The sequence below is a fragment of the Gossypium hirsutum genome, chromosome A06, assembly GCF_007990345.1.
Source record: "Gossypium hirsutum isolate 1008001.06 chromosome A06, Gossypium_hirsutum_v2.1, whole genome shotgun sequence".
NCBI classification, from domain to species: Eukaryota; Viridiplantae; Streptophyta; class Magnoliopsida; order Malvales; family Malvaceae; genus Gossypium; species Gossypium hirsutum.
Window position 1 is genome coordinate 71,482,449 of NC_053429.1, and position 72,089 is coordinate 71,554,537.

General features: G+C 33.0%; 1 protein-coding gene and 1 long non-coding RNA gene across 4 annotated transcripts; both read right to left on the minus strand.

Annotated features, from left to right (window-relative positions):
* Window positions 1-11,242: 11,242 nt before the first annotated feature.
* Window positions 11,243-51,004, minus strand: LOC107962158 (uncharacterized). 3 transcript variants are annotated; one of them, XM_016898419.2, is made up of 15 exons: window positions 50,612-51,004; window positions 50,497-50,537; window positions 49,730-49,767; window positions 48,784-48,874; window positions 48,188-48,293; window positions 48,049-48,116; window positions 37,949-38,018; window positions 37,358-37,420; window positions 30,595-30,666; window positions 30,397-30,498; window positions 28,792-28,866; window positions 26,110-26,229; window positions 20,842-20,958; window positions 20,616-20,672; window positions 11,243-11,762 (listed from the first exon to the last, which is right to left on the minus strand). In XM_016898419.2, the coding sequence occupies exons 1-15, from the start codon at window positions 50,720-50,722 to the stop codon at window positions 11,703-11,705; spliced, it is 1,191 nt and encodes a 396-aa protein (XP_016753908.1). In that variant the 5' UTR covers window positions 50,723-51,004; the 3' UTR covers window positions 11,243-11,702. The 3 variants fall into 3 exon arrangements, with proteins under 3 accessions (XP_016753908.1, XP_016753909.1, XP_040970647.1); XM_016898420.2 differs by having other exon boundaries at window positions 11,243-11,784; XM_041114713.1 differs by lacking the exon at window positions 11,243-11,762 and adding an exon at window positions 15,252-15,563.
* An 11,356-nt stretch (window positions 51,005-62,360) lies between these two features.
* On the minus strand, window positions 62,361-63,447 carry LOC121230245 (uncharacterized). The gene is made up of 2 exons (XR_005928197.1): window positions 63,165-63,447; window positions 62,361-62,644 (listed from the first exon to the last, which is right to left on the minus strand). It is a non-coding gene; the product is annotated as an uncharacterized lncRNA (long non-coding RNA).
* Window positions 63,448-72,089: the final 8,642 nt, after the last annotated feature.

Genomic DNA, 72,089 nt, shown 5'->3' on the forward strand with positions numbered 1-72,089 from the left:
AGATAATTAGAAGTCATGCCTTATATTTATAGATTCCTTTTTGAGTCTAGTTTCATTAGAAACAAACGGCATCAGTGTTGAAGCCCTGTACAGGTAGATATCCAAGTCGTAATGCATGAAGGTCAGTGTAGTCGCACCCTGTAACAAGGGAGACTTTAACTAATAAACTATACTTATTGGCTCGACCAAAAATTTTAGAAAAAAAATTGTAGATGGATATATGAGTCTAGTTTTAGGAAAAATTTACGAAAATGGTTTTCGAGTTTTGAAACTCAAGATATGATTTTTAAGGCGACAGTGATGCAGTAACCAGCTTGTCTGGAAATTTTTAAATGGACTGAAAAAAAATAAGTGAATTTAATCTGTGAACCCCTCGTGTCCGACTCCGGCAACGGTCTCGGGTACGGGGTGTTACATTTAAAGCATAAGTGACTAGATCAGCCTTGGCATACTTCTTTGGAGGTTTAATTTCTCTTCTAGTTCTGTTTTTGGCGATAGAGTATTGTGGTGAAGAAGCAACTCTATTCTCAACTTTTGTTCTGGCTTGAGGAGTTGACTCTGTATTAATCTGATGCTCCACCTGCTTTTAATTTTCTCTATTGGAAGATTCTTTAAGAGATAAGTTAGGTAGCATAGTAGTTTCATCAAAAAAAACATCTTTGCTAATCACAACTTTTCTATTTTCAGGACACCATAACTTATACCCTTTTACACCAGCTTTATAACCAAGAAAAACACATTTAATGGATCTCAGTTCCAATTTTCCATTATCAACATGAGCATACGTAGGACACCCAAAAATCTTTAAATCAGAATAATTAGCAGGATTACCATACGATACCTCTTGTGGAGTCTTTTTCTCAATGGCAACGGATGGAGATCGGTTGATTAAAAAACATGCAGTAGAGGCTACTTCTGCCCAAAATGACTTCGATAAGTTGGCATTTGACAACATACATCGAACTTTCTCCATGATCGTTCTGTTCATTCGTTCTGCAACGCCATTTTGCTGTGGAGTATGACGAACTGTCAAGTGTCTCATGATCCCTTCTGACTTGCACAATCTATTAAACTCATCAGAACAAAACTCTAAGCCATTGTCTGTACGGAGGTATTTTATCTGTTTTCCCGTCTGTTTTTCAATCATAATTTTCCAAGACTTAAATACGAAAAACACATCGCTTTTCTGCTTCAGGAAGAACACCCAAACTTTTCTAGAAAAATCATCAATAAAGGTTAGCATATAATTAGCTTCACCTCTCGAAGGCACTCTGGATGGCCCCCACAGATCAGAATGAATATACTCCAATATTCCCTTCGTGTTATGGATTCCTCTAGTGAATCGAACTCTCTTTTGCTTCCCAAAAACACAGTGCTCACAGAAATTTAGTTTGCAAATTCCTTGCCCATCAAGAAGTCCTCTTTTACTCAATTCTACCATGCCATTCTCACTCATATGCCCTAGGCGCATATGCCAAAGTTTAGTAATATCATCATCTGACAATGAAGAGGAAGCAACAGCTGCATCACCAGTAACAGTAGAACCCTGCAAAACATATAACTTGGAAGTTTTTCTTTGCCCTTTCATCATAACAAGGGAACCTTTGGAAATCTTTAAAATCTCACTTTCAACTGTATATCTGTACCCTTTTGAATCAAGAGTACTCAACAAAATTAAATTTCTCTTCAATTCTGGAACATGTCGTACCTCACTAAGTGTTCTGACAACTCCATCAAACATCTTAACTTTAACTGTTCCAACATCTGCGATTTTACACGAAGCATTATTTCCCATCAAAACAACACCTTCAGATACTGTTTCGTAAGTTGTAAACCAATCCCGATTGGGACTCATGTAGAAGGTGCAATCTGAATCAAGTATCCATTCCTCGCTTACTTTAGAATCATTGATCGAAGCAACTAGAAGTTCACCATCGCTGTAATCTTCTACAACATCAGCTTCACCGGAATTTTCTGGTTATTTTCCCTTTTGATTCGCAGCCTCCCTTTTAATCTTATTCTGTAGCTTATAGCACTCAGATTTAATGTGCCCTTTCTTCTTGCAGAAGTTACAAGTTTTACCTCTGTTTGAAGACTTCGATCTACCTTTAGATTTACCACGAGGATTCTGTTCCTGTATCCTACCACGATCATCATTAGCATTCCGATCTTGTCTCCCACGAACAATGAGACCCTCTCCCTGAGAGTCGGGTTTAACCACAAGATACTTCATCTTATGTACGAGGTTAAAGAATCATAAACCTCATCAACTGTGAGAGACTCGCAGCTATATAAAATCGTGTCTCTAAAGGTTGAATAAGACGGGGGCAACGAACACAGTAGAATCAACCCTAGATCTTCCTTATCATACTGAACCTCCATGGCCTCCAAGTTTGAGAGAATTTCTTTCAACACTGTTAAGTGTTCGTGTACAGACGCACCTTCCTCTAAACGATGAGCATAAAGACGCTGCTTCATATGCAACTTGCTTGTTAGAGTTTTCGACATACATATTTATTCTAGCCTCTTCCATAATGCAGCGGCAGTCTTCTCTTTCATCACATCCTGCAAAATTTCGTTGGACAACTGCAGATGTAATTGTGTTAATGCCTTTCGATCCTTACGCTTCTTTTCTTCATCTGTTAATGTCGAAGGTATCTTATCTATCCCTAACAGGCATCCTCCAGATCCATTTGTGCAAGAACTGCTTGCATCTTAATTTGACACAACGCAAATCTGGTGTTGCAATCCAACAGCGGAATTTCATACTTTAAAGACGTCATTACCGTGATCGAGATGAATAACCCGGAAGCTCTGATACCAATTTGAGAAAAATAAAATAAAATAAAATAAAATAAAATAAAAAATACACAAATTTTACGTAAAAACTCTTTCGGGAAAAAATCACGGGCAGAGAAGAAGAAAATTCACTATGTCGAAAAATTGAATCGATACAAGAGGAATAGACTATGTCTATTTATAGGCTTGTAAAGCCATATTCTAGTAGGATTGAAACACCTTATCCTAATCAATATAAAATAGATGAAGTTTAATAAGGTTTAAAAAACCTTATTCTAAAATAAAATAAAAGAAGTCTAGTTCTATATAGATTTTACTTTTATTTTATTTTTCATCGTATTTTATTTAAATAAAAATTTGGGTCACTTAATTCTAACATATTTCATTCCATCCAAATTGACCAAATAAAGTAATATAATATACCTAATTATGTGTTAAATAATCTTTCATTCCGTTAATTGTTTTACTAAAATGTAATCCAATAAAAGAATTATAGGATTAATGAAAATGAAACATTGCCACAAAAAATTTGACCACTTACTAGATGGATGATGATTTTCATGGAAGTATAATAAATCTTTAAAATAAAACGATGAAATTAGATAAACAAATAAAACTTTAAGAGTAAAAATTGGAAGTTCAATTTGGTTTTAGTAGTATGACTCCGACATTATTAACTATGTAATTAATATAATACACTTGCTCCCAGCTTAATCACATAAATTATTAGAGCCAAAATTATGTCCAATTGATTTCCAATTATCTCAATACATAACTCTTCAATGCATTACATCCGATACGAACAAGTAGTTGAATTAGAAGTGGAATATTTGACACTCTTTATTAGAGTAGAGGATGATTTCGTGAATTAATGATTGAATATGAACTATGCTTATTTAATTATTTCAAAAAATTATTTATATTAGTAAATATTTATTTTAAATTAAATAATTAATCCAAAGTCATTTATTAGTTCCTTCCTTATGTATTTTATGATCCATGTTTGAGATTTATAATTGTCCCTCCGAATAATATCATTTTCAAGGTTCGTATCTATATTCTCTAATTGGGAATACAATTTACTTTATCACTACACTCAACACTTATAATTTAATTCTAAGTGATTTTAAATTAAGTGATGATTTTACTTAAACCATTTTCGAACTTGAGAAGCACAAATTGAATAATAAAATTATATATTGAGTTTTATTTCACTAAACTTATGATGATTTTATTTGATTTAAAATTGGAGTTGCGTAAATTATTTAATTTAACATATTAAAATTAAATTTTGATTCAATAACACTAGTTAGAATACAGTAAGTTGGCTCCAATGATTCTATCCTAGGTAGGGTTGTAAATGAATCTTGCTTAAACGAACAAACCTCTGTTCATGTTCGTTTGCTTATTTTTAAGCTTGTTCATGTTCAGTTTGTGTTCGTTAAGAATTTCAAATTTTTGTTCATTTTCGTTTATTTAAAATTATGTTTGTTTGTTTATTTTTAAGCTTGTTCATGTTCAGTTTGTGTTCATTAAAAATTTCAAATTTTTGTTTATGTTCGTTTATTTAAATTTATGTTATTTATGTTCATTTGTTTAATGTTCACGAATATGTTCATTGAACTTAATCGAACATGTTCACGAACATTAAACGAACATGAACATGAATATATAATTGAACAGATTCACGAACAATGTTAATAAATAATAAACAAACAATAAATACATACATGCATACATACATACATACATTATTTTATATTATAAATATTAATATATACTAATAAAAAATAAAAAAATAAAAAAATACTAATGGAACAATAAACGAGTTTTATTAATATTATAAATAATAGTATAAAATAGTCAAATATAAATTTAATAATTATATTATAAATGAAAAAAATACAAACCAAGATAGTTTTATTAATATATACTAATGGAACAATAAAAGAATTTTTGTTATGAATATCTTATTAAGTGGATGCCCATCAAGATCAAGATAAGTTTTGATGTACTTCAAATTCTAATAGTCATTAGAAGTAGATCTCTACTTCATTTATACTTCCTATGTCTATAAATAGAAACTTTGGAGAAGCTTTGTAAATAATCCGATTGATCAATAAAATACGCTCTGTATTGCTTTCCATATTTTCTTTGTTCTTTACTCTTTACCTATTTATTTTATAACACGTTATAAGCATGATTCTCTTTTAATTGTTTTTCTCAATAAGTCACAAAAAATTTTCCATTTCACCAAGCCTTAACCCTTTCAAGCAACAACCAATGCAATAGTTTGTCACTCAAATTTACTACTCAAGCTGTTCTCAATTGCCTTCTATAGCTACTATTATTTCAATATTCAATTAAAGTCTACGCATTATGGGTAATCATTATGAAAAGAAATTTATATAATCCTTACGTGGTATGTTTTTTTATCCTTTGTTGAATGATTTTTGGTAAAATTATTTTATGAAAAATATTATTACTTTAAGGTTTCTTTTAAACTAAGATTCTTTTATTAAATTATAGTATGTATGATATTTGAATGATTAAAATTTTTTATGATTAAATTATTTTTATTAAAATGCTTGAAATTATTGTATTATATCTTTTAAATTAAATTTATAAATATTTGATTAGAGCATCATAAGATTTTATAACATATAAATTTGATACAATGTTTATCGGATAACTTTTAAGCATCGTACACGAAAATTTTAATTTTATTTATTAAATGATTTTTTATACTATTAGATGTTATTACGAAAATAAAGTTGTTTTACTACTTGTAATAATGCTCGTGATAATCGCCAGGGTGATAACAATGATATTAAAGAATCTCAGGTATATTTTACTATGATTTATTTATTATATAATTTTTATTATAATTGGAGACTAATCATGACAACATGAATAGATAGATTTTGATTTGAAATCTACGCATGTTTTGTGATAGTGATTATTAAATAATGAATCAATAGAGGCATTTAGAAGTCTATCCTACCAGATTTGTTGCAATCCCTGAAGTAAATGCAAATATAAAGAAAATAAAAGATATAATAATGGACCACTAAAAGTGGGAACATAGTAATAAATAAGAGAACAATGAAAGTTCTCAATATAACTCTTTAATGGGTAAAATTAACATATGTTATCAATGTGATATGAAATATTATTGACCACATATGTGGCGTATGCCCAAATATTTTTTTTTAATATTCTTTAAGGAAGGATATGATAATGTAGTAATGAATTCTATCATTACAGATAGAAAATATTTATCTTATTTGGTACTAAAACAAACAAATATTATTTCAATATTTGATAGTACAAAATTAGTTGAAAGCTCTAGAAGAGCTAATATATCAATATCCAAAAAGCACAATTTATTATGGTTAATGCATTAGTTTTATAATATATTCATTATAATGAATATTATATTGGATTGTAAATGAGAAAAAATTATATTTCATATGAATCAAAAGAGGATTGCGTTATTGATTTATATTTATTACTCTTGTTATAAATTGAATTGATCGTGACTATATTTGTGATCTTCTTTTGTTATCATCCCCATTAAGGGGTTAAAAGCAAAATATTTGACTCTGAAAAATCTACTTATGAACAATAGAATATGGTAATTCTATCTAAAGCTCGTTATGGTTGGATGCACCTGAAGTTGCAAATTTTTTAAAACTGTGAGTATAACTTTACAGTATTCAGAATAAGTTCTCAATTAAAATTACATAAAAAAATATTACTAATGAGAGCCTTTCAAGAGAGAACTTATTCAACTTCTCATGATTCAAATGTTCTTTTATGATAGCAATATCATGAAAAAAATTTACTTATGATTGAACAAAAAATTTTAACCGCGAAACCTAACCATTCCCTGAAGAGAATGTAACGATATATACTAATTTCGAAAGGCATAATCTTTAACGTGGATGGAGTAAATTAGACTATAATAATAGTCATGGGGAATTGTCGTAATAAATTTTCTCACCACCAGAAGTGGAAAAATGAAAAAAAGCAAGAAAAGAACAAGAATTTCCAAGAACTTTTTAAGAGAGATAATTTATTTATGAAGAGTCATTGGTTATGTATATATTACACACTTGAAAAATAAGATCTAGTCTTAAAGTTTGTTATTAATAGCTTTTGATTAGATTCAACGTCTACTACTGAAATTTAATTTGCTTACTTCTTATCGTCAAGATTCAACGTAGAACAGAAAAAAAAATGTACATCTTTAAATATTAAATCAAGTTTATATATGATCTAAATATTTTAAGATGGCCTTCTTTTTAAGTTTTGATTACATGTGTTACATCTAGCATACAAATTTATGTTAACAAACCAATGAATTTTATGGTTATTTGGATTTTATATAGTTCAAAGAATTGTTAAAGCTAATATTCTTACGTTTTATATTATCCCATTTGTTAATTATTTAGAGAAATGACATGAACAATTGTAAATGAAAAATTCTATGAGCTTCAATGGTTGGATTTTGAATTAAATTTCATGCATATTTGTAATAATGATTAAGAAAAAAATAACTAGTTTTTTCATTATGTCATAATTTTATGTTTGAGATGTGACGTTTATTGATATATTTAATATAGGCTTGTTTCTATACATGACCTAGGCAGTTATTCTTGATAGTTAACTAATTATGCAAAACTCTTGTTAAAAGAGTAAAAAGTATTTTGAATCGAATTTGGGACTTCTCGCATCTGAAGCGAGACCCAATGCCCTGCATTTGAAGATTTTGGTATATTTTCTGAAGCGAATATTGCATATAATTATTTAGAAATTATATGTATTGACTTAGTAGCATTATAGGCTTCGCATTGATTTAGACATTTTCAACAGTAAATATTACAATAGTACTTATATGTGGATACAAAGTAAAATGACTAATAGTAAAATTATCAATTTAGTACAATTGAAATACATGTTAAAATAAACCAGAAGTTTACTAATACAAATGCATTTACTACTTGGTGTGACCAGTTAAACCGTCATGGATCATATAGACTTTCATTAAAAAACCAGAAGATTCTTTAATTTAAAAAATTCTCATTTGTTACTTGTTCTCAATGGAAATTGATTGTTAGAAACCCACTAGCTAAAGTTGAGATTTAATGTCTTACATTTTTGAAATAAATATGGACTCAGTCATCCAACATGTGGATGATTTTGACATTATATGATTTTGATAGATACATCTACAAAATAATCACGTATGTGTTATCAACTTGTAACTTGTCGTTTGCAAGATTGCCTGTTTAAATAATTAATTTCAGATCATACAATTAAGACAATTCATCTTGCTAATACTGATGAGTCTATATCTCAATTTTTTATTGATTGAGTTTGAAAAACTTTTAACTTTTGTAAAGGTTTATTATTTATGCACGTAATGGTTTAGAGAAATTATTGATTGAACGCCTCTAATTAATGTCTAAATCATTACTTATGAGAACTAACTTCCTATTTCAACATGAGATTATGTTGATTTATGTGTTGTACGTATCAAGCCAATAAGTTATAAATACTCCCCATTACAATTGATTTTTGATCAAGTGTTAAATATTTCTCATCTTGAAATTTTTGTTTATGCGTATATGTTCCAATTGCTCCACCACAATGCACAAAGATGAGTGAATCCTCAAATAAAATTGGGAATATATATCAATTAAAGTCTCTTTGTATTATTAGATGTTTTGAATGTATTGGAGATTCAATTATAACATGATTTGTGATCACAATTTTGATTTGGTAGTTTTCCCGACATTAGGGGAGAGAAATAATAACTTGTAATGAATTAAGGGGATAGTAATTTGAACCAGAAGTTCAATAAGGATAACTTTATTAGATGTATTTACAAATTTAATGAGAATAACCAAGGTAATATTTTAATTTGAATCAAAGTCCCAGTAAGACAATCAATTAGAATAAATAAAAGATTAATCGGTTTCAATGATGAAAACTCTTCTAGATAGTCATATAGTGGAGGCGGATGCTCAAGAATAAACTCAAGACGTAACTAATAAGTAAAATTCCAGAAGAGATTCAGGTACTTGAAACTGAATTTTAAAATAATAAAAATAAGAGATCTCGATAAGTTATGTCAATTCAAAAAAATGTGGAACCGAATAATAAAAGTGGTCGACAATGATTTTGCATGCAATATTATTATTGAAATAATGAAATAAAGGAGGATCTTGAATAAATCTATTGAGAAATATATATATATGACATTGATCAAAACAGAAAGATACAACTCAAGTACAATTAAATTCGTAGAGTTTTTGGACCAATAATCTAAATATCTAAAGGTATAAAGACAATGAGAGTGCAAATGAAATAGTTTTGCAAAAGCAAAATAAAATATGAAAATTTTTGCTAATTCCTGGCATTAATTATGAAAAGATATAATATTCTTTTGTGGTAGATATAATAACTTTTAGATATATTATTTTGACAATTCATAAAATATTTAACTTGAGTCTAATGGTTGTTGTTACAACCTTTTATGAACCACTATATTGTAAAGTGCATATTAAAATCCTTGGGGATTTAGTATGCTAGAAGCATATTGAAATTCTCGAGAAATTGTTCATTTATATTAATTGAAATAATTTGAACATATGTAGTAAATGGTAGTTGAAGGAAGATTATAAAATAATCCAAAATACCTATTTGTGTTTCTATAGAAGACTCATGATTAAAGTTTACTATAATTATTGTTGAATCTCCTGAAGAAATCAAAATATATTTCCCCCAAATTTTCCCTCACTCATGATTTTCAGTAGAATGGCGATATAAATGCTTAGTAAATACATTTAAATAGTCATTTGAAAAACTAGTATTCATGATTGAATACATAGAATATGAGAAAGTATGTGATATTTTCATGAGAGAGAGTACATACGTACTGTACTCTTTTTCCGTTAACTGAGGTTTGTCCTATTGGATTTTTCTAGTAAGGTTTTGAATGAGACAACATATTATGCGTATTATAGATATGTGTACTCTTTTTCCTTCATTAGGATTTTTTTCCCATAGAGTTTTTATCTTAATAAAGTTTTAACGAGACATATTATCTACCAATAGGCATCCAAGAGGAGTGTTATGAATATCTTATTAAGTAAGTGTCTATCAAGATCAAGATAAGTTTTGATCCACTTTAAATTCTAATAGTCATTAGAAGTAAATCTCTACTTCATTTATACTTCTTATGTCTATAAATTAAGATTTTGGAGAAGCTTTATCAATATTTCGATTAATCAATAAAATACGCTTTCTATTGCTTCCCATATTTTCTTTGTTCTTTACTCTTTGTCTATTGAACTTAATCAAATATGTTCATGAACATTAAACGAACATGTTAATAAATAATAAACAAACAAACAATAAATAAATACATACATACACACATATATTGTTGAGATATAAAATAGTCAAATACAAATATTAATAATCATATTATAAATGAAAAAAATACAAACTAAGATATTTTATTAATATATACTAATGGAATAATAAACAAGTTTTAAGATAATTTTATTAATATATACTAAGGGAATTTTTATAAGAAAATATTATTAATAAATAAGCGAGTCATAAACGAATCGATAAACGAGTCAATAAATGAACTTTTAAACGAGCTTGTTCATGAACATAAATGAACCAAATACACCTCTGTTCGTGTTCGTTTATTAAACAAGCATAAAAATTTTGTTTATACTCGTTTATTTAGCTTAATAAACGAACGTTATACGAACGATTCACGAACAGTTCATCGAAGGTTCTGTTCATTGACACCCCTAACCCTAGGTGGCATGTGAGTTTAGTATTTTGGTGGAATTGTTCTTAAAGCTGGAAAAAAAAGCCCGAGCTTGAAAGTCTATCAATGTCGGGTCGAGTTCATAACGATTCAAGTTCAAGAAAACTAGAGCCAATAACAGATTCAAGTTCGAGAAAATTCGAGTTCGAAAAAACTTGAGCTTGAGAAACCCAAGCTCAAGAAAACCCAAGCCCAAAATAAATCCGACTCAAAGCCCAAAAAAACCGGACTTTATAACTAAACAATCATAATAGACAAAATTAATATAAATAAATGATAATTATTTATTTTTCTTGAAAATGTATTTGTAAGCATTACATATTTATATTGAAATTTTATTAATAGAAAAAATAATTAATACTTTTTTATGTTAAATTATAAAGTGAAGTAAACTTTTTAAAACATTAATTTAAAATAAAATATTTTTAGTTTTATTTATATATGTATAATAAATATATAAAATTAATAATTATTAAAATCTATAAAATTAAACTTTTATGGTAATATAATATTATATTATATAACTATTACCAAAATCAAAACCGATTACTTAACCTAACCTTATATACTAAATTAGTATATTAGTAATACATAAAAGAATACTATAATATATAACTATAACTTAAAATATTAATACAAACTATTATAATATAGATTACAATAAAAGCTATACGTCCACCGACTTTTAATATCCTCCTTCTCTTCACAGAGATGAATTAGTATGTGATTTGGTTCGGTTTTGTGAAAATTTCACTGCTTATGATTTCCGGTTTTTCCAACATACAACAGCTACTTGAAAGCGCTGGGCAACACATAACTTCTTTTAGGAGTGCTAAGTCATTCTAAATTAGCTAGAAGAAAGCTATGTGTACAAACTATTTGCTATGAATGTGGCTGTCACCTATCCTACATTGTTTGCCTATGAAATGTTGATGTGGATATAAGAGAATGAAACATGTCGGTCCTACGATTGAAAGTGGAAAAAAAGAAAAATCTTTAAACCAAAAACTCCATCATATCATAAGTAAGACTGTCACATGAACTTTCATTGTCTTGAATAGCGATCTACAAGTGCTTTAGCTGTCTCCGGGGCAAAAAATCGAGCCTGCACAACACCGACGTTTTGCCTAAAAAGATGTTTGATTCATAACCATCTTCAAAATGATATGGAAACAAAGACAACGGCTTCTCAAACAGATAAATAATGTTCAAATATGCAACTCTTTTTATTTTTTTCAACCAATAACATGGGTTTAGACTACTCCAAGTTGGGATAATTTTAAATTCAGATATAACCATTTGAACATAGTTTTCAAGGATATCAAATCCATTCAACAATTTTGGATTCCAACTTGTCACCTTTAACCAAAATAACTAGCCACTGAAAATGAAAATTTTCAAAATTAATTTTTTAATATGTTTGATAAACCTACTAATTTTTATCACTAAGAATTGTGAAAATGTTTAAGTTATTTTTATTTAAAATAAATTATCTCCCCTTTTTTTGTTAAAAAGTTAGATATCTAAGTTATTATATTTTAACTTTTATCCAAAATTATCCAAAATAAAAATTATATATCATATTAATAAGATTAAAGTTAAGAGAAATATTTTTTTAAAATTAGCTTTAATTTATCAAACAACATAATTACATTCAATACTTAATTTTCTTAATACACTAAACAACTTTCTAATATCAATTCAATACTTGTAAAATTTAGCACTCAACTTTTTTTTTTTAATTTATCAAACATCTTAGTAACTGTATTTTACATCTTTTAAAATTTATATTACATGTTAAAATTATTATTTATGCCCCTCCTTGAAAATAATTTTTTTTTTGATTTAGTTCTAAATTTGTAAAGCAAAGCAAAGAGTAGAAAGATATAAGTAGAAATAGGAAAAAAGAAATATTTTGCTTTTATAGATCCGAACTGTTTGCTAATTTTGGTTTTATTATAATATTTGATGCATCATAGCTGTATATTTCATGCATCATCATTAAATTAATAACATTACATTAAATAATTAAATTAAATAAAAAAATATAGAAGATTTATAAATAAATACTAATAATTTTATTTAAACATAACTATATGTTAATTGTAACTATTATAAATAGAATAGATTTAGAATCTTGAGTTTAGTGTCTTAAGGTCTTTGGTTTAGAATATAAGGTTTTAACATTTATTTATAATTAATTATTATAAAGTTATTAATATTTATTTATAAGTTCCTAACTTTTTTTTGTTTTATTTAATGATAAGGTGTCATGTTATCATTAATCAATGTCGCATGAGACTAATCATCAGTGTTTAATTATATTTTTAATAAATACTATGAAGTAATATATTGTTGTTTTATTAATAACAAATTTCTTTTCCACTCGATTCTTCGTGCGATTAAAGCAGGAAGAAAATTTCCCGCTGTTTATGGTTGAATCGATTGTTTCTAAAAGTAGTAGACTAGCGGCAACAAAAGAGAGCACCATGAGTCAGAAAGGAGATTCATTTCATCAATTATCGCAGCTGACCCTTCATAAGCTTGATGGAACAAGCGACCTAGAATGGGCACGAACCATGAAGTTGGCCATTGAAGGAAGGGGGAAGCTATCTGACCAAAGATATGAAGAAACTGGAAGATGACAAACGGCTAGGTGTATGATAATCTAAGAGTTCTATGATCATTGCTTGGCTAATTAACTCCATGGGAGGCTGTGAGAAACCTATTTAGATGTTCAAATTTTATCTCAAATATTTGGATTAAATACCAAGCTATTGAAGGCTAGACAAGGAGATAGCGAAGTAATGCAACGACGTTGTGTCACTATTGCAAAAATTGGATCATTATTATAATGATAAATGGGACTAGTCATCCGATAGTGTAAAGTTCATGAATAAAGAAGAAAATGATAGTCTATAAGTTCTTAGCAAGGTTAAATCAAGAATTTAATGAAGTGAGAGCCAGGATCCTTGGAAAAAAAACTGTTACTATTTATTAGAAAAGCCTTATCTGAAATTAGAAGACAAGAATCTAGGAGAAAAGTCGCATTAAAACATGATCTTGATCAAAATTCTGCACTAGCTATAGTGAGAAATGACTCTAAATATGATAGGGAAAAAATGCCATGGTGTGACCATTATTAAAAACCGTGGCATACACGTGAAACTTGATGAAATATTCATGGAAAACCACCAAATTTAAGGAAAATGCTAAAAACAGATCTGCTCCAAGTACTGACATCCAAGCCCTCCAAAAGGCAGGGGCAAAATAGGAGCAACAATCTACTCGGGAGATGCCTCCCTTTACGAAGGATTAGTTAGAACTCCTATATAGACTTTTCCAAACTCCACAATTTCGAGTTGTGAATCCTCCAAACCAACCAACTCCCTTTAGCTCTTTTGCTCAAGCAAGTAACGTTGCTTCAGTTTTCCTCAGTGAGTATAAGCCCGATTGCTATTAGATAATCAGTTCAAGTGCATCTGATCATATGAAAAGTTGTTCTCAATTCCTTTAACTTACGCACATTATGCAGGAAATAAAAAATTTTGAATTGCAGATGGTTCATTCTCGGCAATGCCGGAATAAAAACTATTAAACTCTAAGGGAAGATCATGAACGGATGATCGTGGAAGGACACATGAACGAAATCCTCGCGGTAAATCTAATGGTAGATCAAAGTCTTTAAATAGAGGTAAAACTTGCAACTTCTGCAAGAAAAAAGGGCACTTAAATCTGAGTGCTTTAAGCTACAGATCAAGATTAAAAGGGGGCTGCGAATCAAAAGGGAAAACAACCAGAAGATTCCGGTGAAACTAATGTTGTAGAAGACTACAGTGATGGTGAACTTCTAATCACTTCAGTCAACAATTCTAAAATGAGCGAGTAGATACTTGATTCAAGTTGCACCTTTCACATGAATCCCAATCGGGATTGGTTTACAACTTACGAAACAGTGTCTGAAGGTGTTGTTTTGATGTGAAATAATGCTTCGTGTAAAATCACAGGTGTTGGAACAATTAAAGTTAAGATGTTTGATGGAGTTGTCAGAACACCTAGTGACGTGCGACATGTTTCAGAATTGAAGAGAAATTTAATTTCATTTAGTACTCTTGATTCAAAAAGGTACAGATACACAGCTGAAAGTGGGGTTTTAAATATTTCCAAATGTTCCCTTATTGTGATGAAAGGGCAAAAAAAAACTGTCAAGTTATATGTTTTACAGGATTCTACTACTACTGGTGATGCAGATGCAGCTGTCGCTTCCTCTTCCTTGTCAGATGATATTACTAAACTTTGGCATATGCGCCTAGGGCATATGAGTGAGAATGACATGGCAGAATTGAGCAAAAGAAGACTTCTTAATGGGTAAGAAATTCGCAAACTGAATTTTTGTGAGTACTGTGTTTTTGGGAAGCAAAAGAGAGTTCGATTCACCAGAGGAATCCATAACACGAAGGAAATATTAGAGTATATTCATTCTGATCTGATCTGTGGGGGCCATCTAGAGTGCCTTCGAGAGGTAGAGTTAATTATATGCTAATATTTACTGATGATTTTTTCAGAAAATTTTGGGCGTTCTTCCTGAAACAGAAAAGCGATGTGTTTTTCGCATTTAAGTCTTGAAAAATTATGATTGAAAAATAGATGGAAAAATAAATAAAATACCTTCGCACAGACAATGACTTAGAGTTCTGTTCTGATGAGTTTAATAGATTATGCAAGTCAGAAGGGATCGTGAGACGCTTGACAGTTCGCCATACTCCACAGCAAAATGGCGTTACAGAATGAATAAACAGAACGATTATGGAGAAGGTTCGATTTATGTTTTCAAATGCCAACTTACCAAAGTCGTTTTGGGCAGAAGCAGCCTCTACTGCATGTTTTTTGATCAATCGATCTCCATCTGTTTCCATTAAGAAAAAGACTTCACAAGAGGTATAGTCTGGTAATCCTGCTAATTATTCTAATTTAAAGATCTTTGAATGTCCTACGTATGCTCATGTTGATAATGGAAAATTGGAACCGAGATCCATCAAATTTGTTTTTCTTGGTTATAAAGCAGGTGTAAAAAGGTATAAGTTATGGTGTCTTGAAAATAGAAAAGTTATGATTAGCAGAGATGTTTTTGATGAAACTACTATGCTATCTAACTTATCTCTTAAAGACTCTTCCAATAAAGAAAATCAAAAGCAGGGGGAGCATCAGATTAATACAAAATCGAATCCTCAATCCAGTACAAAAATTGAAAATAGAGTTGTTTCTTCACTGCAATACTCTATCATCAAAAACAGATCTAGAAGAGAAATTAAACCTCCAAAGAAGTATGCCGAGGATGATCTAGTTGCTTATGTTTTAAATGTAGTTGAAGATATAGATGCGAATCAAGAACCACCTAATTATTCTGAGGCGATTAGTTGTGAAGACTCAAAAAAATGGATGTTTACTATGCAAGAGGAGATGGAATCACTTCATAAAAACAAAACATGGAATCTTGTGAAACTTCCTAAAGGTAAGAAGACTGTTCGTTGTAAATGGGTATTTAAAAAGAAAGAAGGGACTCTAGGAGTTGAAGAACCCAAATATAAAGTAAGGCTTGTTACAAAGGCTTACAGTCAAATTCTAAGAGTGGACTTCACAAATGTATTCTCCCCAGTTGTAAAGCATAGTTCGATTCGAGCTTTACTTAATATTGTAGCCATGCATGATTTGAAGCTTGAGCAGTTAGATGTAAAAACTGCATTTTTGCATGGAGAGCTTGAAGAAGATATTTACATGCAACAACTAGAGGGTTTTACATTCTAAAAAAAAGGATTATGTTTGCTTGCTGAAAATGTCCTTTTACGGTTTGAAACAGTCACCAAGACAGTAGTATAAGAGGTTTGATTCCTTTATGACTTCTCATGATTTTAAAAGAAATATTTTTGACAGTTGTGTTTACTTTAAGAAAAATAGTAATGGTTCTTTTGTGTTTCTACTTTTTTATGTTGATAACATTTTGATAGCAACAAAAGATAAAGGAGATATAAAAAATGTTAAAGCCCAACTAAGTGAAGAATTTGAGATGAAAGATTTAAGACCGGTAAAAAAAATACATGGTATGAAGATTCTCAGAGATAGAAAAACAAGCAAATTGTACCTAAGCCAGAAGGGGTACATTGAGAAAGTTCTTTGCAGGTTCAATATGTAGAGTGCTCAGCCTGTTAATACTCCTTTAGCAGCCTATTTCAGAATTTCATCGGCTTTGTCTCCACAATCAGATGATGAGATTGAGTACATGTCATATATTCCATACTCTAGTGCAGTGGGATCTCTTATGTATGTTATGGTTTGTTCATGTCCAGATTTATCATATGCAGTTAGTGTAGTTAGCAGATATATGTCGAATCCCGGTAAAGAACATTGGAAAGCAATTCAGTGGATTTTAAAATACTTACGAGGTACTACTAATGTTTGCTTACAGTTTGGAAGAACTAGAAATAAAGTCATTGGGTATGTTGATGCTGATTTTGCTGAAGACCTTGATAAAAGAAGATCTCTCACAAGTTATGTCTTTACAATCGGAGGTTGTACAATTAGTTGGAAAGACACTTTGCAAACTACAATCACTTTGTCTACCACTGAAGCTAAGTACATGGCGATTACTAAGGCTTGTAAAGAAGCTATTTGGTTGAAGGGGGCTCTTTAGTGAACTCAATGAAGACCTTCAAATCAGCACAGTATTTTGTGACAGTCAGAGTGCCATTTTTCTTACAAAAGATCAAATGTTTCATGAGAGAACAAAACACATTGATGTGCGGTATCGTTTTGTTCGTGATATTATTGCTCGTGGTGATATTATTGTGAGCAAAATTAGTACTCGTGAAAATCCTGCATATATGATGACTAAGTCACTTCCTATAACCAAGTTTGAGCATTGCTTAGACTTGGTTGGTGTTCATTATTGAAGTTAAACCCTTAAGGGGTTTTATGGAAGAGGTGGAGAACTTATTCATTGAGAGTTCGCGATGAAGAACTTTTTCATTGAGAATTCGTGTCAAGGTGGAGATTGTTAGAATTAAATGACCCGAATCCTTATTTAAATAAAATACAGTGGTAAAAAAAATCCATATAAAATTACACTTCTTTTATTTTATTTTAGAATAAAATTTTTTAAACCTTATTAAATTCTATCTATTTGATATTGATTAGAATAAGGTGTTTTAGTCTTACTAGAATATGGCTTTACAAGCCTATATAAATAGACATAGTCTATTCCTCTTGTAATTAATTCGAATTCGACATAGTAAATTTTCTTCTCCTTTGCCCGTGATTTTTTCCCGAAAGGGTTTCCACGTAAATCTGTGTGTTCTTATTTTTTATTTTATTTTTTTCATATAAACATTTGATTCCAACTTTATTTTTTAATAAATATTTACCTTCTTTTCAATGTGAGTTTTGCAAATTAGCTAAGCATCATCGCTCTTCTTTTCCATATAGGCCTTACCAAACATAAAAATCTCTCTTGATGATTCATAGCAATGTTTGGGGACAATCTAGGACACCAACTTTGTTTGGAAAAAAATGGTTTGCTATTTTTATTGATGATCACACATAGGTTAGTTGGGTTTATCTATTAAGGGAAAGATCTGAGGTTTAGTATTTAGAATCTTTTAAAGAATGATTGAGACAATTTCAAGAATTCAAATTTTTCGAAATGATAATGGTAGAGAGTATTTTAATGAAATATTAGGAGATTTTTCAATGAAAATGGCATCATCATCCACCAAAGCACATGTCCTGCAATCCCAACAAAATGGGCTAGTTGAGAAAAATACGCATATTTTAGAGATTACGAGGGCTTTACTTTTTATTTCTAATGTACCTAAGCACCCTTATGGAGAGGCTTTTTTAACAGAAACCTACCTAATAAATCAAATTCTTGCAAAAACTTTGAATTTTAAGACACCTCTAAGTGTTCTATGAGTTCCATACCCTATGCTTAGGATAAAAAATGATTTACCTTTGAGGGTATTTGGGTGTAGTGCCTTTGTTCATGTTCATGTCCATGATAAAAATTGTTCAAAGTTAGATCCTAGGGCTTGAAAATTTGCTTTTGTAGGATATGCACCAACACAAAAGGGATAGAAGTGGTATGATCCACAAACAAAGAGAATACTCGTCTTGAGACTTATATGAAAAATAATTGTTGGAAAACTAAAAGTCTTAAGACCTAATAGGGAAGTATCGAGACTTCATGAACATGTCTCAAGACTTGATGAATAGATCTCGAGATTATGCTCCCTGAAGCAAACTTTGGCTACTAACTTCGCTAGTCTCCAAGACTTATAGTCCTTATCTCCAGCTAAGTCTCGAGACTTGGTTACTAAAATATCTTAAAAACATTTTAAGATCTTAGAACACTTTGGTATTAACTAAAAAACATTTGGACAAGTTGAAACATATATTAAACATGTTTTTAAGTACTTTGAATTATTTCAAAATGCGACTTAAGAAATAAATAACTAAAATTTATCTTACATGTTTTTATATCACTTGAGAAATAAATAACATTTGGACATCAGAACTAATATAAGAATTACAATGCATCTAAAAGGCATTCACTTGAAGCTTCATCAGGTTCACAAAGTGATTTGGGTTCAATGAAAGATACAACACCAGTTAATGAGACTGATACTTTTAGATAAACTTTGATTGACTATTGTAATTTGGAATTTGGTAGCAATGAAGTTAAATGGGACTCTATATTGCAATATGTTCTCTCTATTACAACCAAATCTACAAATATAAAGCTTGTTCCCCAAGATGTGGGGTCATGTAAGACCAGTGTGGTTAAAGATGGGGAAGGTAATGTTATAAAGATTCACGATATGGTAGTAGAGACCTTTGGGATAAGATTGTGTTCTTTGCAAGATTGTAAAGCTGAATCGCCCAATAGGATTCATGATTAGAGATCTTCATGGATTGGGTTGGGTTAAGGCAGGGACTAAGTATGATATTATCACACTTTATGTTTGCCCAAGTTTGGCTTGACCCGAAATATGAGTCTAAAAATTTGTCCAAGCCCACTCATATTTGTAAATAGCTAGTCTAAACCCATTTTCGCCCGTATTATTTTTTGAAAATATATTTTATATTTATTTTTAATTAATATTTAATAATTTTATATATTTTTATTTATTATAGTTTATATAGTCATCTTAAATATTTTTTAATGTTTACATTATATTATTATATATTACTATAGATTCCATTTTTATGTGTTATAATTATATAAAAATAGTATAATATTAAACATTACAAACTTGAAAAACGAGTCGGGTCAAGCTCGAGCCTTAAATGTTCAAGCCCGAGCCCAATCCATATTTTAAATAGGCCTAATATTTTTTCCCAAACCCTACTAAATTCCGAGCAAGCCTTTGAGTCTGGACAGATTGCTCGACCCATGAACAGGTCTATTCATGATCTAGATATTATGTTAAAGTGGTAAAAGTTTTCTCTCCGAAGTCGAATTTTCCAAGCCAAGGAGAATGACGAGAGAGCTTTGTTTATTTTATAATATTTCATTACTTTAATTTTATTTTATAATACTCATTTTATGTATTAGATATATTTAGGACGTCTAAGATGATTAGTTATCTTTCGGGTTTAAATTTAAGGCTATGAATAAAACTTTGTTTACAAGAAAACCTAGTAATAAGAAAGTTTATATAAATAAGTTGCAAGCTTATTTGTCAACATTATTATTCTTATTATATCTTTTGATTAATATAAAGTATTTAGATGTTTTTTACAACTCTACATTTTCTTGAGTTCCAACTTTTTCTTACTCATTTGTTCAACCCTACTCTATTGATTGTTCTTGCTTTCTCCTTTAAACAATACCAACCAAGCCAATCACATTCTTTAAGTCAAGAAAGTAAAAATTTAAGTAAGCTATTAGACATGATAGACTTACTTGTATAAACATCCTCTCTGCATCACCAACATTGCCATTTTCTTTCAAAATAATTCCCTATAAAAACATAATTATCGGCCAACAAAAAGTAAACAAAAAAATGAAAATAGATGAAAAATCATGGAGAAGACATCTAAAGAAAATATATAACAAAAATACAAAATATATATATAAATGTTTCACCACTAAATGAACAAGAGGGAAAGGAGAGAGGAATAAATAGAACCTTGGCTAAGTAACCTCGAAAGTCATTCGGATTGCTAGAAATTAGTTGATCATAAATAGCTACTGCATCGCTAACATGGCCCCAGTCTGAATAAGCTTTCCCAAGAAGTAAATCAACCTGAGAGAAATCTCATAAACAAAGTCAAATAATCAAATGTTATCTGTTAAGATCAAGAAGAAACATATCTATCAACAACTCTGATCCATCAAAATTGATAAAGTGAATGATCCAAACCAAAGTTATTTGACTCAACATGCTAATGTCACATACCGCATTTAAAACCCATGTTGAATACGCAAAGAGCGTCGCATAGAGGTTAATTAATGAAATAAGGCTCATTCAACCTACTTGAACTGATCCAATTCATGGAACATGTGGAGAAACCCATATACTTGAAGTTTTGGTGGCCCAATGAAACACTTGAGGAATTAAGATTGTCATGAATATGGAAACTTATCTTAACAGATGTGTAATCTTAAACATTTGATTCTATAATCTTAGAGAATTGTGTCAACTTCTTATAAATCTTAATTTTAGATTGATTTAATCCCATTGAGTCTTATTACATCTCATTGTACTCCATAGTACTCCATATTAATTGAATACTATTGAGGCCATTTACTTAAACACTTGGCGTGCTTTTGCTTTCTTGTGGCTTCTTCTGGTTTTTCGTTTTATTTTTGATGCCTTAAAGAATTTCTATCGAGAATTATCACTTTATTATAGTTAGGTAGATTTTAAACCAAGAAATCTTCAAAGGGCACACGATTGCGACACTAAAATGTTAGCCTCGTGACAGTTTGTATTCGAGCTAAGGTTCAAAAGCGTCGATCAAGATGAAAAATAGATTAGAAGATCAGATTAATCCAATAGAGACCCATGAAAGGGCCAAGAAAGCTAGCCGATTGAGGGAAATGCTGTTAGCTATAAAAAATCGAGTGGCCAATCTTAAAGAATCCATGAGAGATGTGAAAGAGACGCTTGAGGTAGACGAAGGACGCACCGCAGAGTTGGACTTGATGGAAGAGCAACTCAGGGAATTTGTGGTGTAGTCTCTCAATTCCAATGTGGAAGCGATGCGATGAGTGCTCAATTCCATTGTAGATAAGCTAACAGTAAGAGACTACACTCGAGGTCATGATGATAACTTTGAATGAGGAAAATAAAACTATGACAAGTGCTTTAAGAAAAGAATTGAGAAGCAAAGAAGGAGAGCTCGTTGTGTACCAAGCCGCCATGGGTAAAAAGGTGTTGGCTGCAACACTAAACCACAAGTTGAATGTCTCCAAACCAGAGAAGTTTAAGGGGTAAGGTACACGAGGGATGTGTACAATTCGTGTGGGATAAAATAATACTTCTTTGTCATGGGCATCAAGGATAAATACTACTGCTAGATATTTTACTAATTTTGCTCTATCATAGTATTAACGTAGGTCCACAGATGAAAGACATGGCTAGGCCAGAATTGAGACTTGGGAAGAGTTCCAAAAGAAGTTTCAAAAAGTAGTTTTACCCACAATATGCCAAGGAGGCTTGGGCTAAATTGCGTTGATTCTCACAACAAGACACAATTCGAGAATATGTGAAGGAGTTCAACGAATTAATACTCCAAATCATGGATTTGAATGAGAAAGAAACATTCTTCCATTTTATGGATGGGTTGAAGTCTTGGGTTAAACATAAATGGGAACATTGAAGGTCCAAGAACTGTTGGAAGTCATGATCGTGATAAAGCCCTTAATCAAGCTTGTTCTGAAGCAAGACAAGTTCAAGTCTCTCAAGCTCAAGGAGAAAAGCAATGGTGAGAGAGATGAACATGGTGAGTATAGCAACGACGATTGTGGCAATGCGAAACCATGAAATGTCAGATACAATGCTTCTTATGTTGAGGTCTGCATAGGGTGCGAGACTACTAACGGCGATCCGAGTTCACCACGATCAACAAAGAAAAGAATGCAGAGCCCAATAAAGATAGGCTATTGAAGCTTAGATTGATGATACTCATTTCTGCTATTGCAAGCAGAAATGGTTGATGTTTGTAAACATCAACATCACAGGCTAAAGGTGGAGTGTTGTTATTGATACAGGAGCATCTAACTTGTTTATATCGAAGAAAGTCATGGTAAAGTTGGTCTCTCAATTAGAAAATCAACTAAGAGGATCAAAACAGTTAATTCCTAAAAGGTTCCAATTGTAGGAGTATCACAAAGAGTGAAACTACAAATCGATGAATGGGAAGATAAGGAAAACTTTGAGGTAATTCACTTAAACAATTACGACTTTGTTCTTGGCTTGAACATCCTCAACCAAATTAATGCTCTTCTGGTTCATTTTGTTGATTGTATATGTATGTTGGATATTGGACAAAAACAATGCATTATGCCGGTGATTCGAGACATGGTGGAACCAATGTATTATTGGCAATCCAACTAGCTAAAAATGGTTATGAATGAAAGATGATTGCCAAAAAAAAAAAGTTGCAACAATGAAGGCCACAAAAAATGTTGTTATTGGAGCAAGAGAAAAACTGATGGAAGAAGAAAAAAGCATGGCAATTAAGGCCACAAGCAAGCTGTCTTATATATTCCCTTAGTTACACATCTATTTTATAGACTAAAGAGTGCAAAAGATAAATGGAAGGAAATAAAATCTACCTAAAAATCAATGATCTAATCTCTAAATTTCAAGAACAAGATATTTACAAAATATATTCAATAAATAGAAAAGTATTTTCCACAAAAGATAACTTCCTCGAGAGTGATTAGCATTAATATGATGCTAGCATATCCATCAATCATCATTGTAGTTGAACCAAAGGCCATTTTATTAGATAAAGTGACCAATATCACACCATTATTCATTCTTATTACCAAGAATCAAAACCTGCAGTGATCATACTTCTCACTAGTAGTAACAATTTTAGGCTTTGTTCAGCATTGCTTCTCAAAATTACTTTTGGGGTCAAAAGCACTTTTGAAACCATAAACAACACTAAATAGACATCTTTTGGAATCCGAGGTGCTTTTGAACCCAAAAGCAAAAGCAATTTTTTTTAGCTTCCACTTTTGGCAAAAACGCTTTTTAGAATAAAAGACAATTAGCCCTTATAAAGTATTTTATATAATATATATATTGGATATGTAATTACTTTCCTATTGAAATTTATTTTAAATATATAATATTATATATTTAAATTTTTATTGGTTATATTTTAATATTTAAAATATAGTTTATATATTCGAATTAAATTTTATAAATAATTAATATTAATCGCTTAAAAATATTTAAAATTTATATTTTATATATTAAAATATTAACAAATTCTAATAAATTATTTTTTGTATTCTTACTAAAATATCATAATATTAACTAATTTGAACATTATTTAAATACATATTTGTTACTTTATAACATCATGTCTAAAATGAATATTTTATTTCTCAAAAGCATTTTTTTGACAGTAATACTAAACACTTAAATCTTAAACCAAACTTTTTAAAAATACTTCCCAAAAATCACTTTTCCGTTGCACCTTTTAAAAGTATTTCTCAAAAGTAATGGTAAACTAACCCTTAGAAAATGACCAAACTAAGCTTTTGTTAAAACCAGAGGTCAACAAAAAAGAGAATTAGAAAAGAATTGAACTTTTCACTTGTATAAAAAATTAGAAATTCACAAGTCTAAGGAAAGAAGGACATTGTAAAATCCTAAAAATTAGTCATTATTAATAATCTAATCCCATAAAATCAGTTTTGGAGATCATGCTAAACTATTACTATCATAAGCTATCAACAATCCCCCTTAGTTTGATGTACAAATATCACAAATGTTCAACTTACAAACCAAATAATGACTAGTCTTGTAGCTCAATCCTTTGGTGAATAAATGCCTAATAGGTCCCCATACATCCAAATGAATAGTCATGAATGGAATGCTACTTCTATTATTTCTCAAAGGATAAGAGTTTCTAGTATGCTAAGCATACTCACAAGCTTAAAAAAACAACAATCAAATTGATTCTTTATTAATGAAAAAACTCACATTTGTAGCAATAAAGTGACCAACAACAGGGTATACTTTTCATATATAAAGTTGGAGGTCTTTTGGGTAGTGAAAAGGACAGGTTGTGGGATATGAGTTTAAAAAGAGTTAATGAATAAGACAAAGGAGGAAGTTGGTAGTGATTGCCATGGTTTTTGTCGATATGGGCTTAGGAGGGTTTGATATATAGGATAGGGAAGGTTGATCAACAGAGGTTGCAATGGTTTTGTTTTCTTCAATTAAAGGGTCTACCTTCATATCTATCATAACGTTACCAAACTGTATACTAACAATGTTTTATCCATTAATTGATGCATTTGATCGAACACTTGGGTTTTGTTTTCTACAATAATTCCATGAAAATGCTACAACATACAATCAAGCATCTATTCTATCTTTGTTCACATATGCTCAAGCTCCTTGCGTATTTTTGCTTGCCACTCTATTGACCACTGTTCTGGCATTGCAAAAGACCATTGGATATAATGCCAAATTGTTACCAATACATGAATAGGATAATGTCATTGAGTAATTGACAAGGAGAGCGAAATCGTCTTTCCTTTACCTTGGTTCCTAAAACGACCTATTGTTATTGATAGCTTAGTTCGTCAAAAGGAGACTAAACCCTTAGGACTCATTTGAGAGAGACCCAAATCCTTTAGGGTTTTGGTAAAATTCCACTTGCCTTTGTTTTATTCATCATCCCTTTAAACAGAATTATAAAAATTAAAGTATATCAAACTAAATATAGTCCTACCAGACTATTTAATTTTAAGAGTCCTAAAACAACTTCCTTTATTCTAAGAGTCCTACTTAACAACTACTGACATCCATAACAAGGACATTTTATGAAAAATGCCATGTATCTTTAGCGAGCAAGATTGTTATGTTGAAAGCAGTATTCCATTAAAAAATTGGCAGCATCTCCAACAGCCAAGCAATTGTAAAGTCCATTTCCAAACAATTCCTTTAGTTGGGTACATAAGCCCAAAAGTGGAATGAGTTGAAAAGATATTTCCTTAAATCTAGAAAACCTAGGAAAAAGAACATGATTTAGTCAAATGGCTATACTTGACCATTTCTCCTTTATTCCACATAAGAGTTAACCACTATCTAAAAAATTAAATAGTATATTTATTTCTCTTCATTTTGGTTGTAAATACTTCAAGAAAAAACACTCATTTTGCTTTGCTTGATATGCAATTGATAATGAAGAGGCCAACTGACCTGAATAGGATCCAGATTCTGTGCTTCTGTTTCCATTTTACTGCTTTCAGCCATGGGATCAGGCCTAGTTGATCTTTCCATATTCAGGCATTCACGAGAGGACAGAAGGAACTGAACTGCCTGCATTTAGAAGTTTCGTAGGAAACTGTATTTCAATATTGCAGCATAATAATTTGATATGCAAATTACTTTCCAGAGTACTAGTTTCTTGACTTTTAAATTCCATCCAGACCAAAAAGAAAGGAAAACAAAAATTGCAGTGTACACAAACTTAGTCCTCTATACTGAGAAACCATCCATTATAGAATTTAAAAAGTAATCAAGTTTCTCTACAGCACAAAATGGCTTATTCGATGCATTGCAAAAGAGACAGTTAAAAGAAAATTAACATAAACATCATGAAGCCAAACACTTTGTTGTGAAGCACATGAGACACATCACATGAGGAAGAGCAGAGCAGTTTGTAGCACTCGAAACATTAATCTACCTAGGGAACCTAAGTAGTAACAAAATTCCTGGTAACACTATACTTCTAAATATTATAGCAAAAACTTATTTTAATTCCTCTACTAAAAACCACTGCAAACCAGTCATTATAAGTTAAAGAAAATGACGCAAAAGAAGAAATTTTATAATGCCCTTAATGATTTTGTTGTTAAATGGGTGATGTGTACATGTTATGACTTTTTTATGTCATAAACTATTTGTCTTATATGTCATGTTTGCATATATTTAAAACTTAATATATATACACATATATTTATTAAAAAAACTTAATATCTATATATATAATATGTATAAATTCTATAAATTCTATAAATTTGCAAAAAGTAAAAAAATACAATTCTTAAAAATTCAAAACAAAAACTCAAAATATAGATAACAATTGCCCCCAAAAGATTTTTAAAAAATCATATAAAATTTTAAAAAATTCAAAATTTCAAAGCATTGAATATATGGATATATATTAATACAGGTTTTTTTATTCTTTTTTTTTTACAGATGAAGATGAGTTTCTTTTAGTCTCTTACCTTCAAAAATACGGCCATGCAAATTCGCGTGCTTTACCAAAGTAGGCTAGTAAAATATTTTTAGAAAATATCTGATCTTTGGGTTTCATTTTCATTGAATTTTTAAGCCAGATGGATCAAAACAAATAGGGAATAAAATTATATTTTTAATATTTTGATTTCATTTCCAACCCATTTCTTTTGTTTTGGGGAGGGGGATGATTTTTTTGATGTTTTATTTATTTTTCATATTTTTGGAAAATTTTATCAATTTTTTGAATTCCTTGTACTTTTTAGATTTATATATTCCTCCCAATTATAATATTAAACTTTATATATATATTTAGATTTTTTAGAAAATTTTTAGAGCGCTTTACTACTTTTCTCCCTTTTTATTATTTTTTATAGATTTTGGGGGTTTGAAGTTTTTTATAATTATTTGTTTTAAATTTGAATTTTTTATATATTTCAATTTTTAAAAAGTTGTTAACATAGATATGATCCGTGCTATCAAAAAGTCAACATCAACATTCCATGTTATAAGAATAATACGATAAATTTATAATTCATTAAAATTTTCTCATTTGCACCATTTCTTAACACAAATTGGTTTGTAGCATTTTTTATTTAAGGGATTAAAATGAAATTTCACTAATATACGACCCTTAGTATACTTTAACTAAAATTCCTCCACAGCACTATATTGCTCATTAGATGCATTGCACTGTCAAAGATGGCTCCAACATTAAATGCCAAACTAAAAAAAACATGTTTCAAAGAGCATAAGATGTATCATAAGAAGAAAGCAGACTAGGGAGAGAAAATAGGAAATGAATGATGGAGAAAAAAAAAGGACAGCAGAAGAGAAAAGAGAGACAATAGGAAAACAAAGAGAAATTATGCACATATATTCCGAAGTATTAATAATAACAATGGATAAAATAACATTTAGTCATTAAACAAGGTAAATTTTCCTAATCTCTGAATTTCTTTTTTGTTCACATTAGTCTTAGGACTTAGCAACATTTTTCAATGTTGGTCCCTATAATGATGTGGCACTCTGACATTGTGTCACGTCATTGCCTAAAATTTTTTATTAAAAATATAATATTTTAGTTGATGTGTAGCACAATATCAAAGTGTCACATTATCACAAGAACTAAAATGTAAATAGTTGTCAAGTTCTATGACTAATATAAATAAAAAAAATTCAAGAACCAAGTTAAGAAGTTGTTTAGGAGCTATATGTTACTTTATCCTTGATAAGCATAAATACTGGTAACCCAAAATAATCCATAAACAAGAATACCTAAATGTTTAAAACTAGGGGAAAAAATGATAAACCCACAGAAGGAAAAGCTATGATGAGAGAAAGACATTGATAGCTAGTACAAAAGAAACTATGTGGTCACTTATTCAACAAGATCAGACTATATGCCGTATAATTTAATGGGATCTGTTATGATAGATTCTTGCAGGTAATAAACAAAAATAGGAAAGTAACCTTATAATTCAACTTTTGAATCATTTTACAGTACTGAAACCAAATAAAAAAAATTAGGCCGTGATCAGCTATCATTTTATAACCTCGAATATTATTTTACTTGGGATGCTAAAATGAGGATGATAACCAGAAGATCAACAAATTTCAGAATCTTAGACAGATACTAACCTCAGCTGGCCTTTTAGCAGCAAGCAATGCATTTGTGTAGCCACGTAAAACCTCAAAATCGACATCTTTGGATACCTATAATGCAAGAACAGAGTATTTATGGAGAGTACAAACAAATTTTATTTAACTATGTAAATGAAATTTAGTAAAGGATGACGAACAACAGAATTATTTGACTGAAAAACTGTATATTCCTTTCTGCCCTGAGATACATATGTATACATGTTATAACCTAACAAAAAAAGGAAGAGAATAAAATAAAAAATAAACTACACCTAATGTCACTAAACTATTAGTAAGTTGACGTTTTGGTCACTCGACTTTAAAAAGTTACGAATTGATAATTGAGTTATTTGAAAGTTTTCATCTAAGCCTTTGAACTATTCAAAGTTTTTATTTAAGTCATTGGACTGCTAAATTTTTTTTTTTAATCTAGCTATCAAGCTCCAAGCAACAATTCGACAATCGGTATGAATTATCATTATCCATCAATGAGTAAAAGAACATATACTACATCCAAATCAATTTGACAATCAGTGTCAGAGTTCAAAGAAGAAAACTGTTTGGATTTTAGTTTGCATATACGTTATATCCAGCTAAATTCTTTGTATAAATAATATTTTTATAGCTATACATACATTAACTAACAAATTAAGAGACAATCATCTAGTGTAAAAGAAAATATTGTTGTAAATGTCATTCAAAGCTTTATACAAGTCAACTAAAATTTGCATTATACAACTTATGTTTAAGAAAAAAATACTCTTAACCATCTCTAGAATAAATCATTACTAGAATTGGATCCAAAAACATGCTAAGGTAGGATTAGGAACTACAAAGGCCTGAAGATCATCAATCTTTATCCTTAAAATGCTTTCAAATATAAATTTGAAAAAATAGAGACAAAGATAGAGGAGCTTCGTTTGAACATTCATGCACTATAATTTGCGTAAATGATAACAACACAATTATACATGTAGCATCCAATTCAATGTTTCATGAATGAACAAATTACATTGAATTTGAATGTAATAAAGTTAACGAGAAACTCTTGAAGACTAAGAATTGCACAAGATAACTAGAATTAATAATTAGTTGGCAAATGTATAAACCAATTCAAGAGTGATTATATTTGAAACACGCTAACCATAGATGCTTTATATGTGCAACAAACATGGGAGGGGGGGAGTGTTATTCAATATATTGTGTACACAAGATATTATGACAAATTTTAGATTTACTTTTAGGTAAATACAGGAAGCCACCTTGGTGGTAAGTAGTTCTGCTTTAGCAAAGTTTCCTTCTCTCCTAACAAAAGTTTTCCATTTTGTACATGAAATCACACCTCACCGCCCAACATTATATTTGAAATAATCTAATAGAAGATTATTTATGTCCAAACAAGGGTGGGAAAAGTGTTATGCAATACATTGTGCACAATGGTACGAAAAATTTAACATTTACTTTTAGGTGAATACAAGATACCTCAACCAGCCTTAGACCAATATTACAAAAGAAAGTTGCATACAACTACTGGTGCCTAAAGGTTATCATGCATTGCATTGGGTCACAATCAAATGGAAAACCTTAACAACAGAAAGTTACCGCAGCAGAAAGTTTATATGCAGCAGCACTGCCATCATAATCCTTAAGTTCATATTTAACTTCTCCAAGCAAACGAAAAACCTCCGGGTCGCTTGTTTTCACCTATAGAACATAAATATTACTTAGAATAGAGCGTTAGTTGATTTATTATAACAAAACTAAAAACTCATAAGTTCCATTCATCCAATATTAATAAACCTTCGCCAACTCTTGAAGCAGAGAAGTTGCCCGTGCATAGTCCCCTAATTCTGTTAATGTAACTGCTGCTCCCTGTAGGCCATCTTAAATTTTTAATTGTCACAGGTTCACAGATGCTGAAGTAGAGATGCATTTACTTGTCTACTTAATAATAAGTATATATATGCACCTATATATGTTTAGATCTGAACATCAATAAAGTACTATAAAATCAGAGTATTTATGTAATGAGATGAAAGAATACATAAGTACTTATACAAGCAATATAGGTTTATTTGAGGAAATTAATAAATTGTACATAATCCAAAAATCCCTAATAATAATCAATTCAATCCCTAATAATTAGTAACTCCTAAGATCATGTCGTTTGGTTGAGCATAAGTTGTCAGCAATTAATTTGCATAAGTTATCAACACTCTCCCTCAATTTGTTGCATAAATATGACATGCCAACTTGCAAACCAAATTCTATAAATTCTATTGCTAATGTAATGACCTGATTTTTTGGATGGTTCAATTTAGTAGGTTTAGGGCCAGATTAGTGTTTCGAGTTGATCTGGGAGTTCAATTTGAGTGATTTTTTAGAATTAATCGGGTTGAATAGAATAATAAAAATTAGTGGTCGAGTTTTCAAGAGGTTTAATTAGGTAATTGAGCAATTAGGATTAAATTGTAAAGTTCTCAAAAGTACTAAGCAAAATCATAATTTTCTAAATGTTGATTTTTTTTTTAAAGATGGGGGTTTTAATTTGTAAACTACCCAAGGGACCCATTAGCAGGACGTTTAATGGTTTTTTGGAGGGATGGACGGTTACAAGAAAACATTAAAAAAGCCTTTTCATCTATTTTCATTTCAATTAGTTTTCTTTTCTAAATTCTCTAATTTTTTTTTTCATTTTCTTTGAGGTTTTCATTGCAGAAACTTTCATGAAAGGTAACATCATTTCCAACAAAAATTAGAAGAGCTTTTAAGTTCACAATCATGTTTCTTAAGTTCAGATAGAAATAAGTGTTTTTTAAGTTCTTTGATGTTTCCATGTTATTTTGAGGTTAAGAATGAGACTAGGAAGATGAATGAATGCTGAGAATGGTTAGAGTTTGTTTTCAAGTGCCATTGATGAGTGCTTAAGAGAAAGTGTGGTTTGTATGAGTGATCAACGAGTTTCTTAATGGTTTCGGAATAGATTTGTGTCCCTAAATGAATCTATAGGTTTTGGATAGTTTCTCGAAAGTGGGCATCAAAAGCAAGAAAATGTCTACATGAACGAATTGAGTGATTGAATCTTAATTTAGGTGTTTTGATTTTATTATGTTGTTGTACTGACCTTAATTATATTGTGGATTTTGATTCTGAAGCGAGAGAAGTTGGTGAAAGCTTGAAATCAAAGGGCAAGGAAAAGGTGATCGAGCGGTAATGGAAGTTGTCAATTTGTGCTTGCATTTTTATTTTGTTTTATGCTAAATTCTACTGCTGTAAGTGCAATTATGAATGTTAATTGGTGGCATGAGTTTATGCATTAGTGATTATGAGTGAAATTGGTTACTTATTGTTGAATTTTTTTTGATAATGTTATCGACTTTGTGTTGCTATGCTGCTGCCATATTGAATTATGTTAACTTGAAGTACAAAATATGTTAATAAGTCCGTTAAATGATTTTGAGATAGCTTTGTGCACCCGAGAGATTTGATTTTGTGACACTTTGTGCAACTTTATTTTGGAAATTCGTTGGAAGTCATATTATACACACAACGGAGATTCAATATTTGGTGTACCTAAAAAGCACTACTTCGTCAAAGAATGGTTGGATATCTATGTATCCAATTATGTGTCTAATTTTGGTTAATGGGCTTTAACATTATGTTATAAAATGAAATTGATGCAAGTAAGGTTATACTTTGTGATTCGGATTTTGTATATGAAATTTCAGATATTTCGATAGATTTGGCATTATTGTGAAAGATGGTATTTGTGTGCAGTGTTGTATGTTGTTAAATGTTACTTGTATTTCAACTTAGTTTATGTTGTTGGTTATTAATTGAACAAATGATTACACAATTATTGTTGTTTAACATACCACATATTCGGAAATGTTATTCATCACTAAGCTTTGTGGCCCAGTATGTGGTTTGTTACCATGTGTAAATAATACAAGAAGTTTCAAAAGGTTGCTAGGGAGTCAAGCTACGTTTCTAGAGTTGCTTGTTTGCTTAAAATCTATTGTTGTAATAAGGTCTTTCTTTAGTAGTTGTTATGGGCATGTAATAGGACCTTATGGTGTTATTTGGTTTAACTTTGATGTATTGTTAGTTTTTGTATTGGTATTTTGACATATTTGGCATGTTGGACATGTGTTTTGATTGGTAGTTGAATTTTGAATCTAATTTGCATGTTGAGTGGTAGTTGTTAAATGGTAAATTTTACTTAGGGATCACATTTTGATCCATTTGGTAGTTTTAGACTTGATTTAGTATGTAAAATGTGTTAGATATGCCTTGGTACATGTTTGGTATTGGTTAGTGGCTTAGAATGACTTTTCTACAAAATTTCTTGGAATGAGGTATTGAAACCTAGATAAGAGGTATAGATACCATTGCTATGATGTATTGGTATATACATGTCTATGCATCGAAACACGTGACCTTGTAACTATCTATTTGAAATTCTAGCATTGGTATTGATACCAAAGGCTAGGTATCAACACTTAATCTCTATTTTCAATATTTTGAGTCTCGAATGTTGTTTTTAGCTCGTTTTTGTTGTGCATTTGATCTACAATTATATTAGATTCATAATACCTTTTTTAAATGAAATTAAATGCAACGTGTGTTTGTATGTTTGATTGTTTGGTTTTGTTTTGTTCGAGGTTACTTCGGTAGTTAATGTGAAATCGATCATCCAATCGTCTTTCGAGTTGGGAGTATGATGTTACATTTTTTAGTATCAAAGCTCTAGTTTAATTGATTCTGGACTATTCCAAGCAAAAATTTAACGAGTATGAATGGTTTAGGATTAAAACATGCTTAGACAAGATTATGTTGTATTGATAGTATGCTATAATGTTTGGTGAAAAATGACGTTTTTATTATACTGTGTTTGATGTTGTCTTGACTCGTGATTTTCAGCCAAGGCCCTAGAGCACTTGAATTGTAGTGGTTGTAGAACAAAGTCAGATGATTTGAGGCATGTGGGGAATGAAGAGATGGAGAACCGTGCACCTCAAACTCTTCCTAAACCACGAGCTCCTCGAGAGGAGGCACGTGATGAGAATCACCCAAACGCACCCAGAGTTGGTATGGTGGATGTGGCTAGAGGGTCGGATGCTCCTTGTGATGAGGCCATGTGGCAGACCATCGTTGATGTTCTGCGCGATCATTGGTGTGGCCCTACCAATTCAACCTGCAGTCTCTGACAAAGTTTAATGCTCTGTTTTGGGGATTGTGTGGTGTAGATCCCTTTGTTGCTGAGTATTGATTGGAATCCGAGAGAGTTTTGGATCAACTAGAGTGCACATCAAGTGAGAAGTTACAAGTGCTATTTCCCTCCTGAAAGAAGAGGCTTACTACTGGTGGACCACTATAGAGAAAAAGGTCTCGACAGATAGATTGACTTGGGTTTTCTTTAAAACCAAGTTTAAGAGAAAATACATGGGTGAGCTCTATTTGGAATGAAGTTTTTATGCTAGCTCAGGGGGAGTGGTTCGTGGCTGACTACAACCATGAGTTTCTCCAAAATGATTCCCACGGGGTTAAGAGGTATTTCTACGAGGTTTGAGGGAGGAGATCCAAATACAATAAATGGCACGTCGACTCAGGGGGATTGCTAACCTAGCCGAAAAGGTTAAGATGGTCGAATGGGTAGTGGGATCTTAGAGAAAGGTTTCCATTAATGTCTATAACTTAGGTAAAAGGGGATCAAGATTTGCTAGTTGTCATCCGGCAACAAAACAAGCTAAGAATGCTCATGATACCTCAAGTTCTAGGAGATCAACTCCTATTCAATTTCAAAGGTCTGACGGTGGTCCCTAACAATCAATTTCTATGGCCAATTTGTTGGCTCTGTTCGCTGCATTACAATGCTAGTTTGTGACCACTGTGGATGGGAAACATGGAGGGAAGTGTTGGAGGTCAATCAGCGCTTGAACTGGCTGTGGCTCGACAAAGCATTTATTTTATGACTATCCACTTAATTCGAGAATTGCTCAAACACAGTCGTAGTGGTCAATTCCTTATAGATGTGGCTGGGGTGTTGCTAGAGAAGATTCAACCAAAGGTGGAGCTAATACTAACTCTAGGCAGAGTAAAGATGCTGAGGTTGTTTTGGGTTCTGAGGTGAGGACCCTTGCTCGGGCTTATGTTGTTCGGGGTCATGCTGCTACTAACATGGTCTCAGGTTTGCTTTTTTTTAATTTGATTTTCCTATGCATGCATTAATTGATTTTGTTTCTTCACATTTATATACTCGTAGGTTAATTATTTTAGGGAGTGTTCTAATAGAGAGGTCTGGGACAGAGGTACTTGTTTTGAGTCCATTGGGACAGCATGCCATTGTTAGCGAGGTGCATCAATGTTGCCTAATTGAGATCAAGAAGCTACTTTCCATGCTGATTTGTGTTGAAATCTAATGTCTTTTGTGTATTATTTTCATCTATATATAATTGTATTTTTCGAATAAATTGATTTAATAAAATATCTATCAGTTACATTAATATCTATTATATATTATCCTTAACGATTTCTACAAGCAAAGGAAAATCAAAATAAATATTTTACTTAATAAATATTTAATGTTTAACTAATATTAAGCATATTACGTGTTCAGGTTGTAATACGAAAGGACGGCTTATATTAATAGATAATCTAAACATATCCTTAGTCTAATTGAAAATAAGTCACCTAGCTTACCTCTGGACCAAGAAGTAGAATTAGACATTGATGTTTTTCTAGACACAACTCCTATGTCCATTGTACCATATTGTATGAATCCGACCGAGCTTAAGAAATTAAAGATCTAACTGCAAAAGTTGTTATATCGAGGATTCATTCGATCAAGTGTCTCTCCTCGAAGAGAATTGGTGTTGCTTGTTAAGAAAAAAGACATTATGTTGCAATTGTATATTGACTATCGACAATTAAATAAGGTGATCATTAAGAACAAGTATTTGTTGCCGCATATTGATAATTTGTTTAATCGGTTTAGGAGAGTTTCTGCTTTTTTTAAAATTGACTTGAAATTAAGGTATTATCAGCTAAAAGTGAAAAAAGTGGATATACCAAAAGATTAGACAACCAAATCTTATCAAATTATAATCTTTTACAATCTTTTAAGATTACTTTTCAAATTTACCAAGTTAATCCTAATTTTTTGTAAGTGTTTCATTGGACGATCAAGACTTCAAGTAAATGGGCTTTGCCACTTGTTTTTCGAATCGAGTCAATTCACGCGGATCAAATAAGCACCATATAATAGATTAACTTCCATGGGACACTCTTTGTGCAACGGTCACAGGCTTTAAACTATGGCCTGTGACATATAGAGTCTAATCTAAAACTTATGAAGAAAGATAATGGTTTATTTGAAGATCTGAGAGGTATAGAAAATTGGAAAGTTGAATAACATTACAATGACTCACCCTCGTATTGCATATTTTATTTTTGTTATAAGTCAATTCATGTCCTCACCAATGGTGAAACATTTAGGCAACTTTAGAACACATTCTTAGCTATCTAAAGGGGGCTCCTAGACATAAGACTTTCATATAAGAATTTATGAACACATTGATATTGAATGTTTTTTAAATGCAAATTGATCTGGATCTAAGATGCATAAGAGATTTACTACCAAATTTTTATTTTTGTGGGACGAAATCTAATTTCTTAGAGAAGTAGGAAACAAAATGTAGTATTCTAATCAAGTGCAGAATCTGTATCTGAAGTTGTATGGTTGTATCAACTATTAAATGAATTAGGTTTCAAGACATCGTTACAAGCCGAGTTATAGTGCGATAACCAAGTTGCTCTTTACATAAATTCTAATACTATATTTCATGAACGAAATAACAAAAGTTCATCTTCAAATTATGTTAAAACTGAAGGACAATTAGGAGATATCTTTACCAAAGCTTTAAATGGAGCTCGAGTTAATCATATTGTAACAAGTTAAGCATGATTAATATCTATACTCCAACTTGAGAAAAAGTGTTAGAGAATATATTGTATAGCTATAAATATATAGATGATTTATATGGATTTTTTTTCTTTTCTTTTATATAAAGGTGCAGAGCTTTTAAAAAGAATGTACTTTAAGATTGAATGAAATTTATAATTTTTCACCCAAACCAAATCTTCTTCAATTTTTTAAATTCATGAATTCATTTACAAATACTATGTTATTTAGTTTTGATTAGGTTATTGGATTGTGGATATTTCAGATTTTAAGATGTTGAGTATTTAATTCTCTCTGATTCATTTTGGATTCTCTCCACTAGTTTATCTCTTTCTCCCTTGATTTCCTACTTGCTTCTTTATATTTTTGTTTCTCCCACTAGATTTAATTTTCTTTCCCTACTTGTTCTACATCAACTTCCTATTTGGTTTAAATTATAGCACTTAAAACTTCAACTTTCCAAAGTTGTAAGGAAGCCAAAAACATAAAAGTGAAATTGAAAATGAGAAGTGAATCATCTTGAGAAGAAATTTAATATTCAAAGAATAGCAGCATATAATATTAAACAAATATTAATCACAAAAATATTCCAAAACTTACTTCAAGTGCAGTTTCATCTTTTGGAGACGTACTTAGTGTTGCCTCAAACTGTGCCAGCCTAGTCTGTTGTACATAATAGCAAGGTGTTAAATATTTCCATGATACAAAATCCAAGAGGCAACAAAAAGAAACTGATCACCCATACCAGAGGATCAATGAAAATAAATTTAAAAAAAGAATAATTGACAAGAACCATTATGCCAATACTTACAAAAAAACAATAAAAACAGAAAACTAAAATGAGCATTCATCCATGGATATGGTGTTCCGCAAATAAACGTACCCAAAATAAAAATAGCATCTGCCTTAAGTAATTTTGAGCCCAAATAAAGATAGAAGCAAAGAAACCCTGTAAATATCATAAATGTATATACCCTTCTAAAGGCACTTAAATAAGCCAGCTTTTCTTCCTATTGCTTAAAGGCAGAAAGCAACAAGCAGTGGGTTAAAACACTTGAAAGCTTGCATGTATAATGGTCTTTTAAACTATCTTAAACATTGCACTATCTAGAAGATACGTCATAACAAGCTATTTCTCAAATCAAAGGCAAGAAATTCCTAAACTTAACAACGATGTTCCACTACCAGTACCTCAAGAATAGCTTTCTGTTCTCGTGACAGTTTCTTGTCAATCACTGCAGCTTCCTCAGGTGGATTGACACTGGAGAGTCATGTCAAGATATGATAATCATCAACACAAACTGATAGTAATAACTAAGCAAAAACGAAAGAGAAAAATTAAAATAAACAAATAACTAAATATTTTGAATTTGAAGCTTATATAACATGTATACATAGACATACAAAAAACTTCAAACAATTTCATTACACACAGGTAAATCAACTTCCCTCTGAAAGGTACCTTTTTCCTTGATGACAGTTGACAGCCACATTTTGTGCAAAAAAAGGCTTAAGCAAAATGGCTTAATAACCATGCTAGATTCAACCCAATAGTATAGCACCTAATAAACATATGGGTGGATGTATAGTGCTTATTAAGGATAAATTTATGCGTACAATAACTAGAATGCTGTAAATAAGGACTGTATCTCAAATAAAAAACAAATTAGTAAGGGGAAATTTCAAACAATAAATGGTTAAAGACTAAAAAATAATTCATGTGTTTCAAATGGCTTTATCATATTTTTGTGAAGTTGTAAGTTAACTATAACTTAGGCTAATATTAGATGTGTTTAAGAGCTAGACTACGCTGGTTCGGGTTCAGGTTGAGTTTAGACATGATATTAAAGAAATTTATGCTTGCCAAAATTAGACCAACCCAAAATAGGGGCAAAATTTTTATCTAAGTCCACCCATATTTGTAAATACCTAACTCAAGCCCAATTTTAACCCGTCAATATTTTTAAAATTTTGAATATTATTTATATTATTTACAGTTTAATAGTTAATCATTTTTTTCATTTATTGAAATTTTATATATGAACAAAAACATTTTCTAATGTTTATATTAAAGTATTATATATTAGTAATTATCTAATTTTTGTGTTATAAATTATATAATATATAAACATAACATAATATAATATAATATACTACAAACTTGGAAAATAGGTCAAGCTAAGCTTTCACCTTGACTATTTTGGCTCAAGCCCAGCCCATATTTTAAACGGGTATAATTTTTTTCCCAAACCCATTTTTCGAACCTAATATTTTGGTCAAAATCCTCCAAAATTTCTAGCAGGCTTATATGCTAAATCTTAGAAATATGATTTGTTTAGATTTTTTAGGGATTTTATTCTCTTTAATTACTTTTCTTTGTTTAATACTTGTAACTAGTATACTACAAGCTAACATGAAAATACACAAGTTTCCTATTACAATTTCTTTTCTCAATTTCCTACTTTTCTTACGTTATTTCAGAGCTTTTTAACTCATTTTCGAGTTTGGGTTACCGTTTCATCATCAGGTTAGAGTGACTTTTAGTGTTAGCATCGACACAGGGAAGCACAACAACCAACTAGTCAATCCCCAAAGACATCCAAATAATCAGTACAAAGGGCTCACTTGCCACCTGAAAACTTTGCCTCCCGCATCATATGGCATATCATGGGGGCTTGTTGAAGGTGCCAAACTTACCAGAATTTTCCTCTAGTGTGACTTGCTACTCCAACCAATCTCTAGGGGTTGGGAGTCCGACTGGAGTTGTTGTTTGGTTACAACTTCTTGCTATTTTTGCTATTATTTGGATGTTGTTTGGTTACAAATTTTGCCAATCAAATTGGGCGATAATTGATTGTTGTTATTTACTTTCATCCCTTTTTCTTCTTTGCATTATTAAGAAATAGATATGATGAATATATCTAAAAAGTTCCATTAGAGAAATGATTCCAATGATGTCCTCGATTATTCAGCACAAGTTGAATGGTTTCAATTATATAGATTGGAGTACGACGATCCAATTTATTTGCAAAGATGAGAGCTGGCCATGAACAAAGTTGTTACCTTAATTGCAAGGAGGAGGGTGCCGAAGGCAAGGCTAGTGAATGGAGTGAAGTCGTAACAAGGTAGCCATACTGGAAGGTGAGCTAGATCACCTCCTTTTCAAGGAGAGCTAATGGTTGTTGGGTATTTTGGTTTGACACTGCTTCACACCCAAAAAGAAGCAAGTTACGTCTGAATTAAACTTGGAGATGAAAGTCATCTTTTGTTCTTAATGGTGAAGTAAGACCAAACCCATGAGCTTATTATCCTAGGTCAAAACAAGTTGATAGGATCCGCTTTTACGCCCCACGGTCCTTCCCATGTGGCGAGATGGGACTTGAACAATAATCCATCTACTAATGAGATCGGGCTTAGAAGTAAATGTCAATATTCAAAATTCTATTGAAAATGAGGTAATAGCTTTGATGAATCAATGTAAACTTCTTAGGGCACTGTTGGATTATTTGGATTTTCTATATTCAAGGAAAAGGAATATTTCTTGTATGTACAAGGTATGTCGACCATTCTACCGTCCAAACAAACAAGATAAATCACAACATATTTTATGGATTTTAGAATAGGTTTGGACTTTAGAGACTACAATCGGCTAATGTTTAAGCATCTAATACATTAGCTCGATAAGCAAAAGAGGGGGTGAATTGGTGATATTGACAAAATAAAAGCTTAAAAATCAACAAAATTATTTTAATAGTTTAACCACAATTGCCTACTTCCACTAACTTAACATTTTCTTAACTAAGGATTTTCTCACTTCATTAACTTAGAATTGATAACTTTCAAGAACAAGGTATAACATTTTACAAGTCTAAATTTTACAAGTCTTAACATTTTACTTAATCCTATTTGTAAAAATAAACATATAAACAAATAAACTATTACAAGTATTAGTGGTAAGATACCACCACTAATACTTGCAAACATATAAACTATTACAAGTCTATAAATTTTAGAGAAAATGATAAGCAAACAAGGAAAATCTCTCAAAGGTAATAGTTTATATGTTTACAAATAGGATCAATAAAAGATGAATAAAATAATGAAATCTTTGATTATCATTGAACTTTTGAACTTGTTTCTTAGAAGACAATATTTTATACCTGCAATTGATTTCTAGCTGTTTGAGGTTGTTGGAAAGAATTAGTAGCCGATTGAAGCATTAATTGCAAGCTTTAAAAACTCACTGCATGTTGTGGCATCAATACCCATAAAAGAGGTAAAACTGACATTAAAGGTAAGGGGAGGTGAAATATATTTTTAAAATGACAAAAGAGTGAGAATCAAAAATGAATTGCTAGTTAAGTTGCTTAGAAAGTTCACTAATGAAAATCAAGTTATAAGAGCATTCTAGAGTATCTAAAACTGACATTAAAGGTAAGGGGAGGTGAAATATATTTTTTCAACACTTTCAACCAATGTTTGAGAGGTAAGGGTAGAAAAAAGATTTTTGTTATCAAAGATATGATCAGAAATGTGAAGTAGTCAAGTAGTCACTGTTGAAATATGTATATATTTTAAATTTATTTAGGTAAATAAATCTTATTTACGTAGATAAGTTTTATTCATATTCTAGAAATATTTTTATTTTATCTTTTAGTAGTTTACTAGAATAAGAGAACTATTTTCTTTTTATGTTTTAGTAGTTTATTAGAATAAGGGAACTATTTTCCCAATTAGGATTAGGACTTTTTTTCTCTATTTAAGTTCAATTCTTTAGTTAATAAGAGAAGTACAATTTTATTCAAAGCTCTCTTGAAATCTTTTATGGCATCTGAGCTAGGTTAAAATCTCTAGTAACATCATGGTTAAAACAGCCTTCACTGGAGATCCAGCAATCAAACAGAGGAAGAAAGTTTTACAGTTGAAACAACTACCGAGAGTACAATGACTCAAGGGACAGAGGCGTGTCACCTTTCTTTTCAACTAACATCTCACAAGTTGAATGGCAAGAATTATCTGGAATGGTCGCAATCCGTAAAATTAGCAATTGATGGGCGCGGCAAGCTAGGTCATTTAAATGGAGAAGTTGAGCAACCACAGGTGGGTGATCCGAAGATGAGCAAGTGGAGGTTAGAAAATTCTATGGTAATTGCGTGGCTTATTAATTCCATGGAAGCTTCCATAGGTAAACCTTTTCTTTTTCTCCCAACTGCTAAAGATGTTTGGGACGCTGTGAAAGAAACCTATTCAAATTTAGAAAACGCTTCACAGATTTTTTAGTTAAAAATAAAACTGTGGAAAGCTAGGCAAGGGGAAAAAGAAGTTACTCTTTATTATAATGAGATGATGTCTCTTTGGCAAGAACTGGATCAATGTTATAATGATGAATAAGAGTGTCCCGGAGATGGTGTAAAAGCTATGAAAAAAGAAGAGAATGAAAGAGCTTATTTGTTTCTGGCTGGTTTAAATAAAGAATTTGATGAAGTGAGATCTCGGATCCTAAGGAAAAAACCGCTTCCAAAACTTCGTGAGATTTTTTCTGAGGTTAGAAGAGAGGAGACAAGGGAGAAAAGTAATGTTAAAGCCAGAGTTTGAAGCTAATGATGATAATTCTGCTCTTGTAACTATTAAAAATAATGATGATAGTGAAAAAAAGAAAAAACCTTGGTGCGATCACTGCAAAAAATATTGGCACACTCGTGAAACGTGTTGGAAGCTCCATGGGAAACCGACAAATGGAAGGAAAAAGAATGGCAATGGTCGTGGTTCACAATCAGGGGATAGCAGAGCTTTCCAAACAACTATGGAAATTATGAGGGCCAAAGTTCTCTGGAAGGGTCTCCATTCACTAAGGAACAATTAAAGCATCTACACAAGTTTTTTCAATCACCACAATTTGGGATGAATTCTTCTATTCCTAACTCATCCAATAATCCTTCTTCCTCTTTTGCCCAATCAGGTACTGATTTTTCTGTTTTTTTCAGTGTCAAGCCTTGTAAAACAAACACATGGATCGTTGATTCTGAAGCTAGTGATCACACGACTAGTAGTCATTTTCTTTTTTCAACTTACACACCTTGCGCAAGAAACAAAAAGATCAAAGTAGCAGATAGGTCCTTCTCGGCAATAGCCGGGAAAGGCACTGTTAAAATTTCATCTTCCTTGGTTTTACATGATGTTTTACATGTGCCAAATCTAGCTTGTAATCTCATATCGGTCGGTAAATTATCCCAGTCCTCAAATTGTCATGTTATATTTGACTCCTCTATGTGTAAGTTTCAGGACATAGTCTCGGGGAGGATGATTGGCAATGCTAAAGAATTTGGTGGAATTTACTTTCTTGAAGACGACCATCTAAGTCAACCAACAACAACTTTATGTTTAAATTCTGTTTCTGATTTTGATAAGGTTATGATTTGGCATTATAGGCTTGGACATCCTAATTTTTATTATTTAAGATATTTGTTACCTAATCTATTTAAAAATAAAAGTCCTTCTTCATATCATTGTGAATTTTGTGAATTGGCTAAACATCATCGGTCATTCTTTCCACCTCAAAAATATAAAGCCTCCAAACCTTTTTCGTTAATTCATAGTGATGTTTGGGGACCTTCAAGAGTCTCGACTTTTTCAGGAAAACGTTGGTTTGTCACATTTATTGATGATCATACTCGACTTTGTTGGGCGTTTTTATTAAAAGATAAGTCCGAAGTTAAAAATGTGTTTCAGTCTTTTTATGCTATGGTGAAAACACAATTTGGTGTGAAAATAGAAGTATTTCGAACTGACAATGGTGGGGAATTTTTTAGCGACCAATTAGGTATTTTCTTAACCAAACATGAAATAGTCCACCAAAGTTCTTGTACAAATACACCACAACAAAATGGGATTGCAGAAAGAAAAAACCGACATCTTTTGAAAGTAACTAGAGCCTTGATGTTCACTAGCCAAGTACCACGTTATCTTTGGGGCGAAACCTTGTTAACAGCTACATATCTTATTAATAGAATGCCCAGTAAAATTCTAAATTATAGAACTCCTTTTAGTTTCTTTAAAGATAACTTGCCTAACTCTAAATTGATTACAGATTTATCCCTCCGAGTTTTTGGGTGTAGTGTTTTTGTTCATCTTCACAACCAAGGTAAACTAGATCCTAAAGCAAAAAAATGTGTCTTTGTTGGTTATGCTTCTAATAAAAAGGGTTACAAATGTTATGATCCAATTGATAGGAAGATTATAGTTACCATGGATGTCACATTTGTTGAAACACAATCTTATTTTGATTCTAATCTTCAGAGAGGGAATTATACTAAAGAAGATTCTATAATTGATCAAGAAGAGACTAGGAAGATACAACATAGGGATTCTAATAATGGGGAAGGCGAATTTATAATTAACACAAAAATTAATAATGTTAATGTTAATGAAAAGGAGGATGAAGGTGTAGAGTCTGATCATGAAAATAAAGAACAAAGAAAGGAGTTAATTGTTTACTCAAGAAGAAATCGAAATCAAGAAAGTGGAATCCACCAGATTCATCACCAAGAATCCGACCCGCAAGATCCTGTCAAAAGTCCAGGTAAAGCTCATAATCCAGCCAATAAATTTTCTGATTTAGATATTCCAATTGCCAAAAGAAAAGGTGTTAGAAATATTGTCAAATATCCCATGTCTAACTTTGTATCCTATAAAGCCTTATCTTCGACATTCTCAACCTTTGTTTCGTGTCTCGATACTGTCCAAATACCAAAAAATGTGAAAGATGCTTTACAAGTTCCTGAGTGGAAGGAGGCTATTTTAGAGGAGATACGTGCTCTTGAAAAAATAGGTACATGGGAAACAATAGAATTACCTGTAGGAAAAAAACAGTGGGCTGTAAATGGGTGTTCACAACCAAATTCAAACCAGATAGATCTTTAGATAGATACAAAGCCCGATTGGTAGCAAAAGGGTACACTCAAACATACGGGATAGATTATCTTGAAACATTTGCTCCAGTGGCCAAATTAAATTCCGTCAGAGTTCTTTTATCAATTGCTGTTAATCTTAATTGGTCTTTACAGCAGCTAGATGTGAAGAATGCTTTCCTAAATGGAAAACTTGAAGAAGAAGTTTACATGGATCCTCCTCCAGGTTTTGAAGAAAAATTTGGAACTCGAGTATGTAAACTCAAGAAATCTTTATATGGTCTGAAGCAGTCTCCTCGAGCTTGGTTTGAACGATTCACTCAAGTTGTTAAAAAACAAGGTTACTCACAAGGGCAAGCTGATCACACAATGTTCTATCGACATTCACAAAAAGGTAGAATAGCTGTTATTATAGTTTATGTCATGATATCATTCTTACAGGAGATGATGTGGATGAAATAAGACGTCTCAAGGAGCATCTAGCATTGGAGTTTGAGATCAAAGACTTGGGTCCTTTGAAATACTTTCTTGGAATGGAAGTTGCTCGATCAAAGAAGGGTCTTGTGGTCTCTTAGAAAAAATATGTGATTGATCTTTTAAAAGAGGCTGGGATGAGTGGTTGCCGCCCAGCTGACACACCAATTGATCCAAATGTAAAATTTGAAAATAAAAAAGGTCGATTAGTTGATAAAGGGCAGTACCAAAAATTAGTTGGTAAGTTAATTTATTTATCACATACAAGGCCAGACATATTTTTTGCAGTAAGCTTAGTGAGTCAATTTATGCACTCCCTAATGGAGGAACATGAAGAAGCAGTGTTTCGAATTCTAAGATACTTGAAGAGTTCACCGGGAAAGGCTTATTCTTCAAGAAATCCGAACAGAGAGGAATTGAAGCTTATCAGATGCAGATTGGGCAAGCTCAATAACAGACAGAAGATCTACATCAAGATACTGTACATTTGTTTGGGGAAACCTTGTGACTTGGCGAAGCAAAGAACAAACTGTTGTAGCAAGAAGTAGTGCAGAGGCTGAGTTTAGATCAATGGCTCAAGAAATTTGTGAAATGGTGTGGTTAAAAAGAATTATGGAAGAGCTGAGGAAACCAATAACTTCACCAATGAAGTTGTACTGTGATAGCAAAGCTGCCATTGGCATCGCTCCCAACCCAGTCCAACATGACAACTAAACATGTTGAGATTGATAAACACTTTATCAAGGAGGAGATTGAAGAAGGCCAAGTGTGCATGCCGTTTGTTCCTTCAAAACAACAGATTACTGACATACTCACCAAAGGACTCTCCAAGATAAGCTTTGATTTTCTTCTAAGCAAGTTGGGCATGATTGATATATATGCACCAACTTGATGGAGGGTGTTGAAATATGTATATATTTTAAATTTATTTAGGTAGATAAATTTTATTTGGGTAGATAAGTTTTATTCATATTCTAGAAATATTTTTATTTTATCTTTTAGTAGTTTACTAGAATAAGGGAACTATTTTCTTTTTATGTTTTAATAGTTTATTAGAATAAGGAAACTATTTTCTCAATTAGAATTAGGACTTTTTTTCTCTATTTAAGTTCAATTCTTTAGTTAATAAGAGAAGTACAATTTTATTCAAAGCTCTCTTGAAATCTTTCAGTCACCTCATCAAGAGTAAGAATGGTTGGGCTCGTAAGATTTCTCATATCTCACCAAAGCTAAATCTGCTCACAATCCAATTAGAGAAAGAACCATAAAGAATTTATCCCTCTGCTTGTTTTGATCCGCAACATTCTCAGGTAAGAGACATAAGAACATTAAACTCATCCAACAACGATTCAACTTGACCCAAATAACTAGTCATGTCTTGCTAATTTTGTTATAAACGGACAAAATCTGAAACAACTTTAAGATACACAAAATATCATTAGTATATATAGGTATTTTGCCTTAGCCCAAACTTTGTAACAAGTTTGCAAGACTAAAACAAAGTTCAAGGGAATGTCACAACAAGCTACATAATTGGGTATCAAGTTTAACCAAAGAACTTTACCAATTTCATCAACAACAGTAACTTTTGTTTCCAAAATGTTTTTATAACCTTTCCCCCATAAACCACAATCCAACAAAAACAGCCCAAGAAACATAATTAATATTGTCCTAGAGTTGGACAATAAAAATAATAGGAGATTAAAAAGCACCAAGAAGAAGGGTCTGGTAGAATTTGAAGGATCCATATCAAGGGAGAACAAAAATAATTAAAAATAGAGTTCACGATCGAATCAATACAAGGATAGCACCATTGTAGTAAGACAAACGACAGGAAGAATTACAAACAATGGCTGGAGGGAGCCCTACATGCTCTCACGCAAAGGCGAGTGAGACAAATTTTGCATGGCACATGTGGCCCACATGCACTATTCTTGGTTAAACTTTTTTGATCGAAGGGTCAACGAGGACTAGGCTTTTCAATGGAAGGGGTAGTGAGAACAAGTATTGATATTTTGCCCTTCTAGATAGTGTTATGGCTACTAACTCTTGTCCCAAATGAAATATACTCTAGACTTGTTAGTTGAAACTTGAAAGTCGAAGATGTGTAGATAGTTATTTAAACATCCTGTGAAAGTATAGGAGGTTAGTTGAGAAACAAAACAATCTTTTTGTTCATGAAAAGATGTAACAAAAATTCATCTCTATAGGCTATGTCAAAACTAGATATCAACTAAGAGATATATTCACAAAAGCCTTAAACGGAGCTCGAATGGATTTGTAAGTTAGTCATAAATTCACAAGAGCCTTAAGAGATATATTCATGCTCCAGGTTGAGTCATAAATTTACAATAAAGAGAAAGATGATTTGTAGAATTTTTTATGGATTTTATTCTTTTTAACTACTTCCCTTAGTTTTATAAATAGGCTAACTTATGATGTGAAAAAATAAAAATTCTCTTTTATCTCAATTTCATATTTTCATTAAAAACAAAATTAAAAAATAAAATAAGAAAATAACTCTAGTAAAAGCTACATGACATGTTAGTATCAATTTAGGTTCAAACTCTATTGAAGAAAAGAATTGTCCGCATAGAGCATCACATCCTCAAATTCAGTGACAAGAAAGAACTTATAATAGAGAGAAAGAGAAGTTTTCTTCAGCCTTTACTATCTGCCACAAAACAAGATAGGTCTAAATGACAAACTTATGCTCAGCCATGAAGAACAAGATCCCTTTTTCAATTTTCCTTTAATCATACTAGTATTGCATAGAAGAGTTCATGTGTAATTAAGCACTCTCAATAGTAAAAGAAAGGAAAAGCAAAGCAAAACTGAGAAATGATATGACAGGTCAACTGATCTCATAATTTGAGATGAAGAGAGAAACATTTAATGCTCTAAGCGCACCTTCCTGGTAGGAAGTCTCCAAGGGTAAAAACTAGACCAAAGACCGCAACAGCTATTCCTACTCCAATCTGTTAGGAAAAGAAAGGAGTAGGTCAAGATGGGAAAAGGTTTAAAATAAAAATTATCATGATGTTCCTACCTTAGTGCCCAGACCAATTGTTTTCTTCTCTGATTCAACAGGTGCATCATAGTCAATTGGTCCATATTCTTTTTGTTCCTCTACCTTTTTTTGTTCAAGTGCAGCCCTGCGTAGCATGCACAAACAATGATTATTGTCAAAGAAACTCAAGTATGATGCACACATAAGAAAAACTTATTGAACTATACTGCAATCACAATTCCCAAAGAAACTTATCACTTTACAAGACAGTTATATAACAGATATGGAAGATCAAAGATGAATACAATTATCTCTCAAGATCTAACCAGCATCCACAAACTTTAGGTGACCGGATAGACCAACCAGCATTGAGAATCTAAGTATCAAAGATGATAAATTGATATAAAACGTAAAGTAGTATAGCTTATATATTTGTTATGATGTACAATTGGCACATGATATAAATTATTGAGTCTTGAAAGAAGAACATGAACATAACAGTAAGCACATGAACAGAAAGTGGTACATTAGTAATTACTGTGTGTAATTTGATAAAGATCAGTAACAATTTATTACATTTTAATGCGAAGATATTTCTAGCAATTGTGAACTATGAGAAAAACATAACACTGTACCTTCTAATTGCTTCCAGCCTTTCCTCAAAGTCGATGTCCAAGGAATGGCTATTAGATTTTCCATCAAATTGAACACTTAAACCAGGTGCCGCTGCAAGGAAAAATAATAGTTAGGTGAATAACCTGAAAGAATTATAAAAGTAGAACAAAAAAAAAATAGAAAAAGAAATAATAAGCCAATTTATGTTGAAGGCAACCCTATGTAAATGGGGCATAAAAACTTAGGAATCGCTTCTAGGGCTGACAGTTTCCTCTTATGATATACTTGTGTTCAACTTTTAAGATCATAAAGCATATTTTATAGAAAAAAGTAGTTGTAAAGGTTTAAACAACAAGACAAAAAAATAAGTATGTAAATTTGAGAAGAGAAGAAAGAAAGAGAAAGGCTGCCGCCGTGGAAGAGAAAAGGGAGAAAGAATGAGATAAAAAAAAAAGAGATTAATCTGAAAAATCTGCTTCATTATCCCTCTAATTTAGAGGGTATTTATACACTTTAAGAGTATACAAAATAAAGAAAATAATCGCTAAAATCCTATTTAACAGCCAATCATACACAATTACAATCCCTAATGTTCAGCCTAAAATCAAGCATATCTTAACAGCCTGAGATGCCTCAACTTAGAGAAGAAAGTTACAACAGCTCCCACTTCCAGGGGATATATCCCCCAATCCATTTGCCAACTCCCCATCCCTCACACACCCCTTTAAAAGAAGACAAGAAGAAATTATTCCTTTTTCATTTAAAATTTTCCCCATTCATGGGATAATTAGACAACAAAAAAAGAAACAAAAGATACCCACCAGTAAACCTAACAACTCAGAACCAAATGGAAATAGAAAGCAGATTACAAAAGGGGCTGTTAGAAATCTTGTTAATCAAGTATTGCCACATCAGTAATAAGTCAAATGAACTTTTTTTGCTGGAAAAGAAACATATCTTACTTACGAGCAGGTGAAGGACCGGACTGCTTACTAGCTGATTTCCTGCACAAGGCAATGTTATTTTATTATTTATTACTATAAACTGAAAAATGATCATATTAATGATCAGCATATTTCAAAACTTTTACAACTAAAAAACAATCTCATACAGGTTTCTTTTTTTTTTTTTTAATCAAGTGTCTCATACAGTTTATTCATGTCCACATATCTTAAGGAAGATGAGAAAAAAAGAGAAAAACAAGAATTAGAGGGAGATCTATCAACCTTGATCATAAAACACACTATATGAATAGATACATAGTCAAGGGAAAGAATGAATACAAGGAAGCCTTACACACATTCCATTAGGGGTCTTAACCAAACCAAATTCGTTCATACAAAAACTACATTTATGTAACCAAAATATGTAAAACAAAAATGAGCTGTCTATCACGAGTTATAAGTTTGTGGTTATAGTAAAGCTACATAAAGATTGTAAAGGGATGACGTCCACAGAAGCAAGTCCATCTGACGAAAACAGGCCAACATAAACCAGTTATGGATGGAGAGGAAGACGAACTTTGATAATAAAGACTAAAGAAAACACTAACTTAATCAAATGGAAAGCACCACTTAGCACCCCCCCCTCAGGCTTACGTGTAGTTGCAATAATAAAAATTGGAAACAGATGAAGATGTTCATTTTGTGCATTTTCAAAAGTAGAATAAAAAGAAACCAACAACTTTAGCATATCTTACAGCACAGACCATCAGCTAGCAAATTTTGAGATACCTTTGTTGTAAGTTAAAACCCTTCTCCTCCTTTGATGTAGCCTGAGTTTTCAGAGGGCAGTCGAAGTTAAAGAAGAGTGAAGTTAAAACAAAAGGAAAAGAGTGTGCAAGTTTACCTTTTGATTGGATTTTCTGGGACCGAAACCCCGTTTACGGTTAGAATCAGAGCATTGTATTTGAAAGAAAGACAAGGTTGAACTCGACGTTGATGTTGCTGCAATCCACATTGTAATAGTGGAGGAGTTCTTAATCTCTTAAGTAACGAAAGTTTTTATCTCCGAATTAATAAATTAACATGAAATTAAACTCCAATTTATCATCCAAAGAATTGTTTTGTTCATTGATCTTAAGAAATGGAAGAGCGTACTGCCTTTTTTTGTTTTTCGGTTGATTCGGTAACGGGAGAGAAGGATAAGGTTACCCGACAATGAACCGTTTGGTTGGATCCGTATGTGGATTCCAACCCGATTTCTTATTTTATGCTCTGCTAAATTTGTAGGGTCAGAAACTGACCACCCGAGTGAATTTGTATGCTCACCTTTTTCCTAGTTTTTCAATGGTAAAAGCTTTGGGGATTACATTCAAAGTAACCAAATAATTATAAGAGAGAAAAACAATAAATACGAATTTCTAAGTGGAAAATAAACCCACTTCTTATATATTATAATAGTCTAAATGGCTCAAGCAGACACTAAAATCTATTATCATGTATGATCTAGAATCTGATTTATCATCAAAAGCACCAAACCCCTTCCAATCATCATTGTTTCTTGCCTTTTATTTTTTGCTCCACTAAAAGTTGTTGTCGTCGGGCTTGAACCCATCATTAAACTCAAAGGAGGCAGTTGTGTTGGGTGTTTGCTACATTTTTTTTTGATAATCTACAATTGATCTTTACAAGCAATAACTTCTTCTTGACTCTCTAACATCATCAATGACAACAAGATTGGAGAGAATGAATATATACTGCTGAAATCAAGAGAGAGAAAAAAATGCAAAAGAGTTTTACTTTTCAAAAAAAAAGGTTTTAATGAGAGAGAGTATTTAGTGGATGCTAGCAAGTTCATCATGGAAGACAAGAAAAAGCAAAGAAGAAGAGAGGAAGAGAAAAGGAAAGAAAATTAAAAAAAATGTTGAAAGTGGAGAAGAAAGAAAGAAAACATAAAATTTTATGCAAGTCCTTCTATTTTGATTGTTTAGTATTTTTTTTCTTTAGCCCACATGCCACATGGCATCCATTTGTTTGTTCATGTGTCAAAAATTGACAAAAATTAATGTCATCAAGCTGCGGTCTCAAAATGTTAAATAAAGAAAAAGTTGAGGTGCCAAATCAGACAAATTAAAAATATACGTACCACATTAAAAATTTTGTTAAATTATAAGGTGTTATATAAAAATTAATAAACAATAAATAAAAGAGGATGAAAATACGAGAGAATTTCATTATTTTATTTTCACTTACAATGTGCTATTTATAAGTTCATTTACATTCAATTAATAAAGATATTACATTTAATGAATTAAAGTTTCTTAGTTACTCTATTTAATAATCTCTTGATTATAAATTAAGTAAAGAGTTTTATCTCATTACTTTAATATGCTTAAAGGGGGTTATGACATCCATTTAATTTACAACACTCCCCCTTGGATGTCTTTTAAATAAGAATGTGCCTCATTAAAACCTTTATTAGGAAAAACCCTGTGGGATAAAAACCTAATGAAGGAAAAAGAGTACACAATCTCCTATTACAAGTTGCCTCATTAAAAACCTTTAATAGGAAAACCTAATGGGACAAAATCTTGGTTAAAGGAAAAGAGTACAACATGTTTTAGACTCCCCCTAATGGCGACATCACATTATATCTTTGAGTCGACGCATTCCAATCTTGTTTCGTAGTCTTTCAAATGTTGAAGTTGGCAATGCCTTGGTAAAAAGATCTGTTAAATTATCACTAGAACGAATTTGTTGAACTTCTATGTCACCTTTCTTCTCAAGATCATGAGTGAAGAATAATTTTGGTGAAATATGTTTCGTTCTGTCACCTTTGATATAACTACCTTTTAATTGAGCTATACATGCTGCATTATCTTCGTATAAGATAGTTGGCATATTTTCCTGTAAAGGCAAATTACATATCTTCTGGATATGTTGGGTTAATAACCTTAGCCAAACACACTCTCGGCTTGTCTCATGCATTGTAATTATTTTAGCATGATTTGAAGAGGCAGCAGCTAATGTTTGCTTTGTCGAACGCCATGATATGGAAGTACCTCCACATGTAAATAAATATCCCGTTTGAGATCGACCTTTATGTGGATCCGATAAATATCCAGCATCAGCATAACCAACTAATAGGGATTTTGAATCATTTGAATAAAATAACCCCATATCAATGGTCCCTCTAAGATATCTAAATACATGTTTAATTTCATTCCAATGTCTACGTGTTGGAGAAGAACTAAATCTTGCTAATAAGTTTATAGTAACAGCTATATCAGGTCTTGTGTTATTTGCAAGATACATCAATGCTCCTGTGGCACTTAGATATGGTACTTCAGGACCAAGAAACTCTTCATCATTCTCACAAGGACGAAATTGATCTTTATTAACATCTAACGATCGTACAACCATCGGGGTACTCAATGGATGTGCTTTATCCATATAAAAGTTATTTAAGATCTTTTTCGTATGAGTTAACTGATGGACATGAATTCCATCTTTTAAATGCTCGATCTGCAGGCCAAGACAAAATTTTGTTTTTTCGAGATCTTTCATCTCAAATTCTTTCTTTAAATAATTTACTGCATTTTGAAGCTCTTCAGGAGTTCCAATAATATTTAGATCATCAACATAAATAGCAATTATCACAAAGTTTGATTCAGACCTTTTTATAAAAACACATGGGCAGATTGGATCGTTTTTATAACCTTCTTTTAACAAATATTCACTAAGACGATTGTACCACATACGCCCAGATTGTTTTAATCCATATAAACTTTTCTTTAATCTGATTAAGCAATTTTCCCGAGAAACTCTATATCCTTCAGGGATTTTAAATCCTTCTGGGATTTTCATATAAATTTCACTATCAAATTACCATACAAATAGGCTGTAATAACATCCATTAGACGTATGTCAAGTTTTTCACGTACTGCTAAACTAATAAGGTATCTAAATGTGATTGCATCCACCACAGGAGAATATGTCTCTTCATAATCAATGCCGGGCCTTTGCGAAAATCCTTGTGCTACAAGTCGTGATTTATATGTTACGACTTCATTTTTCTCATTTCGTTTTCGAACAATATCCATTTATATCCTACTGGCTTTACATATTTAAGTGTTTGGACTATAGGTCCAAAAACCACACTTTTAGAAAGTGAATTTAATTCTACTTGAATTGCGTCTTTCCATTTTGGCCAATCTTTTCTATTTCTACATTCCTCAATAGATTTAGGCTCAGGATCCTCAATTTCTTTTGCTATTTCAATAGCAACATTATAAGCAAAATTGTTGTTGGCAACTATATTTTTTCGGTTTCTTCTTTTTCCTGAAGTAACATAACTTATTGAGATTTCTTTGTTATCACCATTTTTAGGTACCTGAACCTCTTCTGGGGTTTTTTGATTACTTATATCTTTGGACTCTTCTGGGGCAATTGCCTCCACAATATTACCATCTTAAATAATTGATTCTTTCCTTTTACGAGGATTTTTATCTTTGGAACCGATTGGCCTTCCACGCTTCAGGCGTGGATTACTTTCTTTTGCACTAACAATTTGCCTTATTGGGATATCAATTCGTATTGGAGCATTTTCAGCTGGTATGTGAGATTTTGTAATTCTCTTTAGGTCAGTAAATGAATCTGGCAGTTGATTGGCAATGTTTTGCAAATGTATAATCCTTTGAACTTCTTGTTCACATTGACTTGTTTGAGGATCTAATTGAGATAATGATGATCCATTCCATGTAATTTCTTTGACCAGTTGTATTTTCTCTCCCCCTAATATTGGGAATATTGTCTCATTAAAATGACAATCAATAAATCGTGCAGTAAATAAATCTCCAGTTAACGGTTCAACATATTTAATTATAGAAGGAGATTCATAACCAACATATATTCCCAACCTCTTTTAAGGAACCATCTTTGTGCGTTGTGGTGGAGCAATTGGAACATATACTGCACATCCAAAAATTCTAATATGGGAAATATTTGGCTCCTGACCAAAAGCCGATTGTAATGGGAAGTATTTATTATAACTTGTTGGCCTTAAGCGCACAAGTGCTGCTGCATACAAAATAGCATATCCCCAAGCTGTAATAGGGAGTTTTGTTCTCATAAGCAATGGTCGAGCTATTAGTTGGAGGCGTTTGATAAATGATTCAGCTAAACCATTTTGTGTATGAACAGGAGCTACAGGATGTTCAACTTTTATCCCAATTGACATACAATAATCATTAAAAGCTTGGGATGTAAACTCACCAGCATTATCAAGACGAATAGTTTTGATTGTATAATCTGGAAATTGTGCTCTTAATTGAATTATTTGAGCAAATAGTCTCACAAATGCCAGGTTGCGAGTCGATAATAAGCATACATGTGACCACCTACTAGATGCATCTATTAATACCATAAAATATCTGAATGGTCCACATGGTGGATGAATGTGCCCACATATATCACCTTGAATATGTTCCAGAAATGTTGGAGATTCAATCCCAACCTTAGCTGGTGATGGTCTAATAATCAATTTTCCTTGAGAACAAGTGACACAAGATAAATCCTTAAATTCAAGAATCTTTTGGTTCTTTAATGGGTGTCCAATTGAATTCTCGATGATTTTTCGCATCATAATAGATCCGGGATGGTCTAATCGGTCATGCCAAATAGTAAAAGTATGTAGTTCTACAAACTTCTGGTTTGTAGTAACATATGATTCAATTGCACTAATATGTGCATAATATAAACCTGATGAAAAAGCAGGTAGCCTTTCCAAAATATATTTCTTTCCACATTCAACATTTGTAATATATAGATATTAAAGATTTTTCTCATTCATAGTCTCAATATGATATCCATTAAGACGAATATCTTTAAAACTCAATAAATTTCTTTGAGACTTGGTGGAATATAAAGCATCATCAATGATAAATTTTGTACCATTAGGTAATAATATATAGCTCTTCCAGAGCCTTCAATAAGTTTTGAACTACCCGATATTGTATTAACATGGGCATTACTCATTGTCAAATGAGAAAAATATTTTTTATCTTTGAGTATCGTATGTGTTCTAGCACTATCTGCAAGACACATGTCTTCATTGATTTTGGGTCTATCAAAATTTTGTTGAATATTCATATTCTTCATAAAAACAAGCAAAATATAATATGAGAAACATTACAAATATTTATTAAATATATAAATTATTTTTTTATGCAAGAAAACAAAATATACTTAAAAAAATGTCAAAATAACATCAAATTTTCTAATGACTCAAAGAAATCTGCCACATCTAGGTGAGTTATATTATTAAGGTCATTAAATTTATCATCCTCGTAGGCATGATCAGTTTTATTATTATAGTGAATATCTTCATCTTTTGCCTCTATTTCATCATTTTGGGATATAAAATTTGTCTCCATATGCTTTCCCTTCCTTTTAATGGATCATTGATAAAGTTTCACTAAATGCTCAGACGTACGATAGGTACGTGACCAATGGCCCTTCATACCACATCGGTAGCATATATTCTCAACAATCTTTGAAGGATTATTTTGACCACTTCTTTCTTGTCTTTCATTGTTATTCTTTTTCTGGTGGTTAGAAGTATCATTGTTATGACCACCATGATAACGATTACTAATACATCCTCGACCACGTCCCCCACTACGTCCACGACCACTGCCGCGACTTCTATATATTCTATTTTCATAATTATTGTGTACTGCTACATTCACTTCAGGGAATGGTGCAAAACCAGTGGGACGAATTCCATGATTTTTCATCAATAGCTCTTTATTTTGTTCAGCCACCAAAAGGCATGAAATCAATTCAAAATACCTTTTAAAACCTTTTTCACGGTATTGCTGCTACAGGAGCACATTAGTAGCGTGAAAGGTTGAAAATGTTTTCTCTAACAAGTCCTCATCAGTTATATTTTCTCTACATAATTTTAGTTGAGAACTAATTTTGAAAAGTTCTGAATTGTATTCACTTACAGTCTTAAAATCTTGCAACCGTAAGTGCATCCAATCATAACGAGCTTTAGGGAGTATCACAGTTTTCTGATAGTCAAATCGTTCTTTCAAATTTTTCCACAACTCAATAGGGTCTTTCACAGTGAGATATTCCACTTTTAATCCTTCATGCAGATGATGACGGATGAAAATCATTGCTTTTACCTTGTCTTTATTAAATGCTTCTTTATCTGCTAATATAGTATTTCCTAGACCTTTAGCATCTAGGTGAATTTCAGCATCTAACACCCATGACAAATAGTTCTTGCCTGAGATGTCTAAGGCCGCAAATTTAAGTTTGGCAAGATTTGACATTATAATCACTTGAATCAAAATAAAAAAATTAGTAAATTAATAAGTATTCTCAATCATAAAATAATTCAATTATATATACCAAATTTGCTAAATAATAATATATATGTCAAATATTGGCATAAAAAGGAATAGTCATAATAATAACTTAACACAAATTAAATTAATTGAAATTTCTTTAAATAAAAAAAATATGTATATATAATTATCATTATTAGATTTTAGTTGTAAAATTAAATGTGCAAATGTTACCCAAAGCAAATATTTCATCTAGAAAATAAAATAAAAGAATTATGAAAATACGTATACCGTATATATTTTAACGGGAGTTATACGGGCAAATTATATAAAGTCGAAATGACGTGAACTTCACTATGAACTTGTAGAAGCTCGTATTGATAACGTGTTATAAAAAATTAATAAAACAATAAATAAAAGAGGATGAAAATACGAGAGAATTTCATTATTTTATTTTCACTTACAATGTACTATTTATAAGTTCATTTACATTCAATTAATAAAGGTATTACATTTAATGAATTAAAGTTTCTTAATTACTCTATTTAATAATCTCTTGATTATAAATTAAGTAAAGAGTTTTATCTCATTACTTTAATATGCTTAAAGGGGGTTATGACATCCATTTAATTTACAACATAAGGGGATTTTTTGTCATATTCTCTACCAAAAAATAAAAACTAAAGAGTAAAAATAAAAAATAAATTCAATGGAAAAATACACCAACAATCCTTAAACTTTGTTTAAAATTATGTTTCAGTCATCCAATATTCAAAAGTTACATAATAGTCACTAATGTTATAGAGTTATTTCATTTTAGTAATTGATCCATCAATTTTCGATGAGGGGATGATGTGGTACATTAATTTTAAGGGTTAATAACTAATTTTTTCCTCTGAACTATAACAAAAAATATCATTTTGATACTTTTAAAATATTTCTTAACAATAACTCTTTAAAAAAACCTTAAAAAAAAGTAAAAATATTCAACTTTATAAAAAAAATTAAAAATTCTTAAAATATTAAAAATTTATAAACAATTTTAAAATATATATTTTACCTTCTCTTTTTCCCATCATAAACCTATCATCTACTTTGTTATTCCTCTCATCTTTGCCTCGTTGTGGTTCAATGGCCTTCATGTACCATTAACAAATAGTATCAAAGTGTTTTTAATTAATAATAATAACTATAACATCTCTCACCTGCCCTGACCACCAATATGGATGGGAGATGTCACCGAAAAACACACAACAAAAATCTCAAAAAATTTTGACACGAGTTTTTGTCTGTCTAGTTGACACGAGGTTTTCTGTTTTGTTCTTGTTCTATTAAAATTTTTCGTTCATCTGTTTTTCATTTTGAAGACTGGGATCCTAGTTTTCAGAGTAATAGAAGAGGGTTTGGCAAACTTGAATTTACTTGACGAGAAGGAGGAGGCATTTTACGAAGAGGAATCGGTAGTGGATCGGAGCTATCAATTTTGTCTGGTTGGTCGATGTTTAACAGATAGTGTTGTTCATTTCCCGTCTTTGCGCAATACTATGGCTGATCTCTGGCATCCCATTGGTGGGATCTGCATATCAGATTTGAGGGATAAAAGGATCCTGTTTCAATTTTTTCATGAAGTGGACGTGCAACGGGTACTTGCTGGTACACCATGGTTTTTCAACAAGCATCTGATTGTTTTACATGAACTTAAGCAAGGGGAAGATTCGTTCGTAGTCCCGCTATTTTCATCAGAGTTTTGGGTCCAAGTTCACGACCTGCCGCCAGGGTTGATGACGAAATTAATGGTGAAGCAGTTTGAATTTTTTTGGGGACAGTTTCTGGAGTATGACACAACAATTCCGACTATGGGGATTGCTAAATTCATGCGCGTTCGTGTCAGATTAGACATGTCCCTACCATTAAAAAGGAGGAAAAAAATTCAAATTGGAAAAGAAAGAATTGTATATGCTCGATTTCAATATGAGAAATTGATTTTATTCTATTTTATTTGTGGTAATTGGGCCATGGTGAGAGTTTTTGTCCATTTTGTACTCGTATTGATCCGTCTAAAATAGTTTTTGGTTGGGATATTTCGTTAAGGGCGGAGCAGCGTCGTCAGAATTCCATGAAGTAGGTGGCTCAAGGATCCGGAAGGTTCAGAGTGCAATCAGTTAATTATGGAAAGAAATTTCACGAGCCAAAATTTAGGAGAAAAACACGATTCTGGGAGATACTCCAGGGGAAATGGCAATTTTATCACGTAATCTCAATCTTAATAATTTGGAATCTAGCCAAAAGATCTCTTTGATGGGGGATCGTAATTGGCGTAATTTAGGCGGCAAAGATTTTAATGGGATTGAAAATGATAGTGGGCCCATGGATTTGGTATTGTCTGAGGAGAATGATCTACTAGTTTCTTTGGAAGAAAAGAAAAGACAACGATTAGTGGGGGCACCTATTAACGAATCGGGGAATAATTTGGTAGGAGACTAACTTGTTTTAACGGCTAGCTCTGCTGGGCAAAGCAACCGAACACAATAAAATTCTAAGCTAGAACGTTCGTGGTTTGGGGAGACCACAGACAGTTAGTAGGCTCAAGAATAAGTTGAGAGCCATTAATCCCCGAGTTTTGTTTCTTATGGAGACAAAATTAAGTTCCAAAAAAAAAAATTGGTGCGACTGAAATGTGGTTTTGATAATGGTATTGATATTGGCGTTGTTGGTTCGAAAGGTGGTCTGTCACTTGGTTGGAAAGGGAATTCTTTGATTTGGTTTAAGAGTTATTCTTCATACCACATTGAAGTGGAGGGTCATGATAATGATTGTGGGGTATTCTGACGCTTAACGGGGTTTTATGGAAATCCCGATGAAAGGCAAAGAAATAAGTCTTGGGAGTTAATGCAGTAGCTCGGTCATGATCAAATGCTCCTTTGGTTGGTGATTGGTGATTTCAATGAGATAATGAATTCTTTTGAAAAAAAAGGGCGGACGGCTTCGATTAGAACTTCAAATGTCTGTTTTTTGTGATGTACTGGATGGGTGTGGACTTAATGACTTAGGGTTTGTTGGTAGGTGGTTCAATGGGAGCGTGGTCGTTTCTTGTCAACTAATATTCGGGAACGTCTTGATAGAGGAGTAGCATCCGCGGAATGGATATCTCTTTTTCCATGTTATCATCTGGAGCATCTTAGTCATTCATTTTCGGATCATTATCCTATTATTTTGGATACTGGCAGACGAGGCGCTGATGTTCAAGTTTCCAGTCCTAAGGTTTTCGGTTTGAGTCTCAATGGTGCTTAGATCCTGATTTTAAGGATCAGTTGAAATTGAGTTAGGGGAGATTACTGGATGTGTCCCAGTCAAACTTATGATATTTAGGCAGCATCTTCGTCATTGGAGTCGTAAAAGAAAAAGAGAACGAAGCGTAGACCGCAAGGATCTTGAAGAATGAATGCAAGATCTTTATGGTAGGGATCCTTCTGATGAGGTTTTAGCTGAATTAACTGAAGTTCAAGTTAGCTTGAATTTGGAGATTGATAAGGAGGAATTATTTTGGGAATAAAGAGCCCGTGCAAATTGGTTACGAAATGGGGATCGAAATACTAGCTATTTTCACAAAGTTGCGGTTCAGCGATACCATCGTAATAAGATTTTGGGTTTGGAAAGGGAGGATGGGAGTTGGCTTTCAATGAATAAAGAAATGCTTCAACTTGCATCAAATTGTTTTGAGAGGTTATTTGCGGCTACTGATACAGGTGATGATGATCATTTATTGAGACTAGTGGAGAAGCGAGTTACTAACAACATGAATGAAAAATTGTTTAAACCGTTTACAGAGGAGGAGATCATATGTGCTGTCAAACCTATGTCCTCATTAAAGGCTCCAGGTGTTGATGGTTTTCCAGCAATTTTTTACCAAAGGTATTGGCATATTGTTGGTCCTGAAGTCTTAAAATATTGTTTATCAACTTTGAAAGGTGAGATCGAAATAGGGGAAATCAATAAAACCCATATTGTTTTTCTCTCTAAAAATGAAAAGCTAAAAAACCTCACCCAATTCAGACCTATAAGTCTTTGTAATGTGATTTATAAAATCATTGCAAAAGTGCTGGTGAATCGCATGAGTGACTTAGTGGGAGTGTGTGTCAATGAATCTCAAGAAGCTTTTATTCTGGGAAGACACATTTTGGATAATGTCTTAATAGCTTATGAGATTTTACATTCTCTCAAAATGAAAAAAAGAGGACTTAAAGGGAATTTTGCGCTCAAACTCGATATGAGTAAAGCGTATGATCGTGTCAAATGAGACTTTTTGGCTGGAATAATGAGTCGTATGGGTTTTCATACCTATTGGATCGTTCTTGTTATGAGATGTGTGTGTTTTGTCTCGTATATAGTAGGTTTTAATGGGGAAATGAGTGTGTGGTTTGAGCCGTCAAGGGGTTTGAGGCAAGGGGATCATCTTAGCCCTTATCTCTTTCTAATTTGTGCGGAGGGCTTTTCAACGCTACTTCATGAAGTCAAGCAGAATGACCTTATGCGAGTTGTGCCTATTGGAAGAGGAAAATTCTCGGTCAATCATCTATTTTTGCAGATGATTGTATTCTATTTAGGGATGCGCCGGAAGAGGGAGCTAATACAGTGAGAAGTGTTATTGCTAAATATGAACAAGCTTCGGGCCAAATGGTGAATTTTGATAAATCACTTATCTATTTTGGTACTAATATGGATTCTAATGTTAGAGAGATGGTGACGAGCAGACTAGGTGTTCGAGTTGCTTCTAATCCAGAAAACTATTTAGGATTGCCTATGATGGTAGGAAGAAAGAAGAGGTGGGCTTTTGCTCATTTTGTATACCAGTTTAGGAAAAGAATGGATGGATAGGGCTTGCGTTATCTTTCGATGGGAGACATATTCTCAGCGAAAGTTGGGTCTTACCCTTCGTTTACCTGGAGAAGCTTATGCAGTGCTCGAGAGCTAATTGTTGATGGGCTTGTTTGGCGTATTGGTAATAGGAGTAGCGTGAATATCTGGAACGATCCTTGGTTTCCTGGGCATGGAAATAACCGGCTAGCAGTTCAAAACATTAATACTTATTGGACTACTGTCAATCAATTAATTGACCCTATGTCTCATACCTAGAGAAATGAGGTTTTGTCCAATTTTCTTGATGATGACCAAATGAACCATAATCTCTCTATTCCGCTGGCTTGTCACAGAACGCATGATACGTTGGTCTGGAAGCATGAGGCTATTGGAGATTACTCTGTCAAGAGCGGATATCATGTTTTGATTATAGAGCAGTTATAGTTTAATGATTTCAACTCTATCACTACTACTAAATACAAAGAGTTCTATCAATTGCTTTGGGATCTACATATTCCAGCTAAAATCAAAATACATTTGCGGCACCTATTTAACAACTATGTGCCTCATTATACCAATCTTGTTCAACATCAGTCGTTTGTCCAGGTTGACTGCCCCCTCTGTAATATTGCTCCGGAGGATTCTGGTCATCTTATGTGGACTTGTGGCATTCTTCAATAGCTTTAGGCCTTCCTCAATATCAGGCTCATTACGAATGGGAATACCTCAAGTTGCAAAGACAGATTTGTTAATACTTTTCTTGAGGCTGATAGCAATACTAGACAGGTCCTAATTATTTCTATTCGGGCTTTATGGCACAGAAGAAACAAATTAGTTCATGAAGGGAAAAAATTTCATATGCAGGATCTAATTGGCTTTATTCGAGGATATATTCAAGAGATTTCTATGTGTCAAATGAAATTGACTGTCTCTTCTAATACTATAATACATCATCTTTGGCTTCCTCCTAAAACTGCTGTATTAGCAAAAAATAGTGACGGTCATTGATTGGGGGCGTACACTTACCCTTTGGATGACGTAGTAGATGCCTTCATTGCTGAAGCTCGGGCATGCAAAAGGGCAATGGTTTTTGCGACTGAAATAGGTTTCAAAAGTGTTTTGTTGGAAGGGGATTCTCTAACCATAATCAAAAAACTCAATTCAGACGGAGAGGATAGATCTATACTGGGACCAATTATCAACAGGATTCATGTTATGGAAAGACAGTTTGAGAATGTTTCTTACCTTTTTGTACCGAGCAGTTAATTGGGCGGCTCATGCTCTAGTTATGGAAGATCGGCGTTGCATCTCCCCTTGTATTTGGGTTCATGATCCGCCGAAATCGGTAAGGATGGTTCTGGCTGCGGATTGGAAGGCTTGGATCCAACGAAGTGAAGAGGTCTTTTTTTTTTGGAGGATGGAGAAGGTTCTATTGAATCTCCATGGAAGGTTTCCAAAGTTTTCTCCCTTTCTCGTTTAAGGTTTGTTTCGGTTTTTAGGGAGGACAATGTGGCTGATATTCCTTGGGGTTTTTAGTTTTTGGGGAGGACGACATAGTTTTGCTTATTCTATGTGCTTCTCTGTTGCTTTGGATTGCTTGTTTTTCTATTGCTGTTTTTTCGTTTCGCTTTTTGGACAGTTGGTTTTATTTCTTTGTCTTTTCATTTTTTACTGATTTTTGTTATCTGCCACCTCAAACTTTGGCCTTTATTTAATGAATATCAGTTCTTTGTTGCAAAAAAAAAATCTCAAAAAATTTGAAGAAAATAAACTGATAGGGATGAGGTGCGAGATAGGATCATAAGTTTATTCAAGTCACGAATTTAACTTAGAGCTCTAGATGATTAGAAAGGAACTTGAATTTTGACACAACCTAAAACTCAAACAAATCCAAGTCAGATCTAATAATTAAAAAATAACAATTAAAATAAATAATTAAGATAGAAAAAAAGAATAATTAAATAAATTAAAGATTAGAAAAATTAAATAAGAACAGAACGTGACATGTAGAAGTCCTAAGGAGCCTTGGAAACAAAAAGAATCCGCAACCCCCTTCAAATGACTCTAATTTTCCTGCTAAGAAAGATAACTTGGCAAGAAAAAGCTTGAAGATGATCCCCACAATCTGAAAAAATTATTAAAACTCTTCTAAAAAAAGTCAAAGAGAATTTTATTATCTCAAAGTGAATAAAGAATGGATTAACCGAATTGCGTACAATGAAGAGAAAGATATAGGTTATCTAATTACATCTAAATAAAACTCTCAAGTATACTGAAACTCTAGTTAATCTAAGCAACAAGTAATCTTAAATTAAACTTTTTTGTTGACATAAAACTCTTAAATAACTTAAAATACTTAAAAATTATCCAAAATTAGAAATAAATAAATAATAAAATAATAACACTTATGTAACACCCCGAACCCGAGACCGACACCGGGGTCGAACACGAGGTGTTAACAGACTATAACCCCTTATAAAGATATTTTCCAGACACTGCCTAATCTGCGTACTTGTCGCTTTAAAAATCATATCTTGAGTTTCACAACTCGAAAATCAGTTTCGTGATTTTTCCCTGAAACTAGACTCATATTCCCATCTACATGTTTTTTTCTAGAATTTTTGGTTGGGCCAATTAGTACAGTTTATTAGTCAAATTCTCCCAAGTTACTGGGGTCGACTACACTGACCTTTGCGCGTTACGACCTGGATATCTCCCTGTACAGAACTTCAATGCTGATGCCGTTTGTTTCTATAGAAACTAGACTCAGAGAGGAATCTATACATATATAGCATGACTCCTAATTATCTCTGGTTAATTTATAATGAATTTCCAAGGTCGGAGAAGGGAATTCAGAAACCGTTCTGGCCCTGTCTCACGAGAACCTGAATATCTCTTAACATACTGTCCATATGATCTTTTCGTTGCTTCTATATGAAAATAGACTCATCGAGCTTCGAATACATAATTTATTCATCAATTAATTCCACTCCTACTATTTTTTTTTGATTTTTCAATCTCATGTCACTGCTGCTGCCAGCATCTGTTACGAAAGTAACTAGGTCCATTTCATGCCTACTCCTTGATCCAACTCAATCGAACATTCATGCCATTTTCGCATGGCTTAAAGTTTACATACTAAAGTTCAAACACAACATAATAGCCTATACATGCCGAAATATTCTCCTAAGCCGACTAAGAAGAAAGTGCCAAAACTTGCTATCCGGTGTGATGACTTCGATGACGGCCCGACCACGCAAAAAGAGATGTGTCCAAGAAACCTAGAATAGGTGACAAGGAAACACCGAGTGAGTTTATAACTCAGTAAGTCATAAGCTATGCACTACCATCCATCAATAACATTATCACAAGAGAAAACAGAATGGAACGAGGCTAATTACTCCATCCATTCCGAACCATACCATAGTTCCTCCAACCTATCGGTTCAATTTCATACCAATTTATGCATTCACAATCCACATACTCATCAATAGGATATTCGAGGCATTTTCATAAATCATTTTATTTTCGTTACAAACATACAACTAAACGGCCTTTCACCCATTCTACGATAAATTTTATGTACGTGACTTCAAGTATATTTGTCACATAGGTTCAAACTTACCAAGCTCAACACCAAGTATAGACATAGCACCTATTAGCCATGAACTCAAGACACTTACCCGATCCGCTGTCCATGATCGACTCAATAGTGTCGCACACATAGTGTCCATAATGATTCAAGGATGTATATTAAGTCCGCACACTCAGTGCTATATAGTCAACTCGCACACTTAGTGCTACATAATCAAACTCGCACACTTAGTGCTACATAGTCAATTCGCACACTTAGTGCTACATAGTCAATTCGCACACTTAGTGCTACATAGTCAATTCGCACACTTAGTGCTACATAGTCCAACTCGCACACTTAGTGCTGTACAATTTAAACCCGCACACTTAGCGCCAATCTCATGGTCATAAATGGTTATACCCGCACATTTAGTGCCGAGATCAACAACTCAACACATCTCACCTCTTTTCTTTTCATTCAACAATTTCATCATCACATACATACATGTATATATATATTTATTCATTCCATTCGGCATCATTACATAGATGTTATGACCATTTGAATTAATACCAAGTATATGCTTAATGACTTACTTTATGTTGGGTAAAATAATTCCGAGTCGGCTACTCGATGACCTTCGATTTCCCCTTGTTGGACGCCTCTCCTTTAGGTTCTTGAGCTTAAATAAATAAATCAACTAGTTTAATTACCTTGCTAGTTATTTATATCCCGTAACATTAATAGTTTCATATCAAAAGAAGCATACGGCAACATTCTATTTCAAGGTACATATTCATAATTCAAATTCGACCATATAAACCAACATCATCCACTTGATCAATTATAAAGAATTAAGGTTAATATCACCATGTGTACTCTATATGGCCCATTATACATAATCAAATTTAACATCATCTATGTATTCACTCATGTGGCCGAATATACATACCCCCATATAACATCATTTTCATTCCATTTAACACTTAATTTCCACCACATGAACACTTGGCCGAATACTCTTAAACTAGCAAAACTCCACATTTGTTCATACCATCTTTTAAATTCACATGCCTATTTTTACTTTTTTTTTTACAAGAGTCATAGCCGAATCGTTTTAACCATGAGTAACATAACAAGCATAGATCGTGTTTATGGATATACCATGGCCGATTCAAGCTAATCACCTCCAAAATCATCAACCATTTTCAATGCATATAACATATATAAACATGAATAAGTTTCATATAATCTCTTAACACATTAATTTCTTTCATCAACAACCTTTTGTTTCTTTATCCATCAAAACTTAAAGGTAAGAAAAAATCAAGTTCTTCTCACACATACCATAACCGAAAGCTCCATCCAACACTCTAAATTCGAAATTTTAGTATGGCTAGGTAAGAAAAACGTGATGATTAACCCAAACAACTATTATTTCAAAAGAAAAATTAACAAAATTTACTAACCTCCTCTTCATTCAAAAGGCCGAATGCCTTTGCTCCCCCCCTCCTTTTTCTTCTTCTTGTACGGCTAAGAAGAACAAGGTAGTGACCCCCTTTTTTTTTGTTACTTCTTTTATTATCCTTAGTATTTCTTTTTATTATTTCCTTTCCTTTACATAAAATAATGACCACTTCATGGAAACTTACCACCTATTCTAATATATGCTCCATCATGGCCGGCCACTATGTATAAAAGAAGGGGTATTTGACATGCAAAGCCATTATTCTCACCACATGCTTTAATAGGTCCTTGTAATTTAACCAATCACATTTCCAGATTTTCTCACATAGGTCCTATTTACTAAAATTCACCTTCAATTAAAAAAAATTCAAACATGGAATTTTCACACATGCATATATACATATAATAAGCATCAAATATGACAGCTAATTATTTTTATGACGCGGTTTAGCGGTCCCGAAACCACTTCCCGACTAGGGTAAATTTTGGGGTGTCACAACTCTCCCCCACTTAAGAAATTTTCGTCCCCGAAAAGCTTACCGGTAAATAGGTTTGGGTATCGTTCTTTCATCGAACTCTCGGTTTCCCAAGTAGCTTCCTCGATCCCGTGTTTGAGCCATAACACCTTTACTAACGGAACCCTTTTGTTCCGCAACTCCTTCACTTCACGAGCTAGGATACACATCGGCTCTTCTTCATAACTCATATCGGCTCGAATTTCAACCTCCGACGGACTAATTATGTGCGAAGGATCAGATCTATAGCGTCGAAGCATCGAAACATGAAAGACATCGTGTATCCTTTCAAGTTCAGGGGGCAAAATCAATCTATATGCAACCGGCCCCACTCGTTCAGAGATTTCGTACGGCCCAATGAATCTCGGGCTCAACTTGCCTTTACGGCCAAACCTAAGTACCTTTTTCCAAGGCGAAACTTTAAGGAACACTTTATCTCCCACCTGATATTCAATGTCCTTCCGTTTCAGATCCGCATACGATTTTTGACGATCTGTGGCTACCTTCAGACTTTCACGGATTACCTTTACTTTCTGTTCGGCATCTTTAATCAAATCAACTCCGAAAATTTTACTTTCACCGAGCTCGGTCCAAAACAATGGTGTACGGCATTTACGACCGTACAAAGCCTCGTAAGGTGCCATCTTAATACTTGATTGGAAACTATTGTTGTAAGCGAATTCGATCAAGGGTAAATACCGTTCCCATGAACCACTAAACTCGAGGATGCAACATCTCAACATATCCTCAAGTATCTGAATTATCCGCTCGGATTGACCATCGGTTTGGGGATGAAAAGTGGTGCTAAAATGCAGCTTGGTACCCAAAGCTTCTTGCAATTTCTTCCAAAATCGTGAGGTGAATCTCGGATCTCTATCCGACACGATAGAAATAGGTACCCCGTGTAATCTCACAATCTGAGAAACGTACAATTCAGCTAGTCTATCCAATGAAAAATCCGTACGCACGGGAATAAAGTGAGCCAACTTAGTCAGTCTATCAACAACAACCCAAATCGTATCCTTCTTACTTGCTGACAATGGCAGTCCGGACACAAAGTCCATTGTGACTCGATCCCATTTCCACTCGGGTATCATGGTCGGCTGAAGTAATCCTGAAGGCACTTGATGTTCCGCTTTCACTTGTTGACATATCAAACACCTTGAAACAAATTCAGAAATGTCTCGTTTCATGCCCGGCCACCAAAATTGACGTTTCAGATCGTTGTACATTTTAGTACTACCCGGGTGGATAGACATTCGGCCACTATGAGCCTCATTCAAAATCATCGAAATAAGTTCCGAATTCCTTGGAACACACAAACGACTTCTGAACCTCAAACAATCATCATCATCCATTTGAAACTCCGATTCCTTGTTCAGAACACACTCAGCCCGTTTTGCAACCAATTCATCATCAATTTTCTGGGCTTCACGAATTTGATGGATCAATAATGGTTTGGCTTTTAATTCAGCTACTAACACATTGTCGGGTAGAACAGACAAGTGCACATTCATTGCTCGTAAAGCAAACAGCGATTTCCGGCTTAAGGCGTCCGCAACCACATTAGCCTTTCCCGGATGGTAATCAATGACAAGCTCGTAATCTTTCAACAACTCAAGCCAACGTCTTTGTCGCAGATTTAAGTCTCTTTGAGTCATCAAATACTTGAGACTTTTGTGATCCGAAAATACATGGCACTTCTCACCAAACAAATAATGTCGCCATATTTTCAAAGCAAACACGATGGCAGCTAGTTCGAGGTCATGGGTCGGATAATTTCTCTCGTGTGGCTTCAATTGTCTCGTCGCATAGGCCACAACTCTACCTTCTTGCATCAATACGCAACCCAACCCAAGTAGGGATGCGTCACTATAGATGACAAACTCTTTACCTGATTCGGGTTGCACTAAAATTGGAGCTTCAGTCAAATGAGTTTTCAGTTGATCGAAACTTTTCTGACATTTCTCCGTCCATTCAAACTTAACATCCTTTTGAAGTAGCTTCGTCATTGGTGTGGCTATCATCGAGAAACCTTTGACAAATCGTCGGTAATAACCGGCGAGCCCTAGGAAGCTCCGGACTTCGGTAACATTTCTCGGAGGCTTCCAGTTAAGTATGGCTGAAATTTTGCTCGGGTCAACTCGAATACCCGATGCGGATACCACATGACGCAAGAAGCTAACCTCTCTTAACCAGAACTCACACTTACTGAACTTAGCACATAACTGCTTATCCCGCAAAGTTTGCAACACTAGCCTCAGATGCTCAGCATGTTCGGTCTCATCTCTTGAATAGACCAAGATGTCATCAATGAACACAACTACGAACCGATCCAGATATGGTCTGAAGATCCGATTCATCAAATCCATAAACACCGCAGGGGCATTAGTGAGCCCAAACGGCATCACTAAGAACTCGTAGTGACCGTACCTCGTTCTGAAAGCAGTTTTGGGTACGTCCGAATCTCGAATCCGCAACTGATAATAACCCGATCTCAAATGTATCTTTGAAAACACTGATGCTCCCTTTAATTGATCAAACAAATCATCAATACGCGGTAACGGATACTTATTCTTTATCGTCACTTTATTTAGTTGACGATAGTCAATGCACAACCTCATGGTTCCGTCCTTCTTTTTCACGAACAATACTGGTGCACCCCAAGGTGAGAAACTTGGTCGAGCGAAACCTCTATCCGTCAACTCTTGCAATTGAGCTTTCAATTCTTTTAACTCGGTTAGTGCCATACGATACGGAGCTATCGAAATTGGCGTAGTTCCAGGTACAAGCTCAATACCAAACTCTATCTCCCGAACAGGTGGCAAACCCGGTAACTCTTCAGGAAACACATCCAGGTATTCACAAACCACCGGCACAGATTCGGGTTTCTTTTCTAACTCTTTGTCATCAAGTACATACGCAAGGTATGCTTCGCACCCTTTTCTTACATATTTCTGGGCCAACATTGCTGATATTACAGCTGGCAACCCCCCTTAAGTCCGCAGACTCAACTCGGATTATCTCGTTATTTGCGCACCTCAAATCGATAGTTTACTTTTGCAATTCACAACTGCATCATGCGCGGTCAACCAATCCAAACCAAGAATAACATCAAATTCATCAAACGGCAAAAGCATCAAGTCCGCCGGAAAACAAGAACCTCGAATTACTAGGGGACATCTCTTACACACTTTGTCGACAAGCACGTAACGACCCAAGGGATTTGACACCCGAATTACGAACTCAGTAGACTCAACAGGTAGAGTCTTACTGCATGCTAAGGTTTCACATACATATGAATGAGTAGAGCCAGGGTCAATCAATGCAATCACATTAGTATCAAAGAGAGTAAAGGTACCAGTGATGACGTCAGGGGAGGATGCCTCTTCTCGTGCGCGAATAGCATATGCTCTAGCAGGAGTACGGTTCTCGGCTCGAACAGCCGTATCAGAGGTCCCTCTCTGACTACCACCCCTACCTCCTAAAATTATCGGTGGTCTACCTCTAGTTGTCACTCCACTAGGTCTTGCACCTTGAATCTTATTCTTCTCATCAAGCTCCGTGCAATCTCTAATGAAGTGGTCCTTCGAACCGCATCCGTAACAGGCCCTGTTAATAGTCTTACCCCAACATTCACCTATGTGTCGTCTTCCACATTGGGGACATTCAGGTTTCTCTAGACGATTATTGCCCACACTAGCTACCGAAGTAGCTCGGGAGTCCGTCGATGGTCTTGCTCTGATGGAAATTCCCGCAGTCGTCCTCGACTTATTAGTGTCCTCCCTGAACTTCTTTACGGCTGAGAACGGAGCTTTACCCGTCGATCTTTTACGGTAGTCTCTAGCTTCAAATTCAGCCTTCTTCTTCTCCTTTCCAAGTTCTTCCGCCTTGCAGGCTCGTTCGACTAGTGTTACGAATTCTTTTATTTCCAAAGTACCCATTAGTAGATTTAAATCCTCATTCAATCCTTCCTCGAATCTTTTGGACATAGCAACCTCATCAGCTACACACTCCCGGGCATACCTACTGAGTCTTACGAATTCATGTTCGTATTTAGATACTGTCATACGACCTTGCTTGAGTTCTAAGAATTCCTTACGCTTTTGATCAATGAACCGTTGACTAATATATTTCTTTCGAAATTCCGTCTGAAAGAAGTCCCAAGTTACTCGTTCGTTTGGGACTATGGAAATCAGGGTCCTCCACCAATAGTAGGCTGAGTCTCGCAACAAAGATACAGCACATTTTAGACATTCGTCAGGTGTGCATGACAGTTCATCGAACACCCGAATGGTGTTATCAACCCAGAACTCGGCCCTTTCGGCATCATCAGTAACTATGGCCTTGAACTCCTCAGCCCCGCGCTTCCTAATCAAGTCTACAGGTGGCTTACTCAGCCTCACAGGATCAGTGACTGATGGCATTACGGGCTCTTGGGGTGGATTATTCAAATTCGGGAATTGTTGGACAGCCGGGTTGGTTCGGGCATATTGCGCGACCCACTCATTCATCATGGTAAAGAAGGCTTGTTTAGCCCCCTCACCTTGATTATTCGCAGATGACTGAGGTTCAACAGGCGGCGTCCCTTGTGCAGGAGCAGCCGCTACACTT

Bases quoted from the DNA above. Each gene is read 5' to 3' on its own strand.
- LOC107962158 (XM_016898419.2), bottom strand. From the start codon at position 50,722: ATGTGGATTGCAGCAACATCAACGTCGAGTTCAACCTTGTCTTTCTTT. The intron at 38,019-48,048 runs GTGCGCTTAGAG...ATGACTCTCCAG, and splicing joins GGAGACTTCCTACCAGGAAG to TGTCAATCCACCTGAGGAAG. The intron at 30,499-30,594 runs GTTTATTAATAT...TATGTTCTATAG, and splicing joins TGCTTCAAGAGTTGGCGAAG to GTGAAAACAAGCGACCCGGA.